At 31.6% G+C, this 72,089-nt stretch overlaps 2 protein-coding genes and 1 non-coding gene across 3 annotated transcripts; 2 read left to right on the top strand and 1 right to left on the bottom strand.

Annotated features, from left to right (window-relative positions):
- The first annotated feature begins 31,459 nt into the window (after positions 1-31,459).
- LOC139900148 (uncharacterized) lies at positions 31,460-33,373 on the top strand. Its single transcript, XM_071882945.1, has 4 exons — positions 31,460-32,042; positions 32,125-32,425; positions 32,867-32,948; positions 33,158-33,373. Exons 1-4 carry the CDS (start codon positions 31,460-31,462, stop codon positions 33,350-33,352), a joined length of 1,161 nt encoding a protein of 386 aa, XP_071739046.1. The 3' UTR covers positions 33,353-33,373.
- A 1,234-nt stretch (positions 33,374-34,607) lies between these two features.
- On the top strand, positions 34,608-34,680 carry TRNAR-UCU (transfer RNA arginine (anticodon UCU)). Its single transcript has one exon. It is a non-coding gene; the product is annotated as a tRNA-Arg (tRNA).
- Positions 34,681-36,791: 2,111 nt separating this feature from the next.
- On the bottom strand, positions 36,792-38,247 carry LOC139900149 (uncharacterized). Its single transcript, XM_071882946.1, has 3 exons — positions 37,795-38,247; positions 37,177-37,362; positions 36,792-37,088 (listed from the first exon to the last, which is right to left on the bottom strand). The coding sequence occupies exons 1-3, from the start codon at positions 38,245-38,247 to the stop codon at positions 36,792-36,794; spliced, it is 936 nt and encodes a 311-aa protein (XP_071739047.1).
- Positions 38,248-72,089: the final 33,842 nt, after the last annotated feature.

A 72,089-nucleotide genomic window follows, 5' to 3' on the forward strand; every position in this document is an offset into this window, starting at 1 on the left:
TGGGTCCATTTCTAAAATCTCATAATAATCTCGACATTCTCGTTGCCATTGATTATGTATCTAAATGGGTGGAAGCACAAGCTCTTCCAACTAACGATGCACGAGTTGTAGTCAACTTTTTAAAACGTCTTTTTGCAAGGTTTGGAACACCGAAAGCTTTAATAAGTGATCGGTGTACTCATTTTTGTAATAATAAACTTGAGAAAGTTCTCAAAAGTTATGGAGTAACTCATAAAATCTCAACCACTTATTATCCACAAACAAGTGGACAAGTTGAAAATACCAACTGAGCTTTAAAATGTATTCTAGAGAAAACCGTAGGATCAAATCCAAAGGAATGATCCATGAAATTGGAGGATGCACTCTGGGCTTTTAGAACAGCTACAAAACTCCAATTGGCACCACACCTTTTAAACTCGTTTACGGAAAAGCATGTCATCTTCCAGTAGAAATTGAACACAAAGCATTTTGGGCTTTGAAGACATGTAATCTTGATTTACATGAAGCCGGGCGTCTACGGTTGAGCCAACTAAATGAATTAGAAGAATTAAGACATGAAGCATACGAAAATTCGTTAATCTATAAGGAAAGAACGAAGAAATGGCATGATAAAAGAATCAGAAGTTCAAAAGAATTCAAAGAAGGAGACAGAGTTCTTCTTTTCAATTCACGATTCAAGCTATTTCCTGGAAAATTGAAATCAAGATGGTCTGGACCATTCATAGTTAAAAGAGTTTTCCCTTACGGAACAGTAGTATTAATAAATTCAAATGGGATTGAATTTAAGGTAAATGGTCACAGAGTTAAACATTACATAGATAGTTCGATGGAAGTTGAAGATGAAGTTAATCACAATTTCGACACCACAGCTAACTAAGTGTGGGAAGGTTCGAATCTTTTTAGGGTAATATATATTTCTGTTAGAGTTAGATATTCTGTTTTCGTGTAGTTCCGAGAATGAAATCCGAATGGTCTTTCCCTAGCAGACCCTAAAGAACTAGTCTTCTTCCCCCATTCTGAATTTTTATTTTTTTTAGGTTTTACGAGATGAAGAATTCCTTTGATCTAAACCATGGTCTAATGCTACACGCTATGATTACTAAACGTAATAATGATACACTCCCGAGTGACCTGGTGTCAGTGATAAGAGGCAAAATGGACGGAGTAAGAAAAGAACTCAGAAAAGATCATCATAAGATACATTTTGGTAAAAGAAAATCAAAATCCGCAACAAAAAGAAGAGCACGACACCTTGAAAGATGTTATAAATGCGGAAAATGGTCACACGAAGGTAAATGTTCAAACAATCAAACATATTCAAATACCGAATTTTTTACTCTATGCAGAGAAGGACCGTTCATATGTTTAGAAGAAAAGATATTGAAGAATCGAGGTTATGCTTATGTAGCTATGGAAAATCAAATCACACGACTCTCCTATGAGTCGGCTAAAGCAGGTCTCTGAGAATTCTTTCTAATAGGTAAGTATGTACAGTTTTTATTTTTATTGCTTTTAACCTTTTGATAATAAACGCTGAATCGTTCGCTATAAAGTATTAAATTGGTATTCAATAAAATTAGGTATGCGTAACCGAAATTATTGATATCATACAAAAATTTATTACATCACTGTGAAATTTAGCGTTTATTCTTAAGGTATAAATATCTTTAATCAATCAACCCAAAATATTTCAAAAATTCGTCAGGAGTAAAACTAGGTTATGGAACCGAAATTACTTTACCGAAAAGAGGGGCGTATATTTTTAATAATATTTGATTGATTAAAGTGGGATAAAAGACCAAAAAGATTTTTTATTTTTATTTTTACCTTGTTTTTAAAATTAATATATAAATATTAAATTATTAATGTAAATCTTTAAAATCAATATATTTGAGTTTGTAAATATTTGAAAAATTAATATTTTTAATATAAATTTGTATGTATAAAAACAAAAATATAATATAAATTTGGTGTGAATTTTTAATTTTAATTATATGAATTTTTAATTTTATGCATTTTAAATTTAAGTTTGATGTGAATTTAAAAACAAAAATTTACTTTATTTCATTAAGTTAAAAATTTGATATTTAAAAATTCGTCGTGAGTTGAAAACTAGGTCGTTGAACCGAAATTGCTTTACCCGAGGGAGGGACGAGAACTTTTATTATCATTATTTTTAATCTTATTGAATTAAAGTATGCCAAAAACATTTAAAAAACCCAAAAATCTTTGCTTTTAAAACAACGCTTTGAAATGACAAATTTTTAAAATTTTGTCGAAGGACGGACTAGGACATCGATCCGAAACAACCTCGTCCTAAATAACAAGGAAAACAAAATTTTAAATTTATTAATTTTTGTTTTATTAAGTAAAAGGATATAAAAAAATATATATCAGACCCCATGCGATCGCATGGGGTTTCCTCTTAAACCTCATACGGTCGCATGAGGCCAAAATGCTGGTAAGGTATCAAAAGGCAGCGAGTTCTGCTTCTGTCCCACTCCACACTCATACACAAACACGAACACATACACACATACACTATTCAAATCACCAATTTTCACCCAAATTTCACCAAATTTCTCACAAAACTTCGCTACAATCATGCATAGGTTTGGATTTTTTAGCAAGAAGGTAAAATTTACACCCCTAAACTCTTAAATTTCTTAGTTTTTGTGATAATTACCAATATTTTACCTAATTTAATTTTGTTAATTTCTAGTGTAATTATTGTTAAATTGTTAGTATATTATGCATGTATAACCTAGATTGATGCTATTTAACACGATTTGAAGCCAAAAACTTCAAAATTTTTAGGAATCTAGGGTTTGTGTTCTTGAGCAATTTGGGGCTTTTTGATATAAATAGGTTATGGCCGATTTTTGTCATGAATTATTGCTAAATTAAGTAGTGTAACATGTTTAGGTAGCTAAAATGATCCAAACTTTGATCCTAAACATGATTTTTGAGAATTAAAGTAGACTTTTTAGGTCTAAAATTCATGAATTTGATTAAATTGATGTAAATGCCATTTGAAACTTGTTTAATTGCTAGTAATGGTTATTTTAACATGTTATTTGAGTTGAATGCTTAGAAACTTTGTAAACATTTTCATATATGCTTATTTGAAAAAGTGTAGAATTGTGAAAATTGTGAAAATGTGTATAAGTTTAATTTTGATTGAATATGTTATTGTAATTGTTTCAAGTTGTTATTTTGCTAACACTAATGCATATTTGGATGCAAAAATTTTGTTTTTAATGTGTTTTGCAGAAAAATACCGATACTGATGGTGCATCATCATCATCTAGGCAACCTGCTCCAGAACCTGAACCAGAAATGCAATATGAACCAGAACCTGAGCAGGAGCAACAACAGGAACAACAACAACCTGATCAACACGTACCATATTATGATCCGCAAAAAGAATATGTTAATGCCTACGTAATTTTTCCGATTCATCCGATAATAGCTCACCCAACGATTCATGAAGAACAGTTGCATCCCAATTTGAGATTTGATCGAAGTTGGAGAGATTACCCGACGTACCAAAGTAACAAATTTAAACTGGTAACGAAAAATGTAGAAGTGCCGAGGCTAATCGATTGGGAGCTGATCGATTGGGAGCCTTTGGAAAGGGTCCAACTAGCTAACTCAGTTAGACTGCATCTGATCCAAAGGTATTGAAATGTCCCGTTCTTATTGATTAAAAACGTTCCATATTAATTGATTTTGTTGCGAGGTTTTGACCTCTATATGAGATGTTTTTCAAAGACTGCATTCATTTTTAAAACAAACCATAACCTTTATTTCATAAATAAAGGTTTAAAAAGCTTTACGTAGATTATCAAATAATGATAATATAAAATATCCTGTTTACACACGACCATTACATAATGGTTTACAATACAAATATGTTACATCGAAATCAGTTTCTTGAATGCAGTTTTTACACAATATCATACAAACATGGACTCCAAATCTTGTCCTTATTTTAGTATGCAACAGCAGAAGCTCTTAGTATTCACCTGAGAATAAACATGCTTTAAACGTCAACAAAAATGTTGGTGAGTTATAGGTTTAACCTATATATATCAAATCGTAACAATAGACCACAAGATTTCATATTTCAATACACATCCCATACATAGAGATAAAAATCATTCATATGGTGAACACCTGGTAACTGACATTAACAAGATGCATATATAAGAATATCCCCATCATTCCGGGACACCCTTCGAATATGATATAAATTTCGAAGTACTAAAGCATCCGGTACTTTGGATGGGGTTTGTTAGGCCCAATAGATCTATCTTTAGGATTCGCGTCAATTAGGGTGTCTGTTCCCTAATTCTTAGATTACCAGACTTAATAAAAAGGGGCATATTCGATTTCGATAATTCAACCATAGAATGTAGTTTCACGTACTTGTGTCTATTTTGTAAATCATTTATAAAACCTGCATGTATTCTCATCCCACAAATATTAGATTTTAAAAGTGGGACTATAACTCACTTTCACAGATTTTTACTTCGTCGGGAAGTAAGACTTGGCCACTGTTTGATTCATGAACCTATAACAATATATACATATATATCAAAGTATGTTCAAAATATATTTACAACACTTTTAATATATTTTGATGTTTTAAGTTTATTAAGTCAGCTGTCCTCGTTAGTAACGTACAACTAGTTGTACACAGTTAGATGTACAGAAATAAATCGATAAATATTATCTTGAATCAATCCACGACCCAGTGTATACATATCTCAGTATTGATCACAACTCAAACTATATATATTTTGGAATCAACCTCAACCCTGTATAGCTAACTCCAACATTCACATATAGAGTGTCTATGGTTGTTCCGAAATATATATAGATGTGTCGACATGATAGGTCGAAACATTGTATACGTTTCTATGGTATCTCAAGATTACATAATATACAATACAAGTTGATTAAGTTATGGTTGGAATAGATTTGTTACCAATTTTCACGTAGCTAAAATGAGAAAAATTATCCAATCTTGTTTTACCCATAACTTCTTCATTTTAAATCCGTTTTGAGTGAATCAAATTGCTATGGTTTCATATTGAACTTTATTTTATGAATCTAAACAGAAAAAGTATAGGTTTATAGTCAGAAAAATAAGTTACAAGTCATTTTTGTAAAGGTAGTCATTTCAGTCGAAAGAACGACGTCTAGATGACCATTTTATAAAAAACATACTTCCACTTTGAGTTTAACCATAATTTTTGGATATAGTTTCATGTTCATAATAAAAATCATTTTCCCAGAATAAAAACTTTTAAATCAAAGTTTATCATAGTTTTTAATTAACTAACCCAAAACAGCCCGCGGTGTTACTACGACGGCGTAAATCCGATTTTACGGTGTTTTTCGTGTTTCCAGGTTTTAAATCATTAAGTTAGCATATCATATAGATATAGAACATGTGTTTAGTTGATTTTAAAAGTTAAGTTAGAAGGATTAACTTTTATTTGCGAACAAGTTTAGAATTAACTAAACTATGTTCTAGTGATTACAAGTTTAAACCTTCGAATAAGATAGCTTTATATGTATGAATCGAATGATGTTATGAACATCATTACTACCTCAAGTTCCTTGGATAAACCTACTGGAAATAATAAAAATTAGATCTAGCTTCAAAGGATCCTTGGATGGCTTGAAAGTTCCTGAAGCAGAATCATGACACGAAAACAATTTCAAGTAAGATTTCCACTCGAAATAAGATTGTTATAGTTATAGAAATTGAATTAAAGTTTGAATATGATTATTACCTTGTATTAGAAATATAACCTACTGTAAGTAACAAAGGTTTCTTGATCTTGGATGATTACTTGGAATGTATTTAGAAAACTTGGAAGTAAACTTGCAATCTTGGAAGTATTCTTGATTTTATGAAACTAGAACTTTTAGAATTTATGAAGAACACTTAGAACTTGAAGATAGAACTTGAGAGAGATCAATTAGATGAAGAAAATTGAAGAATGAAAGTGTTTGTAGGTGTTTTTGGTCGTTGGAGTATGGATTAGATATAAAGGATATGTAATTTTGTTTTCATGTAAATAAGTCATGAATGATTACTCATATTTTTGTAATTTTATGAGATATTTCATGATAGTTGCCAAATGATGGTTCCCACATATGTTAGGTGACTCACATGGGCTGCTAAGAGCTGATCATTGGAGTGTATATACCAATAGTACATACATCTAAAAGCTGTGTATTGTACGAGTACGAATACGGGTGCATACGAGTAGAATTGTTGATGAAACTGAACGAGGATGTAATTGTAAGCATTTTTATTAAGTAGAAGTATTTTGATAAGTGTCTTGAAGTATTTCAAAAGTGTATGAATACATATTAAAACACTACATGTATATACATTTTAACTGAGTCGTTAAGTCATCGTTAGTCGTTACATGTAAATGTTGTTTTGAAACCTTTAGGTTAACGATCTTGTTGAATGTTGTTAACCCATTGTTTATTATAACAAATAAGATGTTAAATTGTTATATTATCATGATATTATGATATATAATATATCTTAGTATGATGTATATACAGTTAAATGTCGTTACAACGATAATCGTTACATATATGTCTCGTTTCGAAATCATTAAGTTAGTAGTCTTATTTTTACATATGTATTTCATTGTTAATACACTTAATAATATATTTACTTATCATTTAACATAATTAACCAAGTGTATCAATATCTTAATATGATTCATATGTACCTAGTAAGACGTTGTTATAACGATAATCGTTATATATATCGTTTTCGAGTTTCTTAAATTAATAGTCTCATTTTTATGTATATAACTCATTGTTAAAATACCTAATGAGATACATACTTATAATAAAATCATGTTAACTATATATATAACCATATATATGTCATCGTATAGTTTTTACAAGTTTTAACGTTCGTGAATCACCGGTCAACTTGGGTGGTCAATTGTCTATATGAAACCTATTTCAATTAATCAAGTCTTAACAAGTTTGATTGCTTAACATGTTGGAAACACTTAATCATGTAAATAACAATTTCATTTAATATATATATAAACATGGAAAAGTTCGGGTCACTACAGTACCTACCCGTTAAATAAATTTCGTCCCGAAATTTTAAGCAGTTGGAGGTGTTGACGTATCTTCTGGAAATAAATACGGGTATTTCTTCTTCATCTGATCTTCTCGTTCCCGGGTGAACTCGGGTCCTCTACGAGCATTCCATCGAACCTTAACAATTGGTATCTTGTTTTGCTTAAGTCTTTTAACCTCACGATCTATTATTTCGACGGGTTCTTCGATAAATTGAAGTTTTTCGTTGATTTGGATTTCACCTAACGGAATAGTGAGATCTTCTTTAGCAAAATATTTCTTCAAATTCGAGATGTGGAAAGTGTTATGTACAGCCGCGAGTTGTTGAGGTAGCTCTAGTTGGTAAGCTACTGGTCCGACACGATCTATAATCTTGAATGGTCCAATGTACCTTGGATTTAGTTTCCCCCGTTTACCAAATCGAACAACGACTTTCCAAGGTGAAACCTTAAGCATGACCATTTCTCCAATTTCAAACTCTATATCTTTTCTTTTACTGTCCGCGTAGCTCTTTTGTCGACTCTGGGCGGTTTTCAATCTTTGTTGAATTTGGATGATTTTCTCGGTAGTTTCTTATATTATCTCTGGACCCGTAATCTGTCTATCCCCCACTTCACTCCAACAAATCGGAGACCTGCACTTTCTACCATAAAGTGCTTCAAACGGCACCATCTCAATGCTTGAATGGTAGCTGTTGTTGTAGGAAAATTCTGCTAACGGTAGATGTCGATCCCAACTGTTTCCGAAATCAATAACACGAGCTCGTAGCATGTCTTCAAGCGTTTGTATCGCCCTTTCGCTCTGCCCATCAGTTTGTGGATGATAGGCAGTACTCATGTCTAGACGAGTTCCCAATGCTTGCTGTAATGTCTGCCAGAATCTTGAAATAAATCTGCCATCCCTATCAGAGATAATAGAGATTGGTATTCCATGTCTGGAGACGACTTCCTTCAAATACAGTCGTGCTAACTTCTCCATCTTGTCATCTTCTCTTATTGGCAGGAAGTGTGCTGACTGGGTGAGACGATCAACTATTACCCAAATAGTATCATAACCACTTGCAGTCCTTGGCAATTTAGTAATGAAATCCATGATAATGTTTTCCCATTTCCATTCCGGGATTTCAGGTTGTTGTAGTAGACCTGATGGTTTCTGATGTTCAGCTTTGACCTTAGAACACGTCAAACATTCTCCTACATATTTATCAATATCGGCTTTCATACCTGGCCACCAAAAATGTTTCTTAAGATCCTTGTACATCTGCCCCGTTCCAGGATGTATTGAGTATCTGGTTTTATGAGCTTCTCTAAGTACCATTTCTCTCATATCTCCAAATTTTGGTACCCAAATTCTTTCAACTCTATACCGGGTTCCGTCTTCCCGAATATTAAGATGCTTCTCCGATCCTTTGGGTATTTCATCCTTTAAATTTCCCTCTTTTAAAACTCCTTGTTGCGCCTCCTTTACTTGAGTAGTAAGGTTAGTGTGAATCATTATATTCATAGATTTTACTTGAATGGGTTCTCTGTCCTTTCTGCTCAAGGCGTCGGCTACCACATTTGCCTTCCCCGGGTGGTAACGAATCTCAAAGTCGTAATCATTCAACAATTCAATCCACCTACGCTGCCTCATATTCAGTTGTTTCTGATTAAATATGTGTTGAAGACTTTTGTGGTCGGTATATATAATACTTTTGACCCCATATAAGTAGTGCCTCCAAGTCTTTAATGCAAAAACAACCGCGCCTAATTCCAAATCATGCGTCGTATAATTTTGCTCGTGAATCTTCAATTGTCTAGATGCATAAGCAATCACCTTCGTCCGTTGCATTAATACACAACCGAGACCTTGCTTTGATGCGTCACAATAAATCACAAAATCATCATTCCCTTCAGGCAATGACAATATAGGTGCCGTAGTTAGCTTTTTCTTCAATAACTGGAACGCCTTCTCTTGTTCATCCTTCCATTCAAATTTCTTCCCTTTATGCGTTAATGCAGTCAAGGGTTTTACTATTTTGGAGAAATCTTAGATGAATCTTCTGTAGTAACCAGCCAATCCTAAAAATTGACGTATATGCTTCGGAGTTTTTGGGGTTTCCCACTTTTCAACGGTTTCGATCTTTGCCGGGTCCACCTGGATACCTTCTTTGTTCACTATGTGACCGAGGAATTGAACTTCTTCCAACCAAAATGCACACTTTGAAAACTTAGCGTACAGTTTTTCTTTCCTCAATACTTCTAGCACTTTTCTCAAATGTTCTTTGTGCTCTTGATCATTCTTTGAGTAAATAAATATGTCATCGATGAGTCAATGATAAATTTGTCAAGATATGGCCCACACACTCGGTTCATAAGGTCCATGAACACAGCTGGTGCGTTAGTCAATCCAAACGGCATAACCATAAACTCGTAATGACCATAACGCGTCCTAAAAGCAGTTTTTGGAATATCATCCTCCTTTACTCGCATTTGATGATATCCAGAATGTAAATCGATCTTCCAATAAACCGACGAGCCTTGTAGTTGATCAAATAAGTCTTCAATTCTCGGCAGTGTATAACGGTTTTTGATGGTAAGTTTGTTCAACTCTCTGTAGTCAATACACAACCTAAATGTACCATCCTTCTTCTTGACAAACAAAACAGGAGCTCCCCATGGTGATGTGCTTGGTCGAATGAAACCACGCTCTAAAAGTTCTTGTAATTGGCTTTGCAGTTCTTTCATCTCGCTGGGTGCGAGTCTGTAAGGAGCACGAGCTATTGGTGCAGCTCCTGGTACAAGATCTATTTGAAATTCAACGGATCGATGTGGGGGTAATCCCGGTAATTCTTTCGGAAATACATCGGGAAATTCTTTTGCGACGGGAATATCATTGATGCTCTTTTCTTCAGTTTGTACTTTCTCGACGTGTGCTAGAACAGCATAGCAACCTTTTCTTATTAGTTTTTGTGCCTTCAAATTACTAATAAGATGTAGCTTTGTGTTGCCCTTTTCTCCGTACACCATTAAGGGTTTTCCTTTTTCTCGTATAATGCAAATTGCATTTTTGTAACAAACGATCTCTGCTTTCACTTCTTTCAACCAGTCCATATCGATTATCACATCAAAACTCCCTAACTCTACTGGTATCAAGTCAATCTTAAAAGTTTCACTAACCAGTTTAATTTCTCGATTCCGACATATATTATCTGCTGAAATTAATTTACCATTTGCTAATTCGAGTAAAAATTTACTATCCAACGGCGTCAATGGACAACTTAATTTAGCACAAAAATCTCTACTCATATAGCTTCTATCCGCACCCGAATCAAATAAAACGTAAGCAGATTTATTGTCAATAAGAAACGTACCCGTAACAAGCTCCGAGTCTTCCTGTGCCTCTGCCGCATTAATATTGAAAACTCTTCCGCGGCCTTGTCCATTCGTGTTCTCCTGGTTCGGGAAATTTCTAATAATGTGGCCCGGTTTTCCACATTTATAACAAACTACATTGGCATAACTTGCTCCGACACTACTTGCTCCGCCATTACTCATTCCGACACCATTTGTTCCTGTCGTTCTGTTAACCCCTGGTCCGTAGACCTCACACTTCGCCGCGCTATGACCATTTCTTTTACACTTGTTGCAAAATTTGGTGCAGAACCCTGAGTAATACTTTTCACACCTTTGGCATAGCTGCTTCTGATTGTTGTTGTTGTTGCGGTTGTTATTGTTGTTGGGATGATTGTTGTAGTTGCTGTTGTTGTTGTTGTTGTTGTTGTTGTTGTTGTTGTTGTTGTTGTTGTTGTTGTTGTTGTTGGGCCGTTTGTTATAGTTGCGATTGATGTTGCGATTGTTGGGATAATTGTTGCGATTATTATTATAATTGCTGTTGTTGTTGTATTGGTGATTCTTATCACCGTTTTCCTCCCACTTTCTTTTGACTTGCTTCACATTGGCCTCTTCAGCCGTCTGTTCTTTAATTCTTTCCTCAATCTGATTCCCTAGTTTGTGAGCCATTCTACATGCCTGTTGTATGGAGGCGGGCTCGTGTGAACTTATATCTTCTTGGATTCTTTCCGGTAATCCTTTCACAAACGCGTCGATCTTCTCTTCCTCATCTTCGAACGCTCCTGGACACAATAGGCACAATTCTGTGAATCGTCTTTCGTACGTGGTAATATCAAATCCTTGGGTTCGTAACCCTCTAAGTTCTGTCTTGAGCTTATTGACCTCGGTTCTGGGACGGTACTTCTCGTTCATCAAGTGCTTGAATGCTGACCACGGTAGTGCGTACGCATCATCTTGTCAGACTTGCTCTAGATAGGTATTCCACCATGTTAACGCAGAACCTGTGAAGGTATGCGTAGCGTATTTCACTTTGTCCTCTTCAGTACACTTACTTATGGCAAACACCGATTCGACCTTCTCGGTCTACCGTTTCAATCCGATCGGTCATTCGGTTCCATCAAATTCTAAAGGTTTGCAGGCAGTGAATTCTTTGTAGGTGCATCCTACACGATTTCCTGTACTGCTAGATCCAAGGTTATTATTGGCATGTAGCGCAGCCTGTACTGCGGCTATGTTTGAAGCTAGAAAAGTACGGAATTCCTCTTCATTCATATTCACGGTGTGTCGAGTAGTCGGTGCCATTTCCTTCAAAATAGTCAAATGGAACAAGTTAATCATACAGAATATTAAGAGTAGTTAATAGTATTTCGTAGCATAATATGAACTCATTTATAAAAGTTTTTTCTTCATATTAGCGTTTTATAAGTTTAAATTCGGGTAGTACCTACCCGTTAAGTTCATACTTAGTAGCTAATATACAATTCAACAACTACAATTCTATATGAAAAACTGATTATAATAATATTTCGCGTTCAAACTTTTACACAATATTTTACAAACTTACAATACCGCTTATTTTACATATAGCATGAAATATAGCACACAATAAATTTGATACAAGATGGTTGTGAAGATAATTCTAGCTAGTACACAAGTCGTTCAACAAAGGCAATAAAGACACGTAATTCATACGTCCAGAAACAAGTCATGCATTCTGGTTTTACTAGGACTACTTCCCATCCTTGGTCTTGTGGAACATAACCATTATGTCCGTTGATAAGACAGCGTGTTGTAACGTCGTCAAAGGGACGAGGGTTACGTAATGACCAACAGTCTCGTAATAACCTAAAAACCTCATTTCTTACCCCAATTACCGACTCCGTCACTTGTGGGAACGTTTTGTTTAATAGTTGTAGCCCGATGTTCTTTTTCTCACTTTGGTGAGAAGCGAACATTACTAACCCATAAGCATAGCATGCTTCTTTATGTTGCATGTTAGCCGCTTTTTCTAAATCATGAAGTCCTATATTCGGATACATTGAGTCAAAATAATTTCTTAACCCGTTGCGTAAAATAGCATTTGGGTTCCCCGCAATATATGCGTCAAAGTAAACACATCGTAACTTATGGGTTTCCCAATGTGATATTCCCCATCTTTCAAACGAAAGTCTCTTATAAACCAAGACATTCTTGGAACGTTCTTCGAATGTCTTACAAACTGATTTCCCCGTAAATAGTTGTGCCGAAGAATTCTGACCGACTCTAGACAAGATTTCATCAATCATGTCTCCGGGTAGGTCTCTTAAAATATTGGGTTGTCTATCCATTTTGTGTTTTTATACTGTAAAATAGACAAGAGTTAGATTAAAAAAAAAATACTTATTAATACAAGCAATTTTTACATATATCATAAAGCACAAGCACACTATATTACATATATTACACCACACGAATACAACTATCTTATTCCGACTCGCTCGTTTCTTCTTCTTCGATTTTGGTTCGTTTTGCCAAGTTTCTAGGGATATATGATGTTCCCCTAATACGAGCTGTCGTTTTCCACAACGGTTTAGAAAAACCTGGTGGTTTAGAGGTTCCCGGGTCATTGTTACAACTTAATGGCTTCGGGGGTTGACGATACATATAAAGTTCATCGGGGTTGGAATTAGATTTCTCTATTTTTATGCCCTTTCCCTTATTATTTTCTTTTGCCTTTTTAAATTCAGTTGGGGTAATTTCTATAACATCATCGGAATTCTCGTCGGAATCCGATTCATCGGAGAATTGGTAATCCTCCCAATATTTTGCTTCCTTGGCGGAAACACCATTGACCATAATTAACCTTGGTCGGTTGGTTGAGGATTTTCTTTTACTTAACCGTTTTATTATTTCCCCCACCGGTTCTATTTCCTCCTCTGGTTCCTCCTCTTCCGGTTCTGATTCTTCTTCCGGTTCTTCTTCGGGAACTTGTGAATCAGTCCAATATATATTCGACTCTTCATTATTATTAGGTGAGTCAATGGGATTTTTGCTAGAGGTAGACATCTATCACACAATATCAAACATGTTAAGAGATTAATATATCACATAATATATACATGTTAATAATATATAGTTTCCAACAAAAATGTTAAGCAATCATTTTTAAAGAGAACACGGTCGAAGTCCAGACTCACTAATGCATCCTAACAAACTCGATAAGACACACTAATGCAAATTTCTGGTTCTCTAAGACCAACGCTCTGATACCAACTGAAATGTCCCGTTCTTATTGATTAAAAACGTTCCATATTAATTGATTTCGTTGCGAGGTTTTGACCTCTATATGAGACGTTTTTCAAAGACTGCATTTATTTTTAAAACAAACCATAACCTTTATTTCATAAATAAAGGTTTAAAAAGCTTTACATAGATTATCAAATAATGATAATCTAAAATATCCTGTTTACACACGACCATTACATAATGGTTTACAATACAAATATGTTACATCGAAATCAGTTTCTTGGATGCAGTTTTTACACAATATCATACAAACATGGACTCCAAATCTTGTCCTTATTTTAGTATGCAACAGCGGAAGCTCTTAGTATTCACCTGAGAATAAACATGCTTTAAACGTCAACAAAAATGTTGGTGAGTTATAGGTTTAACCTATATATATCAAATCGTAACAATAGACCACAAGATTTCATATTTCAATACACATCCCATACATAGAGATAAAAATCATTCATATGATGAACACCTGGTAACCGACATTAACAAGATGCATATATAAGAATATCCCCATCATTCCGGGACACCCTTCAGATATGATATAAATTTCGAAGTACTAAAGCATCCGGTACTTTGGATGGGGTTTGTTAGGCCCAATAGATCTATCTTTAGGATTCACGTCAATTAGGGTGTCTGTTCTCTAATTCTTAGATTACCAGACTTAATAAAAAAGGGCATATTCAATTAGGGTGTCTGTTCTCTAATTCTTAGATTACCAGACTTAATAAAATCATTCTCTAATTCACGTACTTGTGTCTATTTTATAAATCATTTATAAAACCTGCATGTATTCTCATCCCAAAAATATTAGATTTTAAAAGTGAGACTATAACTCACTTTCACAGATTTTTACTTCGTCGGGAAGTAAGACTTGGCCACTGTTTGATTCACGAACCTATAACAATATATACATATATATCAAAGTATGTTCAAAATATATTTACAACACTTTTAATATATTTTGATGTTTTAAGTTTATTAAGTCAGCTGTCCTCGTTAGTAACGTACAACTAGTTGTCCACAGTTAGATGTACAGAAATAAATCGATAAATATGATCTTGAATCAATCCACGACCCAGTGTATACCTATCTCAGTATTGATCACAACTCAAACTATATATATTTTGGAATCAACCTCAACCCTGTATAGCTAACTCCAACATTAACATATAGAGTGTCTATGGTTGTTCTGAAATATATATAGATGTGTCGACATGATAGGTCGAAACATTGTATACGTGTCTATGGCATCTCAAGATTACATAATATACAATACAAGTTGATTAAGTTATGGTTGGAATAGATTTGTTACCAATTTTCACGTAGCTAAAATGAGAAAAATTATCCAATCTTGTTTTACCCATAACTTCTTCATTTTAAATCCGTTTTGAGTGAATCAAATTGCTATGGTTTCATATTGAACTCTATTTTATGAATCTAAATAGAAAAAGTATAGGTTTATAGTCAGAAAAATAAGTTACAAGTCATTTTTGTAAAGGTAGTCATTTCAGTCGAAAGAATGACGTCTAGATGACCATTTTAGAAAACATACTTCCACTTTGAGTTTAACCATAATTTTTGGATATAGTTTCATGTTCATAATAAAAATCATTTTTCCAGAATAACAACTTTTAAATCAAAGTTAATCATAGTTTTTATCTAATTAACCCAAAACAGCCCGCGTTGTTACTACGACGGCGTAAATCCGGTTTTAAGGTGTTTTTCGTGTTTCCAGGTTTTAGATCATTAAGTTAGCATATCATATAGATATATAATATGTGTTTAGTTGATTTTAAAAGTCAAGTTAGAAGGATTAACTTTTATTTGCGAACAAGTTTAGAATTAACTAAACTATGTTCTAGTGATTACAAGTTTAAATCTTCGAATAAGATAGCTTTATATGTATGAATCGAATGATGTTATGAACATCATTACTACCTCAAGTTCCTTGGATAAATCTACTGGAAATGAGAAAAATTAGATCTAGCTTCAAAGGATCCTTGGATGGCTTGAAAGTTTTTGAAGCAGAATCATGACACGAAAACAATTTCAAGTAAGATTTTCACTCGAAATAAGATTGTTATAGTTATAGAAATTGAATTAAAGTTTGAATATGATTATTACCTTGTATTAGAAAGATAACCTACTGTAAGTAACAAAGGTTTCTTGATCTTGGATGATTACTTGGAATGGATTTAGAAAACTTGGAAGTAAACTTGCAATCTTGGAAGTATTCTTGATTTTATGAAACTAGAACTTTTGGAATTTATGAAGAACACTTAGAACTTGAAGATAGAACTTGAGAGAGATCAATTAGATGAAGAAAATTGAAGAATGAAAGTGTTTGTAGGTGTTTTTGGTCGTTGGTGTATGGATTAGATATAAAGGATATGTAATTTTGTTTTTATGTAAATAAGTCATGAATGATTACTCATATTTTTGTAATTTTATGAGATATTTCATGCTAGTTGCCAAATGATGGTTCTCACATGTGTTAGGTGACTCACATGGGCTGCTAAGAGCTGATCATTGGAGTGTATATACCAATAGTACATACATCTAAAAGCTGTGTATTGTACGAGTACGAATACGGGTGCATACGAGTAGAATTGTTGATGAAACTGAACGAGGATGTAATTGTAAGCATTTTTGTTAAGTAGAAGTATTTTGATAAGTGTCTTGAAGTCTTTCAAAAGTGTATGAATATATATTTAAACACTACATGTATATACATTTTAACTGAGTCGTTAAGTCATCGTTAGTCGTTACATGTAAATGTTGTTTTGAAACCTTTAGGTTAACGATCTTGTTGAATGTTGTTAACCCATTGTTTATTATAACAAATGAGATGCTAAATTGTTATATTATCATGATATTATGATATATAATACATCTTAGTATGATGTATATACAGTTAAATATCGTTACAACGATAATCGTTATATATATGTCTCGTTTCGAAATCATTAAGTTAGTAGTCTTATTTTTACATATGTATTTCATTGTTAATACACTTAATAATATATTTACTTATCATTTAACATAATTAACCAAGTGTATCAATATCTTAATATGATTCATATGTACCTAGTAAGACGTTGTTATAACGATAATCGTTATATATATCGTTTTCGAGTTTCTTAGATTAATAGTCTCATTTTTATGTATATAACTCATTGTTAAAATACCTAATGAGATACATACTTATAATAAAATCATGTTAACTATATATATAACCATATATATGTCATCGTATAGTTTTTACAAGTTTTAACGTTCATGAATCACCGGTCAACTTGGGTGGTCAATTGTCTATATGAAACCTATTTCAATTAATCAAATCTTAACAAGTTTGATTGCTTAACATGTTGGAAACACTTAATCATGTAAATAACAATTTCATTTAATATATATATAAACATGGAAAAGTTCGGGTCACTACAGGTATGACAGCTCTTTTTTTCCCGATTGGGAACGTTTATTCACCATTCGTAGGCCTGTATATAAACAGTGGTGTGTTGAGCTTATGAGTACTATTTCACTTAATGCGGATATAGATAGGTTAGATGATAGAAGTTTTCTTAGATTTATACTTGGCCGTAGGATGTATAGAATGTTCATGCTGGACATGGCCAGGGCTTTACAGATTTACACTCCTGGTGAATTACTACTACCCGATTGTACAAATTTGATTTATCATGGGGAGCGGGTAGATAGGAATTTTGACGCAAACGCCGTCTTGAGGCATATGTCAGATTATAATGTTTTTTCACTGGGAGGAAGACACTCCTATTTAGATATTAACAAAGCAGAGCTATGTATTATACATAGATTTTTAGCTAATTCGATTACACAAAGAGGTAAAAACAAGGAGAAGATGACCTTACATGACTTATTTTACCTTAAGTGTATTCGAAACAATAGAAGCTTTGTTAATATCCCCTACTGTGTTGGTTTTTATCTGTCCAAAGTGGTAGCCGGAATACAGGACGGAGGAATAATAGGAGAAGGTATTTTTGTTACTCTCATTGGAGAGTATTTGGGTGTAGATAGGGACCAAGGGGGTCCACTGATGGTATGTAGGGAACAGGATGATACTTTAGGATTGAAGGTCTATCAGGGTGCTAAGGTATTAAAGAGCAGACGCAATCAGGCAGTACCATATGATGGCAATCATCCACAGGTAGAGAGAGGTTCAGATGAGGAAATGGAGGAAGCGGATGACATTAGGGATGTCATTAGGGAGGCTATGACTGACATCTACCAGCGTATAGATGAGGTAGAAATGACAAACGAGGATAGACATAGTCGATACGAGCAGTGGCACGCCCAGGATGTGTACGAGCATTCTAGGCAACAACAGCATGATAGATGGCACTATCATCAGTATCAGATCATGAGCCAGCTATCACCTCAGGATCACTACATACCGACCCGACCTGCTTACTATCCTCCACACCAGCCCGATATGCGACCACCATTTACTCTCTACGACCCTAACCAGGCCTATCAGTACACCTATAACCAACCATGAAACCCGCTCGACGACATGAACTGGAACCCCTATCCAGATTGATATAGTTCCGTTGGTGATTTTTATGATTTTTATCATTTTTATTTATTTATGTTTAAACATATTATATTGTGATACTTTTATGTAAGTTTTAACATTTTTATTATGTTGTACTAATATTTCATATTTGATTTGAAAGTGGGATGTTAAGTCCCATTTTAAATTACCATGCACGTTTATATTTGTATTGTATGTATTTTATTTCATGTACACAACAGGGTAAAACAGCGAATTTTCAAATACTGGCATTAAGTTCAGCAAAAGCTACTAATTTTGACGACAAAACCAAAAACAAATGTGATGTAACAACAAGACGGAATGAACAAATGATGTGCACCATTTATCATTCAACAAACAAACGCCAATATGTTTGGAAACTTTGGTAAAATTTAATCATTTTTCTACGCTAATCACCCTCAATAATTTAAATTGTTACTGATTTATTGCAAATGAGGGCATTGCAAGATCTTAAGTGTGGGAAGGGGTTAAATTCTTTCAGATTTTTTAATTTTTTGACTTAAACACTTGGTTACCATTAAAAATACTAGTAACGCAGTAGTTGTATTAGAATCTAGTGCTCTCTGATAATAAAGAACAGTCCTAGTCTTATATACTGACTATCCAATTCTAGTAAAAATTTTCAAAATTTTCAAATAAATGAATTCAAAATCATGTTTATACAAATTTATGAACGATAAAACTAGGTGTTAACACCGAAATTATTGTTACCTCAGAAAGGACATAAATTGAGAAACAACCCAAAATGTTAGAATTCATTTAAAATGGAATAGAGGACAATAAAAAGGCAAAGAAAGGAAAATAAAAGTCAAGTGTGGGAAAAATTTATCAAGTTATTTAGAACATATGTCACATATTTTTGTACAAACAATTGAAGATACTTTTGTTTTGGACAATTTTAATCAGTTTTACCCAATTTCTTATAATATATTTGAAAGAAAGATGGATCTACACGATGAATCAATTCCATCATTAAAAGGAAGTAAGTCTTCCAAAAAAGACACGCGCTTCTTGATTTAGGTCAGGAAGTTGTCGTCCAGACCAGTTGTAGAGTCTACGAAAAACCTTGAAAAGTTTTCTCGAAAATCAGCTGGAAATCCACGGACCTCAGCATCAAACAGGGTCGCCAAGTGGTCAGACTTATTCTAACCATGAGAGGATCTGTCTTGTACAATGGGGGGCACCGTGCAAATTAGCTTGTAAGACTAATGAATCAGATCTCCAGAAAGGATAATCTCCTTAAAGATAAAAAATCAGCTTTTAAGACTGATATTACTCAATCTTTGATATTGACTTTTAAAGATTGAGAATTTAAACTCATGGAATTCGATGATATCTAAACTCGAACTTGAACGAGAAAATATTTTGATCAAATTACAAACCGATTTGTTTTCTGAAAACCCTATTTTCAATGCGTTCATTACCATTGAACGTAAAATCCAAGGAATTCACCTGGAATTCATTAGGTCACCTGAACCAAATCGGGTGTCAACCGTAAGAACGGTGGTTGCATAGCATGGTCGAAGACAGGACCTTGTGCCAGACCGAAAAACTATAGGGTGATCGTTACTATTGCTCCTACAAAGGATAGTAATTGCATCCGACACGATATAGACCATAATTAAAAGCATGTCACGGGACATTGCCTTAACAGTTACTTGTTCAACGCTTTCCTTTACAACCGGACGGTAGTTTACCGAAAGGTAATATACGGAGTAAGTATACTGGACATGTTGCTTTCCCAATACAAGGTTAGCAAATGGATGACACAAAACCGCAAGTTTTGAGCTAAAATTTTCAAATCTGAAACCCACCAAACCCACAAAAACAATTTGCAAACACCGGTGAAGGGTTATTCCGGAAAACTTATCTAGTGTAAAAGCTAGATTAAATTTTCAAAAGATCAAATGTTTTCATAAAGATCCAATTTCCTAACGGATCTAAATTTTCATAGTCATGTGGGACTGTAAACCACAACGTTACTATCATTATTCATACCGCCGTATAGAAATCACTGATGTACAAAATGTGAAGAATAAAGAAGTGATTCTAGTATGTTTTTATTTCAAGACTATATTGCTTGAGGACAAGCAACGCGCAAGTGTGGAAATATTTGATAATGCTAAAAACGAACATATATTTCATAGCATTATCCCTCAAGAAAGACAAGCATTTAGTTGCAATTGTTCTATTTACAAGTAATATTCGTTTAATAATAAAAGGTGAAGACAAAAGACAAATTCGACGAATTGAAGACGCAAACGACCAAAAAGCTCAAAAGTACAAAGTACAATCAAAGTGGCTCAAATTATTGATGAGAAACGTCTCAAAATTACAAAAGTACCAGTTGCAAAACGCAAAGTACAAGATATTAAATAGTACGAAAGGACGTTCGAAAATTTAGAACCGGGACCAGAGTCAACTCTCAGCGCTCGACGCAACGGACTAAAAATTACAAGTCAACTATGCACATAAATATAATATAATATATAAATAATTCTTAAAATTATATATATATATATATTATATTATATATATAAACCGTCGGCAAACAAGAAAACAAACGAATGTGAGCTGGAATCCCAGGCCATGCGATCGCATGGCCAGCAAGACCAATTTTCATACGATCGCATGGCCCCAAATTTTGGGTCAGGTCCTATAAATTTCGCAGTTTTGGTCGAACTAAACACATCTTTTTCTCTTCTCTATCTCTCAACGTAATATATATATATATATATATATATATATATATATATATATATATATATATATATATATATATATATATATATATATATATATATATATATATATATATATATATATATATATATTATAATTTTAATTTTAATTTTAATTTTAATAATAATAATAATAAGGGTATGTTAGCGAATGTTATAAGTGTGTAAGTCGAAATTCTGTCTGTGTAACGCTACGCTATTATTAATCATTGTAAGTTTTGTTCAACCTTTTTAAATTAATGTCTCGAAGCTAAGTTATTATTATGCTTATTTAAATTGAAGTAATCGTGATGTTGGACTAAATATTAAGATTGGGTAATTGGGCTTTATACCATAATTGGGGTTTGGACAAAAGAACGACACTTGTGGAAATTAGACTATGGGCTATTAATGGGCTTTATATTTGTTTAATTAAATGATACTTTGTTAATTTAATATAAAGATTTACAATTGGACGTACCTATAAATAACCACATACACTCGATCGGACACGATGGGCGGGATATTTATAAGTACTAATAATCGTTCATTTAACCGGACACGGGAATGGATTAATAGTCAATGGACTTATTAAAATAGGGGTGAATTATATACAAGGAATATTGGTGTAATTATAGTTTAAGTTCCCAATTAGTTGGAATATTTGACTTCGGATATAAGGATAATTTGACGAGGACACTCGCACTTTATATTTATGACTGATGGACTGTTATGGACAAAAACCAGATGGACATATTGAATAATCCAGAACAAAGGACAATTAACCCATGGTAATAAACTAAAATCAACACGTCAAACATCATTATTACAGAAGTTTAAATAAGCATAATTCCTTTATTTCATATTTCATCGCATTTTTATTGTATTTAATTGCACTTTTAATTATCACACTTTTAATTATCGCACTTTAATTATTGTCATTTACTTTACGCTTTAAATTAAGTCTTTTATATTTTTAATATTTTACATTAGGTTTTAACTGCGCCTAAAGTTTTAAAATCGACAAACAGTCATTAAACGGTAAAAACCCTCTTTTATAATAATAAAACTACTTATTTATATATATATTTATATACAAATATAGGTTTTAAAAATATAGCGTTAAACTTGGCTAGCTCCCTGTGGAACGAACCAGACTTACTAAAAACTACACTACTGTACGATTAAGTACACTGCCTATAAGTGTTGTAGCAAGGTTTAGGTATATCCACTCTATAAATAAATAAATAACTTGTGTAAAAATGTATCGTATTTAATAGTATTTCGTAATAAATATATAACTATTTCGTATACACCTCTACGCAAATCAGGAAAGCAGGGGGAAGTAAAAAATTTTTTTTTTTTCGTTTTTTGAAAAAACTTTATTCACGAACATTATAGATTGGATGAAAACATGAACATTTAATAAAGACACTTTGTGATAAATGTTTTTATTTTGGCGGGAAAACGCTCGAAGAAGTAATATATAACAATTATCGTGTTTTTCTAGCGTATGTTGAGGTTTTAGATATTAGGATTTGAATATTAGGGTTTAGATATTAGGGTTTAGAAATTTAGGGTTTAGATTTAGGGTTTAGATTTAGGATTTCGATTGAGTTTTTAACACGAACGGTTTAAAGTTTAGGGTTTAGGGTTTGGTGTTTTAGGTTTATGGAATAAAGCCAAAACACCAAACCCTAAACTCTAAATCGGGCTAAATTTTACTTCACAAAACATGAAAAAAAATGTTAACATTCTTCACGAACAATATTATCTTGAATGTTATTTTTGTCGATCGTTTTTTCGCCAAAATAATAACATTCATCACGAAGTGTCTTTTTTAAATGTTCTTATTTTAATGCAATCTATAATGTTCGTGAACAAGGTTTTTTCTTAAAATGAAAAAAAAAAAATTTGCTTCCCCCTGCTTGGTTACTTCCCCATTGATCCTGGCCCTATATATATATATATATATATATATATATATATATATATATAGTGGTAGGATCAAGAGGGAAGTAACCATTCGGGGGGAAGCGGGGGGAAGCAAAAACTTTTTTTTTTCGTTTTTTGAAAAAACTTTGTTCACGAACATTATAGATGAGATGAAAATATGAACATTTAGTAGAGACACTTTGTGATAAATGTTTTTATTTTGGCGGGAAAACGCTCGAAGAAGTAATATATAACAATTATCGTGTTTTTCGAGCGTATTTTGAGGTTTTAGCTATTGGGGTTTAGATATTAGGGTTTATAGGGTTTAGATATTAGGGTTTAGAAATTTAGGGTTTAGGGTTTAGATTTAGGATTTAGATTGAGTTTTTAACACGAACGGTTTAGAGTTTAGGGTTTAGGGTTTAGGGTTTGGTGTTTTGGGTTTATTCCATAAACCCAAAACACCAAACCCTAAACCCTAAACCCTAAACTCTAAATCGGGCTAAATTTTACTTCACAAAACATGAAAAAAAAACGTTCATATTCTTCACGAACAATATTATCTTGAATGTTATTTTTGTCGATAGTTTTCCCGCATAAATAATAACATTCATCACGAGGTGTCTCTTCTAAATGTTCATATTTTCGTGTGATCTTGATGCCGGAAAAAAAAAATTCAAAAAAAAAAACGAAAAAAAAAAAAATTTAGCTTCCCCCCGTTCCCCCCCGATTGGTTACTTCCCCATTGATCCTGCCTATATATATATATATATATATATATATATATATATATATATATATATATATATATATATATATATATATATATATATATATATATATATATATAAATAAATCGATTCTTTAGCTAACTGAGTACTCTTAACACAAATACTAAATAGCCATTACGACCATACTTGCAGCATCGGTTGTATAGGCTCGTACCTCTAAATTTTTTTTATTCCTAAGAAAACAAATACAACCATTTTATTTTGACATGTCCGTTCATCTCACCATGCACCAGCTTTGACACCTAACCATAAGCTACCATAACCTCATCACTACTACGGAGTACTTCCTTTCATCCCATCACTTATACTACGGTCTTCGTCATCCCCTAAAAAACCTCATCTCGTTATCTCCCCTTGTTACGTTACCATTATACATTAGTTCACCACCACTACAAATAGTCTCATTCATGTTTAATGTTTAATTTTAGCAATATATTAATAATGGTAGGAAGCATCACACCTGTGGGGTACAAAGAAGTAAATAGCGGGACAAAAAACACATGGAGGCGCATTAATGTAAAAGAGGGCCAACGGCACGTCCCACTTTATACATATGCAAAAAAAATCGACTTTAAAAAAATAGTAACAGTAATTTCAAATTGAATGCCGTAAGAATTGGACTAAGCATCACACGTGGGGAATTTATTGTAATAAAATATTGGTACGCCGATTGCCCCATAAAAAATCAATTTGACTTCATACTCCTGCTTCTTATATCTTAATTATTATCTTAATTATTATTTTCTCGTTTATGTGTTCACAATTTGGTTGTGTAATTCTGTGACTTAACTGCAAGACGACAATATATACTATACATACATATAGTACATAATAAATTCAATCTTACGAGATTTATTAGTCTTTATTTGCATATAAACAAGATAAATAAATATAGACCATACCATAAAATGAAATTACGATTGTACATATACTGATTTGATTCAATTTTTCTGGGCCTTTTCTGTTCCCTTTTGCGTTTTAAGAAGAATTATATTTATTGGGCTTCAGGTATTGGGCCATATATGGGTTATAATTACACACTTATTTCATACACATATTATAATTAAAAATAAAAGTTATACACAGAGCCAAATATATATGCGTACTTGTGAAATGACCCGTGAAACTATGAGTTTGTTTGTGTTTAATAATATTGCTTGCTTTTAAAAAAATTGATATGTTTTAGGTATTAAGTGAACGTAAATGCTAAAGTCATTTAGTTTAATGACCCGTGGAACCACGTAGTCCAATTAAGAAACTCGTCAGATGAACATTTCACCAAACACCTAAAATGCATATTAAACAATTCATATCTAATCATAAGAGATAATATTGAGTGTCATATTATTTTGAAAGTGTAAATTAAAATATAAATTTAGAATTGATTTCCTTCTGCCTAGCTTTTATACATTTTCGTATTTAGTTAAAAATAATTAATTAAAATAATTCAAACTTATTAAATTTTAATAATTAAAATAATCATTAATAAGATTTAATAATAATAATAATTAATTAATAAGATTTAATTTTAATTTAGAATTATTTAGATTAATGACATCATCCACCATGCTTAGATTTTTTTCTTTTATTTTTTTGATTTTTTTAACAAAAGAATTAATATAATAATGACATCATCATTATAGAATTTTAATAGAAACTATAGATAGATATGGTTTCTATATCTAACACATCTTTATATCCATCTTATTTTATTTTTAAATTTTCCATATCAAAACTTATCATAATACGAAACTACAACGCTAATTATTAATTTAATAATTAATAATAGTAATAGCATTAAATATAATAATAATAATAATAATAATAATAATAATAATAATAATAATAATAATAATAATAATAATAATAATAGTAGTTGTACTATTGATAATAAAAATAATAATAATAATAATTATGATAATAATAATATAGTGATGATTATAAAAAATAGATAACTTACATACACATTTATGTGATCTTAATTTTTACATATCTTTACACATCTATATTTATTTGACAGGTTTTATAAACACACTTTATATTTCAAAATTTTGTGAATGTAATTCTAATAAATTAATAAGAAATAATTATTTAATATCTAATATTAATATAATCATCTGTTTATTTCTTATGTATAAAAAAATTTAAATGCTATTTTTTATCGAAAGGTTAAATATTACTCTATAACGTTTAGATTTGTACTAATTTTTTATTTCAACCATTTATATAGTTGATAAAGTCATTATTGTCCTTCTCTTTACACCAACAATTGATTTGAATTTCATATTTCATTTGAATTGCAACCGTTAATTTGATAATGCAAATGAAAATTAGTTTCTTACTCTTATTACTAGTTATAATTCGTGTCTTCACTAAATAATTAATATTTATAATTATTTCATTAATTATTAATTAATTAATAATTGATAATAATAATAAGTATTCCGTAATAAATAAGAATAAAATAGTTTTTATTTAAATCATCAAATGAATGGTTGAATTCAAGATGAGGGTTGGACTCTAGATCAATGGTTAAAATTAGTGATAGACAATATGACATAATTACTCAAATCAATAGTTGAAATTCGAATTTATAAACTAATACTAATACTAATAATAATAATAATTTTTTTATTTGAATTACCAAAATACTGGTTAAAATTCTAAACATCAGTGATTAAAATATAAGAGAGTAAAGATATATAAAATCATTATCTAAATTAACGGTGAAATTAGCATTATCATCTTAAATAGTAATCTAGTAGTTGTGATTAAATACGCTTAGTTAGTTTGTATTTCTTTTTATATATCTAAAATAAAAATGAAAGTTATAGTTATACTTAGTGGCGGATCCAGAAATTCTTCTTGACAGGGGCAATTATTTTTTCTACTAAAAGAATCGAATACAAAAATGGTGTGAAATGTCGTAAAAAACATTAATAAAATTGTCCATATATATATATATATATATATATATATATATATATATATATATATATATATATATATATATATATATATATATATATAAACACATATTAGTTTAAAACGTCTAACTTTATCTTATTCAGTCCTAATTTATATAAGATATTATCTATAAGAGATGGGTTTTTAAATCTATGAATGTCTTAATTAACTTTATAAAACTTAGAGAGCCAAGGATATCATATTTTAGTAAATACTAGAAAAAATTTGACCGCGCGTTGCTGCGGTTGTATTCGGCGCGCGGTCGAATTTGAATATACCTTGTTTGGTATTTAATATATCTAATAGGTTGGGTTGTTTGTTGGACGTGTATGTATATGTATGTAATTTAGCCCGAAATATTTAATTTTTTTAACGATATCCGTTTCGCGTATAGTTAGTCACGTTGTGTTCGTAAAATTAATTCGAGTTGAAAGGTGGTCTCGGAAAAATTTAACTCGCACTGAGCGTGAATATAGGGCCCGTTATTTAGTGTTTTTTTAACGATGTCCGTTTCGCATATAGTTAGTCCCGTTGGGTTCGTGAGATTTTTTCGAGTTGAACGGTGGCCTTGGAAAAATTTAACTCGCACCGAGTAAGAAGATGTGACCCGTTATAAATTTGGGTGGAATAAGTTTTTTTTACTTTAATAAAATTATATATTTACATTTTTTACCCCTGAAAAAGTGTAAAGTTGAAGGGGCGATGTGTAAATTGTGCGAAAGTTGGGGGGCTCTTTGTAGTGTCAAAACGAAATCGCGTTATAACTAAAACAACCAAAAACCCCATGTATGTAGGGGTAATTAGTATAATAAAAAGCTTTAAAAAAATTAGTATAATAAAAGTTTACCTTTTTACCAAGTTTGTAGTGTTAACTAAACAATACTGAACATAAGTCTATATGAATGTTATTTATGTTGTCCCAGTTACTATCGGGAGAATACACCATCAATTTTAGTAAATTAGTTTTATATTTATGCATGAGTTAAATTAGTGTTTAAAATATAAAGGGTCAAAATGATAAACTGTATAATATTGGAGGTTAAATTCTATTATTTCTATAACAAAGGAGGACTAAAAAGTTTCATTTAAGGTAAAAAGTACAAAGTGAGTAGGTATGAATTCTAAGACCATTCTCAACCGTGACTGTGATTTCACAGACGATTTTAACACTTTTTGGCCAAAAAGTGCAATCCGATTGTGATTTGGCAATGTCAGTTTCTGACATTTTATTTTTGTGTGTGTCAGCTTTTTGTGTTAGATATTGGATAAGGTGATGTGGTAAAATCCGATTGAAAATGGGGTGAAAAAAATAAATTAATTATAAATAATATATATTAATTAAAATTGGAAAATCATATGATTGGTTAAAAAAAAACTGAAGGAAAATTTTTTTGGGTCAAGGGATTGACAGACGGACTGACGCCTCAAGGACTGACGTTGCAATAAACTCGCCAGTTTTCGTCAGTTTAATGCCAACTGGACTGACGCCCAGGGACTGACGCCGCGATGGGTTTGGTCTAACACCCGAGTACCATCTTCTTCATTTTCCATTTATTTTCACCTGCAACAAAACTATACAACTATATATATATATACATACATATATATATATATACATACATATATATATATATATATATATATATATATATATATATATATATATATTATTGGAAATATAGCATTCGATATAACAATTATTATATTATATAAATTATTCATTATAACATTTTTCTTTAAATAAAAAAAAATAGCTCATACAAATTACATATTTTATAATTCGTAAGAATATTTTAAATTTAATAATAAGTCAAACTAGACAATAATTATGTGCCGATGGAGTAAGTTAGAAGTAAGATAGATTAAATTAAATTAGAAGTTAGATTAGATTACATTATTTACTTTTTTACGCTTTTTTTTTTTGTTAACTTCTCGTAAGTTTACTAGTATTAAACTATATATAGTTATTAGATTAGATTCCACATGGACGTATTTGCAAATAATCTAGTTATACACAAGGGTGTTCAATACTTCGTTTGAAACCGTTTAATTTGATTCCAACCCAGTTAAAACCAAAACGAATTTGAAAATAGTTTTCGAATCGATTAAAACACAAACTGAATTAAATATTTTGTTTTTGCTTCGGTTATGGTTTTGGAATTTTCAAATTTGGTTTAACCGAAAGCCAAAATCAAAATCGAATGACTTAAAAATAATATTTTTATAAATTCGCTCAAATAATATTGAATAATTTAGCGTTTGAAAGCTTGAAGGTTAAGCTATTATGCGATTTAAAATAATCAGATTTTGTTTCGACTTTTTTACTTTACATACATTAATATTTTCATGCTATGTGAATTCGGATTTGGTTAATATATACTTCTTGCGTCCCATATTTATTGTCACTAATAAACGTTAAATATTTTAAGTTAAAGTGGTTGTGACATGTATTTTTTGTTAACTTTTCAAATTTACCTCTTATTTTTTATCGCCTTGTTTGTTTTAAATGCATAAAGCAATGACATAAAAGAACTTTAACTTATTAGGCTTAGGGCTTTTAACGAATCGAGCTTCAACGAGCTACTCGAGTTCGAGCTCTTTTATTTCGAGTTCGAGGTTTAGCGAGTTCGAACTCGAGTCGAGTTCAAACAAAAGATGTTGTTCGATTGGTTTCACGAGCCGAGTATGAAAAAGTTAATATTCGACTCGACTCGCTGAAAAACTCGTAAAATAATCGCACGAGTTAATCGAGCCTATATGGCTCGAATAGTTCGTATGATCGTTTATGTTTAAACGTGTCGATTTACAGGTGCCGAGCTAAGCGAGCTTGTCGAACGAGCTTGTATGAAAAATTATAATATGAATTAAAAACTTAAACATAAAGTTGTAAGGTTTTATCTATTCGGGTTATCCGAGAATGGTAAGTAATCCGACCCCATACTCTAGTGTACGCAGCCTATCAAGAATACTTAGTGGTTGTTTCCAACTACCACCTCAAGATTAAACATGACAATATTTAATTTATAATAAGTACGTAATTAGAAAGTTAAACCTTAACTACCAAAATATAAATATTAATTATTTTTAATGAAATTTAAATTTTGTTTGTTTTTCATTTTTAAAACCGAAGCAAAAATACACCGAAGCAAAAATCAGTTTTAAACTTAGTTTTGATTTTGGTTTTAGAAGTTCAAAAACTGATCGAACCTAACAAAACCAAATCCTTACACATGAAACTCCCCTGTTTACCAACAATTACTTCATTCATCGTATAGGGATGCATAAATATACCTAGAATCAAATCAACCATTCGATCTAAAAAAGCAACGATGTTGCATGAAGCTCATCGGTCAGAAAAGAAGGTCCATGACATGATGGACGCTGCTCGTATAGGGGCACAACGGCGGGCAGTGTATCTTGCTCGCTGCCGTATTTACCATGACGATGGTCGCTATCAAGCTACTGAAGATCAGCAAGGCTGTATGTTCTGTTCATTTACGTTATATACACGCACACATATCGTTTTCAGTTACTCTTAAGACCAATTCCAACCATGACGGTTTTCTTCACTACTTCCTCAGCACCACGTCAGCTTTCTCTCTTCCACCACACATTTTTTTTTTATCTATACTTCATATCTTATCTTCTTCCGATTATTTCTTTTCAATTCACCATCCCACCTACCATTTTCTTCGTTTCACCATTTTTACACAGAATCTTTTGAACTCTATTTTTACATACCATCAACAAAATAAAATAATACAATAGCAGTTTAAAAAGTGCAAGAAATCAAAAAATGGCGTCCTGTAATATGCTTGCGGAGGAAAAACTGCAGCACGTAATGGAGAAAGAAAGAGGAGGGCGGCCGAGGTCGGCCGGAATGCCATCGGCGCCCTCGGATGGAGGCAGGCAGGACATGGTGGATGGCGGGCCGCTGGAATTGGTCTAACACAAGATTTTTTTTTATTTGATTATTATGTATTCAAGTTTATATTTATAATTCGTATTATGTGTCTAGTTTGATCTACTTATTATTGTAACTTAACTTAGTTTAGCCTGAATAATAATTTGCTTTTGTAAGTTCAATTAGCGTGGTTGAGATTAATGACCTAAGTTTGCTAATACTGGTTACATTATTGCTTTTTGATCCCAAAATCGTGACTTTCATTTCGGTTACATTTTAGGATTCCATGGAATGGGAAACAGGACATCATGATTGACGTACAGGTACTGGATTCAAAATTACTCTTTTGAATTTTTTTTTTTTTTAATGTGTTTTATATAATATCATTATCCTATGAGCTATTGATGGCAATTTGTCATAAATAAAATACTCCGTAACATATATCCAAATCTTTTTTAATACCTTCATTGCTACATGTACTAATTGTAGTAATAGTAATATTTTAATTGAAGGTCAGAGTCGTATAATATGAACACAAGAAAAAGAGAAGGGTGTGAAAACGATGGGGCCAAGAACCACATGGACTATGGTGATAATGACCCGACACTTTTTGGCTCCAAATTTAGCCTCATCTGGCTACAAACACTGACCCCATTCCAAAACTATTCAGATTCACTGAAACATTTCGTCAAACACCTTTCCTACATTTCTCAATCCCTATCAATCAATAATTTCTCCCTCCCTCCTCAACAGTACCCCAAATCTACCAGCTTCACCTTTTCAGAGAACAGAGTAAACATACAATGAGTGATTGCTATTCACCTGAATTGAGCTTGATGAATAAGGATTCAGGTTCGTTTCATTATTCTGGTACATACACGAGTCCAAGTACTCCTGATTATAGAGATAGTTATAAAAATGGATTTGAAAAGGGTTGGGCCTCTGAGAGGGTACCATTGACCAGCAATGGTAACCAAAGGCGAACTAGTGTTAATGTATTGATGCCTTTTAATAATGGGAGAACATTGCCATCAAAATGGGATGATGCAGAGAGGTGGATTACGAGTCCACCTCTCGTGTCGGCTTCTGGAGTTTGTAAGAATCTCGACCCACCGCCTCAGCGACAGCCCAAGGCAAAAAGTGGACCGTTGGGACCGACTCCTAGTGAGACATACTTTTCGGGTTGTTCGCCTGGTTTTGGGGTTGGTGAAGGGAGGAGTAGAAGGAATTTGTTTGTAGAATCACCATTTACAACTGGTGTTTTGGTACCTAATGGATACTCGTTTTGTAATGGTGATCGAATTGATCAACACCCGGTTCTTGGTCATACTGAGTATAGATTGGCTACGTTAGAATTGTCCGATTCTTCTTATTCAGGTTCACAAGGTATACCTTTGATTTATCTTTTCTAAAAAACATTGTTTAGTACATTACAAAAATTTTGGTGACTGATGAAATAATTTTGCAGACGAAAAGATTGAAGAAAACAACGTTAGTTATGCTGTCTCACGGCGAGATATGGGCACGCAAATGAGCCGAGAGTCCTCTCTGAAGGAAAGACCGTTGCTGTTACTATCTTCTCCACCAAAACCTTCGATGTTCGAGCCTCACAACCGTCGTTCTGGTCGAAGGGAAGTCGATGATGATGATGTCCAGGTAGACAAAAGAGTGACGATGATTAGAATACCAAAACGACACACAAAGATAAGGAAAAAGAATGGGCCAATAGAGATGCAGAACCGTACAGAAGGAGTAATTGAATTATCAAAGTATGTCTTTAAGTACAACTTGTTGTCATTGCAACTTTGCAAAATGAATCTTTGTATGTTCATCTATGTATCCACAATTGTATATATAAATAAGCCTTGTGTTGTAGCTCATGTGATAGTGGCCTGCCTCTCTTAGCGAGTAGTTAGGAGTTCGACTCCCGTGGGGTGCAACATTGCACACAAGGCTGCCCCTTAACCCTTGAATTCCACCCAAGGGTGTCTTCTGCACATCGCGTTGCGGGGGCAGTGGGGAAGGGGGGTGTTAGCGTCCATGCCCTCGGATTGGGCCGGATTTCCTCTTAGGCAACAGTTGGGGGTGGGTTATGCAACTGCAGGAGATAAACGCGTGGGTGTTTTAGTCCCCCTGGGTGATCCCAAAGTGCTATTAAAAAAAAAATTGTATATATAAATAATGGATTTCTTTTTGTAATCTGTTTCCAGGGTTCAAAAAGAGGAAGCTAGGATCACTGCGTGGGAGAATCTGCAGAATGCAAAAGCAGAGGCATCAATTCAAAAACTTGAGGTGTGTTCATCATGACTATGAACAACTGATTCATTTGTTCAATTGCTCTGTCTTCATGTTATCTAGTTTTATCAATTTGGGTATCACGAGAATTGAATAGCTAGATATACAAGTGCATTTTCGCTAAGTTTATAATGTCTACTCTCTTTGATACTATATACGAATAACTGTGGTTGAGTGGCTTGTAAGATGTGTTATCTTTTGTACAGATGAAACTCGAAAAGAAGAAATCTGCATCTATGGAAAAAATAATGAAGAAGCTTAGAGTTTCACAAATGAAAGCCCAGGAAATGAGAAAATCGATTTCAGTAAATCAGTCTCCCAAAACATCCCGCAAGGTCATGTCGTTGTACAGATACCCAATGATTCCTCTGACCCGCTGCTTTTGTTCCCGTCACTCCTAAGCCTCTACTGTTAGGTGAAATTCATCTATTGCTTCTATGAGTTTTATCGTTAACTATTACGTCTTACATTTTGTTTTATACTTTTTGGTTTTCATTGATTTTTGATCATATCCGAGAACCTTTACATTGCTGTAATTCAGTAGACAAAGAAAGAACTCAATGGCCAAATTATTATTATTTTATTTTTTATTTTTTATATGAAATTAGCGAGGTCAATTTGCTAACTATGACCTTAAAGTATAGTTTGTTTATGTCAAACTAAGAGTATTTCATCACCAAATGTAGAGTATATAATAGTTGTTGCCATTGTATCTATCTGGATCTGTAAGATATGTTTTGTTGTTCTTCAATAAATTCATTATGTGTTTTCAATTTGTTCTGGTTTCTGCAGCTGTGGAAACTGAAGACATCACAGGTAAACAACAACTATGGTATGTGTCATTGTGAAAAAGGTGAGCTATAAGCATTCTATATCTATTAATTTTGAAATGAGATGTTAATATCAAAGACGAATGCGGGTAGAATGAGTATATCAATGATGGTCTATCTTGTAAGTAAATATAAAAAATCAAGGTTCACAGGTACATTTTTGGCTAACCTAGAGACATCAACCACAACAATGCTTTTGTGATTCTACAGTAAACCAGGTGACAAATTTTTTTTGAATGAGACCTAATTTGTTCGTTCACCTCTCCATACCTCGCATGAACACTATACAATATTTCACCCTAATGTGACAAGGCCTACTGTTGTTATTACTTGATGCAACTACTATATATATATCATCATCTTTAACACATTATTCAATGAACTTGAATCCATCCAAAATCCAATCCAAAATCATCATTTATAACAAACTTAAATATGAAACTACAAAATGTATATATAATAGAATACAACTTATGTTAATTGGTTGCTCCGAAGCTTCGAAACAGTGACATCGTCATTTTCCAACAAAATTGCTAGTTTCCAAAATCAACTACCGAGCATAACTTTTTGGGTATCATGAGATGAGTGTTATGTGAAAGTAAAGATAAATGGTTGACCAAATAAGTGGGGGATGATACAAGCAAAATATAGAGTGGCAATCTATCAAATACGTTGAGTCTTGAGAACACCACAATGCATGCGCATAAAGTATGTGTGATTTCTATGAATGTTTAATAATGTCAGTTCATTGTATGTGCTATAGTATCGATAATATTTTCTTAGATATCCATATAAAAGTTTAGAGGCAATATGTTTAAAAAAAGAAGCTCCCATGGCCTAATGGATAAGGCGTCTGACTTCTAATCAGGCGATTGTGGGTTCGAGTCCCACTGGGCGTGTTTAATTTTTTCGTTCAAGTATTACCCTTTCAGAGTCCAGGCTTTAAAAGCAGACCTCATATGATTTATTTTAATGCATAATTTCTCTGGGCCGTTTTTGCTTATAGAATAAAATTTATCAGGCTTAAATATTGGGCCTAAGCTAACAAAATTTGGGTATCATCCATTGTCTTCTTTGAACGTTAGATGAAAAATGAGAAATGGTTTCAAAGCAACGCCATAGAGATATCAAACTGGTAATAATGGTCCTATGCTCTTTTAATATCTATCTATATATTTTTTATAGCATCATATCATATAGCTTAACCTTACTTTTATAAACAATACGAACAATTATTAGCGTTAAAGATTTGAGGAAAACACAACTGTTTGACATTTGGTGATCCTTTTAAGAAATTTATTAGTGCAACTGTATGTTGATGGAAATATTTTCACCCCATAAAATATAACGGAATAAAGTAAAGAATCATGTAAAATAAATTTTTAAATGGTTTTAGATTTATACAATAATGATAATTATAATTATAATAATATAATATATAATCTAGAATCTAGAATATAAAAGATCAAAACAATTACTTTGAAGGATTTGAATCTTGTCAAGTTATTTTTAATATGATGGATCATGTTATGACTAGGAATGACAATGGATCGAATATGGATCGGGTGATGTCATATTCACATTCATATCTATTTAATTTTTGTTCATTCATATCCGTATTCATATTCGTTTATTTTTATTTCATCCATCCATATCCATATCCAATGGATTAAACGGGTTAATGGATATCCATTGGATATTCAGTAAAATATTAATCTAACGAAGATTTTGAAAATTAAATATAAATTATAACATGTAAATTTATAATCTTTATGTTTTAGTTTGTTACACATGTTTTGATTGTTATTTGTCGTTGAATGTGATTTCAATTAAGCAAAATACATTACCATGTAAGTAAATATATGTTTAAACTAATAAAAATATGTAAGGTTTAATATTATTAATAACAATTTAGTAATTGTAACTTTTATAACCCTTATTTTTGTTAATAATTTTAAAATTTATAAGTTATATCTATATTTATATCGATATGTAGATGTATATACCTATATTTTAGTACGTATTATATATATTTAAAATTATAAGTTATATCTATATTTATATCGATATGTAGATGTATATACCTATATTTTAGTACATATATATATATATATATATATATATATATATATATATATATATATATATATATATATATATATATATATATATATATATATATATATATATATATATATAGATGTATTTCGGGTGATAATGGATATATCCATAGATTATATATTGTCATTGACATTTGATCCACAAAATATTTAGACCATCAATATTCATATCCATATCCATTTATCGTCTATTTAAATCATCCATATCCATTATAAATGGATCAGATCAGATGAATATCTATAGATGAAATATTCATTGCTATCCCTGATTAGGACTAGTAAGATTTGTGAGAAAAATATAAAGTGAACCCTCTAGCCCTCTCTTATAAGTTTTTTGTACATGTATGTAACATATGTCGATACGTATTCATACTTCCAAAATAATTAATAAAATCCTAGAAATTAAAATTAAAAAAGAAAACCCGCACATATTACATGGGAAAAGAAACCACCGTATTATATTTTAACAAGTTTTCATCGACTTCAATAAAATACAATTAAAAAATGCAATTGCAAGCACCGACTACTTTGTTTATTGCACTGAACCCGGACGTGTATATCACCAAGGAAGTAATAAAATAGCACCAAAAGAAAATCCAAAAGAAATGATGATTAATTAATGGAGTAATATAATATATAGTAAAAAAATTAACCATTTTGATAATAAAACAAATCAATATTCCATATGTCATAATCATAATACTGTAAAATATAAAATACATTATTACACCACCATAACCGAATAAAAATACTTCGAAAGGTCACCGACACTACTTCATAGCCATATTCCCATATTCCCCTGCTTTTATAATTTTTTGTTGTCACAAGTGTAAAATAACAAAAATGTAATCTTGTATATTTATACCGTTAATTCAACAAACCGTACACGGCTACTCTACCGTACAAGAATTTTTCAAAGAAATTGGCGCAACGGGCGCATTCAGGACCTTTGATGGTCTATAAACAATCGCACAAGACACTTTTTTGTAAAACTTAGGCTTAACCAATTTTCCTAGCACGTACGCCTTTGCCTTAACCGTGAAATTTAGGTTCAATGGAACAGGTGCAGTCAGTTTACCATTTTCGCTACTCCAATTCACTCCTCCACCGTACAATGGCACACCAACGCCTCTCACGTTCACGCTCACAATCCTTTGACCTTTTCTTGACTGATAAAATTTCTTGATCTGTGTTTTATAATGTAAATATAAACTAAAGTAAAGCTGGCAAATGTAAATTGTTGTGATTTAAGGTTAAGATTAATCTGTTACTTACATTTCCAGTGGCTAATGTCAACTCAGTGTAAGCTAGATCAACTAATGTGGATGATACATGAACCCCAAAGAATGTACCTCGGTTTCGAAAATTGAATTTAATTGTGGCGTTTAATGTCACCATTTCAGTAGCAACTCCGGATGCATCTGCCCCCGCATTGACTACAAACTGATCAAATGCAATACTCTGCACAAAGAATAAAAAAAGCTCCAAATTCATACTTGTATAATTGAAACCTTTTCTTACGTCTGAATCGATATTATTCTATTCCAATTCCTTTTCGATACGCCTCAAAGAAAATCTCGAATTGAATTAGAGCATTTAATTTAAAAAGTCGAGATAATATCTAATTGACTTAGAGCATTTAATATATTAAGTCTACTAGTACTATTTAAGATTTTAAGTTATGATCACATTATATATGAAAATGATGCAAGTTATAAACTACTAAATGTGCATAAAATATTATACTGAATAATTATGTAATCAGTCAATTGGTTACTAACTTATTATGAGATTCACTAATTTACTACCTACAAAAATGATTCATAAATTCATGTGTATATGTAAATATGTAAAAAAGTTAAAAGGTAAGGTTTAAAAAGAGTAGTGATTTACCCTCATTGTGATGACAGGCTTTTGAGGTCTGGCGGCGCCCCACAAAACAAGAGCAAAAAAGGTAAATAAGACAAAGAATCCAACAACAAAGGCCAGAAAATAACATCTCCGAGGAATAATCCCTTTCCGACCACCTTCATCGTACAAACCTTCTTCCTCAATCGCGTCAAATCCCTTTTCACCTTTCCTATGATGTTGATGTTGGCTGCCTTTTCTGGATCCGGGTCGGAGCGACCCGGAATATCTGGTAGATGAAGAGTTCCGTGATTGACGGCCGGGTGATCCACTTGGACTCAACACAGGCGTTGAGTGAAATGAATTAGTAGTTTTTTCACCATCGTGCGAGTCACGTGACGGACTTTGTACGTAATATACCGGTCGACGTGGCGGTGATGATCTTGTTGGTGATGATGCGGTTAAACTTGTTACCTCTGAATCTGCCTTTCCGTTCATCGACATTTTTGTTTCTATTTAATTGATAATAATTAAATTAAATAAAATAAATTCAGATGATTTTGAACACTGGATCTAGTGCAGTTGTAGTACTACTAGTGGTTACCGAGTGTTTGATGAATGTATATGTATATGTATCTTCTTAGAAACATGTTACATGTGATTGGGGTGGTTGGTTTTAAGCTGGACTTTAGTGGTTTTGTATATAGTAATACTACGTTGTAATTAATAGGACAAACAAAACAGGAAGATTGAAGAAAGCAAGACATGTTAATACTCCGTAATGATTAGTTATAATATAATATAATAATAATGATAATGATAATGATTAAATTAATAAGTGTTATAAAATATCTAGACTGTGTTATAAAATATCTAGATTGGATGTTAATTTTATTATTATTATATTTTTTGCATAGTAATATTTTATACTATAAATAGACATGTATGGTAACCATTTAAGGTGCACCATTTCTCTTGAAATATCAATATCAACATTTCTTCTCTCTTTTTTCTCTCTTTGTTCTTATAACCACTAAAGGTAGTTATAAGCCTACTGAATTATAACACGTTATCAGCACGAAAAGCTTAGTGTAATTAAAAGATATCTCAAACGATCACGAATCACTAATCAAGGTATGAAATTATTAATAATTTTCAGACTCGAATATATCAAATTTTGGACTACTAACATTTATATTTATGTTATTTAAGTTATATATGGTCGGTTATACCACCTGAATTATATTTCTGTAATCTAACTTTTACTAACTTCACTAACATTTATATTTATGTTATTTAAGTTATATATGGTCGGTTATACCACCTGAATTATATTTTCTGTAATCTAACTCTTATTAACTTCACTAACATTTATATTTATGTTAATAAGACCTCATGATTGTACGCAACACGTCATTTGACAACACGGTACTTTATGTACGCAACACGTCATTTGACAACACGGTACCATGGGTCGAGATTAATTCCGATCAATACGAATACGACGGGGTCTTTATATGTTATCTAACATTTATGATTACTTATGCAATTAATCATTATTTATTTCATGCATACTAATGTTTATTCTTAAATTTATAATTTTAAAAGTTAAAATAAAAAAATAGTTTGTATTTTTATTAAAAGTAAATCTTAAAAGTTAAAATAAGAAAAAGTAGTTTGTACTTTTATTAAAAGTAAATCTTAAAAGTTAAAATACAAAAAGTAGTTTGTATTTTTATTAAAAGTAAATCTTAAAAGTTAAAATAAGAAAAAGTAGTTTGTATTTTTATTAAAAGTATATCTTAAAAGTTAAAGTAAGAAAAAAAAAGGGATGGTAAAATGGAATAGTTTTTTGTCAAAAATGAAGTATTGAAAATGAAGTGGTCTCCTTCTATAACTAAAAAAAATATATACTTTTATCAAATGAATTTTTTTGTGGCCGACAATTTCAAACACGAGTCCGTGTTTAGTTTATCAAGAATATCTCTTGCTTTGGTGAAAGGTCACGATCACGATATCAGGTGTTGTGAAAGAATTAAAAAATTGGTCAAGTGGCCTTTTAAAAACTAGAAAAAAATTTAAACAAAAATTTTTTTTTATATATTTATAATTTACGGGTAACGTAAAAAAAAGGTCGTTGTGCGTTTTCGGGATGATAGCCGAAATACACTTACAAAAGTAGGTCAGCCGTCAATTCTTTATGGCCATATCAACGTAGATCAATAAAATCATTTATGGTTTTGATAAAAGATTAATTAAAAATTAATTGTTTTTTGGTCTTGGATTCTCGGTAACAAAAGCAAAGGTTGTTTTTGGTTGCCACAACAAACAAGACAGAGGTTGTTGACTTTTGTTGTTAAACATGGCACAAGTGAACAATAACAATAGATTATTGTTTTTGAAAAGAATAATGATGCGTTAATTTTATTGTATAAAATAAAATTAAAGAAAATGGTTTTCATTGATGACTATGAACAAACACAAACAAAGTATTTGTGGTATTTGGTGATTAAAAATATTGACTTAGAGCGAATTATATGACATCTTGAATTCAGGCTTTTGAATTCTTTTCATATTCTATATATACGATGTGCGTAGTATATTATTAATTATTAAATATACACATTATTAAAGTGCTACATAGTGTAAAGTTTCAATTATTTTCACATGCATGTACTATTTATTATAAATATGATTACCAATTACCAATTACCAATTAATGTCTTACATTATTATATTATTTGAATCTACGGAAGGAAGTAACTGGTACACACATAGTGAAAAGGTAATGTGTCAGTAAATTCATTAATGTAAAAAGTTAAAACCATGTTATGTACTCCACCACTGTTGAACTTCGTAGAGCACGATGAATTGAAGAAGGTTGTAGATTTGAATTACTAGCATAAAATAATGTGCAAGGTACAACGTATAACTATATGGTCAAATTCATTTGAGCCTTCGGAGTCACAAGTATATGATGTATATATATATTACTCAATTAACAAAATAGTAAATCTAAATTAATTCATATGAATAGTAAAACGAAATTAATTAATTTACTATTCACATAAAAAAGCGCATATGATAAAAAGCGCATCGCATATGATAAGCGCATATGATAAAAAACGAATATGATGAAAAGCACAACGCATATGATGAAAATCGCATATGATTAAAAGCGCATATGGTGAAAAACACAGCGCATATGATTAAAAGCGTATATGGTGAAAAGGATATATGATAAAAAAAAAAAAACACATATGGTGATTTATAAAAAAAAAAAAAAAAACACATATGGTGATTAATGGAAAGCACATATGGTGATTAATGAAAAGTATATTGTGAAAAAAAATCACAAATGTTTCTTGAAAGAATTCAAGGTAAGATATATGAACCAATTCATCCATCATGTGAACCATTTTGATATTTCATGGTTCTAATAGACGCATCTAGCGGATGGTCTCATATTTGTATGTTATCAAGCCGTAATATGGCATTTGCAAAGTTTCTTGCACAAATTATTAAATTGAGAACACATTATTCTGATTACACCATTAAAAGGATGAGACTTGATAATGCTGGTGAGTTAACATCTCAAGCATTTAATGATCATTATATATCTACAGGGATTGTTGTTGAACATCCAGTTGCTCATGTGCATACACAAAATTGGTTTAGCTGAATCAATAGATAAACGCTTACAGCTAATAACTAGACAATTGATAATGAGTACAAATCTCTCAATATTTATATGTGGACATGTAAATTTACATGCTGCGACATTAATTCGCATTATACCATGTGGAAGTAATAAATATTTTCACTTAATACTTGATTTTGGCCAAAAGCCAAATATTTTCTACCTTAAAACATTGGTTGTGCAGTGTATGTTCCAATTGTATCACCACAACACAATAAAATGGTTCTTCAAAGAAAGATGATAATATATTTTGGATATAAAACATCTTCAATCATAAGATATATTGAACCCATGATGGGTGATGTTTTTACAGCACGTTTTGCTGATTGTCATTTTAATAAAACATTGTTCCCTAGATTAGGGGGAGAAATAAAAATAAAAAATAAAATGATGCTTCATGATGTGAACATCAATTAAGGTATATTGAACTCGCACAAAAGAATGTGAAACGAAAGTTCAAAAATAATGCATATGCAAGAACTTGCAAATTAATTACTTTATGCATTTACAGATATAAAAAAGTGACTAAATCATATATACCAGCGATAAATGCTCCAGCTCGAACTGAAATTCCAAAATCTGGCAATAATGTCACTGTTGAGTCTTTGCCACGCATCAAACGTGGAAGATCAATTGGTTCCGAAGATAAAAATCCTCGAAAAAGAAAATCAGCTGATAATGAGGTAAGAGAAAGTGTTCAAGAAGAACCACAAATCAATATTCCTTCTGCAGAGGATATTGATAAATGTAAATACTAAAATTGCGATAAATTATGCAATATTATGGAACCGAAATGAAACTAAAATCTCTATGAGATATTTTCATATAATGTTACAATGACATCATGAATAAAGATGATGATATGGAACTAAAATCTGTCATTGAATATACAAAATGGACATGATTGAGCTCAATGGAAAGGAGCAATAAGAGCTGAATTAGAATCGCTCGATAAAAGAAAAGTTTTCGGATCAATCGTTATCACTTTTAAAGATGTGAAACGTATGGGATACAAATGAATTTTTATCCGAAAAGAAATGTGCAAATGAAGTTACAAGGCAAAACTAGACTTGTAACTCAATATTTTCCACAAAGACCAGAAATGAATTAGGAGGAAAAATTATCCTCCTGTAATGGATACAATTACTTATTAGATACTTAATCAACCTGGTAGTTATTTAAATGCATCTCATGAATGTTGTTACTACTTATCTGTATGGATCACTTAATAGTGATATATATATGAATATACCTAAAGGGTTAAGGTATCATAAGCATCTAATGTAAAACCCAAGGGAATATATTCCATTAAATCACAAAGATTTCTAAGTGGGTTTATACAAACGGGACGTATGTGGTATAACCGATTAAATGACTACTTGATAAAAAAAAGGTATAAATATAAACTTATTTTGCACGTATGTTTTATAAAAACAATGTTCGGATATGAGATCGTAGTTGTTTATGTCAATGTTCTTAACATCATATGAACAAATAAAGAGATCTATGAAATCATTCAACTTCTAAAGAATTATTTTGAAATGAAAGATCATGAAAATCTTAACAGATCGGAAGTTCCATATTTTAGTGCAATTGAGGTTCTTATGTATCTTATAGATTGTACAAGACCTGACATTTCTCTTGCAGTTAATTTGTTGGCAAGATTCAGCTCAAATGACAATGGAGCGGGATCAAACACATATTTTGATACCCATGAGAAACTGCTGATTTAAAATTATTTTATTATAACGTTTCAAAACAAGATTTAGTTGATTATATATATGCAGGTCATTCATCAAATCCTCATAAAGATAAATCTCAAACTCGATATGTATTCCTAAATGGAGATACCACAAAATCATGGCGTTCTTAAAACAAACACTTGTTGCAACATCATCATCAAATCATGACGAAGTGATTGCATTATATGAAACTACTCGAAAATGTGTTTGGTTGAGATCAATGACACAAATCATTATTGATTCTTGTGGACTAGAACGCTATAAAAGACTAACAACTATCTTTACCAACAACTATATATGAAGATAATGCAGCTTGCATAATACAAATGAAAGAAGAGTATCAAAAGTGACTGAACAAAATATAAATACTGACGAGGCGCCAAAGCCATAGACGGTCTTAACGGTCATAAGTTTGATGGAAAAGAATGGTATGTTGGTAAGGCTCAGAAAAGACTACAAAGGAATAGGAATTGAAACAAGGGTTTGAGCAAACCATGAAGGAGACTGTAGACAAATCACAAGGGCTAAACTTGTACATAAAAGATTTAGATGATACAGTTTCAGATGAAAACCTCAGATTCTTCTCATATACTCAAGATCTCGTAAAAGACAACCAGATTAAAATGAGATACGTTCAATCAACAACTCTGCTGATCTTTATACCAAAGCACTGCCAACTGCTATTTTCAGAACACACGTTCATAATATTGGCATGAGACATGTTCAGAAGATGTAACAACTCAGGCGTTGCCTATTTGAGGGGGAGTCAACTCTATGCTGCACTCTTTTTCCCTTAGCTAAAGTTTTATCCCAATGGATTTTCTTTAGCAAGGTTTTTAACGAGGCAGTAATAGTTATTCTCTAATAAAATTGTCATCCAAGGGGGAGTGTTATAAAATATCTAGATTGTGTTATAAAATATCTAGATTGGATGTTAATTTTATTATTATTATATTTCTTGCATAGTAATATTTTATACTATAAATAGACATGTATGGTAACCATTTAAGGTGCACCATTTCTCTTGAAATATCAATATCAACATTTCTTCTCTCTTTCTTCTCTCTTTTTTCTCTCTTTGTTCTTATAACCACTAAAGGTAGTTATAAGCCTACTGAATTATAACAATAAGAACCATGTTATGATGAAAAGAACGTCTAAACAAACTACTATACAAACTACTATAGAAACGACAAGTACCCCTTTTTTTTTTTTTAGGACAACTTCAAATATATAAAGCATACCTACCTAGCAAGAACCTAGGTAAGGTTAAAAAATGATTACAACAATTTTACTAGCCACTAGTTTCAAGTTACATCACTATTGGTTCTACTACTAAACCAATGAAAGAACAAAATATGTAATTTTTATATATAATTAAAGTGTAAAGTTCAAAATAAATATAAAACAAATATAATGACTATTTTTTTTTATATTATTGGTTTAGCCCCTATAAATAATTAATATAATATTAATAATAAAAATAATTATATATTTATATATATAATAGTTACTATGAATACTAAAATTATTACTACTCCGTCTAATATAATGGTAACAAAAAGAACATGGTAAATCAAATTAAATAAGAATGTAATGTAGAAAGATGAACCCGTTTGAGATATTAATTCAAGTTTCTTCATGGCAATTGAGAAAGCACGTATATTTCATTCAGTTTGAGAAAAACTTAACTTAATGTCAAAATAATACGGACCATGTTTGTTTTTCACTTAATTGACTTAATGTCATAGAACTTAATATGAAAACACATTGAAGGTGTTTGTTTGTGACTTAATATATAAGACATGTCTTAATGTGTAAAAATTCAAATAAATGTGAATTTCTGTTTAGGTCCTTATTTTGTAAAATCTATTAATAACTGCTTTCTCAACTACCTCAAATGAATGGTTGTTTTGGTAAATTCAATTATTTAGACGATTATTCAGCACATAAAACGAACAACAATTACTTATTTATCACTAATTTCTCATAGACGTCTTATATTTATTCAGACATGGGGACTTAATAAGTAAAAAAAACAAACGGGGCCTATATGTAATTAACTGAGGGGCAAGAATCAGAAATTGCAACATACGGTCCTCATATAAAAAGTAATTGCTAAGAAGGACAAAAGTTTTTTGGGGGACTAGAGTCCACACCTGCCCTTTAAAAGCTTCGCCATTGGCTGCAATAATGGAGTACAATCTATCATTCATGTCTGCCTTTTCCCGCCAATCGCCAAACCACACAATCCACTCCGAGTAACATGTGAAAACCGACATCAAAATGTTTATCCAAATCTGATTCGCCGCTACGAGTCACTTGAACACTCGAACATCACATGGTTGATGGATTCGATACTATCAGGGGCGGAAGATAGTATACTTTGAGGGGTGGTTGCCCCACCTGAGATTTCACTTCTAGTTATCAATTTTGTATCAGTTGAGCTTATAGAGTACTTTTATTTATTTTATAGCCCCTCCAATATTGAGCTAAATGTTGGATAGCGCATTAAAAATCCTTGAACACCAATAATACAACTACACAATATTCAACGATGGTTTATCTTAGAAGTTTATCCATTTAAATTCAATACATATACAATGATATATGCTTTAGGGATTATATTTACGGTATTTTTCTTAAGTTATGAAATTAACTACAAAGTAGTTCATCTTTAATTGTTAATGTTACTTATTCAGTTTTAGTTTTTCTATAGTGTATAAAATTGTTAATGATCTAGTTCCTGTTACCTTTTTGTTTTTCTACCACATATATGATATACCCATTGCTAAGATTTCCTCTAGAATTTACTCACATAAACACTACATTAACACTTTCACCCTAGAATCGAAACATGTTAGTGATGGTGAGAACTTGTTGATTTCGTGATGTTTTTTTATATAAAGTTCGTTGTATACGTTGATGAATTTATAATGTATTTGTTATCGTTTTTTTTCTTTTTGTTTTATAACTTAATTGAATTTTAGTTATGTTTTGCGTTCATGGTTTTGCCCCCTATACTAAAAATTTCAAGTTTCGCCATTGGATACTATGGTCACACGAAATGCAACCAATATGCTCGATCTCTAAGCATCGTTGCGAGAGATTAATACGTATGGGGAGTCTATCCATTGCCAATCTCCAAATATGAATGTTAACTTTCCTTGCAATGCACTTGACCCATCTAGTAAACTGCTCAGACAAAGAAAAATTAAACTCGTCTAGATGAAAACGTGTATGCGCAACCGAATAACATCCTTCTGGGCTGTCCATCCATTGCCACGGAAAAGTAATAGCACCCAACTGCTCAGTCATCTCATTAACCAACTCCGTGTTCCTATCCCCGATAACCTGCCTATTCCAACACCAAAACCAGTTTTCGTTCATCAACCTCTGAGCTAAACCTGCACTGTTTTTCAGATTCTAAATGAAAGAGTCACCGGTATTTATCCTTCAACAACCCATCTCCCCTCCAATTATCGAGCCAAAAACGTACGCCTTGCCCATAACCGATTTTAGCTCGAAGTGTATTAACAGGTATAGAACCTTGACGAGTCATTTTATGAAATGCAGATGTGATATTTGACCACACCCCTTTAAACTTTAGCTCTATGCCGTCAATTTCAGCAAGATCCCCGTGTATTGATTGCACGATCTTGACCCACATAGAGTTAGGGGAAGTCAAAAACCGCCAACATGAGGGCACCATTAAGAGCTCGTAATGTGATGGCCCCGTCAAGTACCCTTAACGGCTCCGTCACTTGGTCCCATAACTTGATCGACCTTTAAATGAATTTATTAAACAACATTGCATTCTTTAATCAAAAAGTTTCCCAAAAAAAGGAAATTTACTCAAAATAAGTAGTTCTAAACAAACCCAACTTATTAAATATCCAAAGTTGACCAAAACATGTCAACATACACCCACAAGTTTAAATAACCAAAAAGAATGCAAAATTTTAATGTTTATCAAAATCTGCCAAATGCATGCAGACACTCTAACACAGCGGAAGCCCAATTAATCAAATACTTGTGAAAACATGCGAGTAAACTGTCAACAAAAATGTTGAGTGAATTATAGGTTTAAATAAATGAATAAGCTTTGGACCACAAGATTTAAGATGTTAGAAAACATAAAACATTATTCCATTAACCATGAGTCACCTGGTAACCACTTAACCATTTCCATACCCTTACCAAACACAATATACACTGAACAGGTGTATCTTCAAATAAATACGAAGTACTAATACATTCCGATTATAAATTGCTAGCGCGACTAGCTCAAAATGGGACTGTCAAGCCCGATAGATCTATCCATAGGATTCGCGTTCACTAGTAGAAACTAGTGATTACAGTTACCAGACTAGGGAATATTATCGTTCAACTCATAATGAATAATTTAAATTAAATTGCCACTTGTGTCTAAACGTAAAACAAAATGCATGTAATCACATCCCAAAAATACTTTAAATAGTATGAAAAACAGGACTATAACTCAGCTTAACGTAAACGAAGTAATATCACAGAGCGTGAACCGCAGAAAGTAAAGTGATCAAGAATGATCACAACGCCGACCTATAAATAAAGCAGATCGATATAAATAACTAACTTAGGTCAAGTCTTAGTATGACAGTTATAGTACTTGTTGCAATTTAACATAGAACATCACCTCAGTATGCTTCGGTTTGATTAGGACAGTGTAAGGACACGTACTTTCTATTTTTAGAAAGTTTCTATTTTTGGCAGGTTTCCATTTCTGAAAAAATTCTATTTTTGGAAAGTTTCTATTTTAGGAGAGTTTCTATTTTAGGAAAGTTTCTATTTTTGGAAAGTTTCTATTTTTGGAAAGTTTCTATTTTAGGAAAGTTTCTATTTTTGAAAGTTTCCATATTTAGAAAGTTGCTATTTTTGGAAAGTTTATAACTTAGAAAAGTTTTCTTAATTAGAAAAGTCAACAAAAGTCAACTGAAAGTCAAAGTCAATCGAAAGTCAACTCAAAAGTCAACTCAAAAGTCAACTCAAAAGTCAACCTTGGTCAAACATAGTCAACATTAAATTTTAAAATATAAATTATATTAATAATATAAGTTATACTGTTATTTAAAGTCATATATGTATAATCATATCATAACATTAGTTTAATTAATTTAAAATGATTTATTAAAGTTAACATAAGTTTAAATGATATAATTAATATAACATAAGTATTTAATTAAGTAATTAAATATTAATCATAATATAAGTATTATTAATTAATAATAAATTTTAATCATATCATAAGTATTATTAATTAATAATGAATTATTAATCATATCATAAGTTTTAATTATAATTATTAAATCATAAGTATTTAATAATTAAATTATAAATAACTAATACTAAGCCTTATAATAATTAAATAATTAATTAATCTTTATTATAAGTCTTATTATTATAATCTCATAACATAAGTTTAATATTTGTCATAAGTATTTTTCATTAATAATCAAAGTATTATTAATCATAAGTTTAATTAAAAGTTTAATTAAATCATAAAGTAATTAATAAATGATATAATAAATATATATATCATAAGTCTTAAATTAAATTAATTACTTTTATATCATAAGTAATTTAATAATAATGAAAATCATTATTTATATCATAAGTTAAGTTTTATAACCATACGTTTTAATTAAAAGTTCATCGGGTCATAACTTGAGCCCCGGGTGTCGGTTTTCGGCGAGTCTTATATATATCTTCACCTAACCAAAACACCCGACACATTAGTGCACTTGAGAACACCCCAAGAACAGCCCCCAAGTCATGACCAACAGCCATATAACAACTTGGAACTTTAATCCGTTCAAAAACATATTTTAGTCATACCGGGTGATCCGTGGCTCGGATTTTGATGACCCGAACATGAATGTTCATCCAATCATCAATCCTAACACACTAGTACACCATAGAGACTCTAAAAGTGGTCACAAAGTCGGACGAAACCTGAACACATTCGTTTTTATACTTTAATTACATGAAAACACCATTTTAATCATAACTTAAGTTCCGGGAATCGAAATAACATGAATCCGGAGTCTAAAATCAATGTCTTGATGAGAGGAACACATCTAAACACTTTAATTTAACAAAATCATCAGTTAAGTATACTGAAATGGTCGATTAGTCTGCTGTCCACAATTAATCAAACTGAAAATATGTAATAACGAGTGATTCTAAGCATACAATCAATAATCCAACAACATACAAGCACTATACTATCATATTAAACATCAAAAAAGAAATATTATATAAAAATCAAAAAGCTAGGGTTAGGGTTTATACCTTAATCAATAATCAAGTGGTATGATCGTGTAGAGAAGAACGAGAGGAATGCGATGATGATGAAAGCTTCTTGAAATGATCAACAATAGATGAAGATGATGATGATGTTTGGTGATGGTAGCGACGACCACAAATGGGGAAGAGGGAGAAGAGAGTTGAGAGAAAAGTTTAGGTTTTTGATAAATTGGAAAATGAAAAATGAATCCACAAAAATGAAAAGAAAAAGAGACTAACCCCCTCCCCCTTGATTAATTCAGCCGAATGGGGGGTATGAGGTGGGTCCCATGGCCCAAAATTGTTAAATGTTGATTTGATTTTAGCCCGAACGCCCGATCGAAGATCGAAACGCGAAAACGCTACTACGCGATTAATTATTCGGAGAGATAACATATACGCGACAAATAAAATATATAAACACTATATATAATCATATGACATCTAAATATCATATTTAAAATAATTTGGATTTAAAAATCCCAAAAGTTTGACCGTTGCTTTGAAAACCGAAAAGATTCGCCGGATAGAAATTCACGACACGTAGAAACGTACAATTTAAAATATGAATACAAATATATTCATTTAACACATAAAAATTAATATATTATTACAAAAATAATAATATAGGTCATAGAAATGATGTGGCACGAATAACAATTAACGGACGTTAAATAATAAATGCTAAAAGATAACGGAAAAAGTAGGGTCGTGACACGTAAACTTTCAATATCCAAACCTCCTTTATCTCGGGTAGCTAACATCTGATCCCACCCTACCCAATGAATTTTTCAAGTAGAATCGTTGCCAGCCTAAAAAAATCAGCTCTAAGCCTGTCTGAAATATCAATCACCAACTCTGGACATCGAAATAAAGATAAATAATATGTTCCCATTATTCTAAAACTGCCTTGATGAGAGTAAGACGGACACCACTCGAAAGTAATTTGCTTTCCATGTCGAAAGTTTTTCCGAAAAAATCCTACAATTCCTTACAACTTGCAATCATTATTCATATTTACTCCAATAGGGAGCCCTAGATAAGAAAATGGTGAAACGACCCGACCCAATCCATAGGGATGAATACAATAACATATGATTACATCGCGAGGCATTTGACCTCTTTATGATACGTTTTATAAACATTGCATTCTTTTGAAAAGATATACCATAAATGAATATTTAAAATTCAATGTTTTCGATATCTGATGATTTCTACATATAGACAATCACCGTAAATAACAGTTTACAAGAATACTTTCGTTGACAATGCAGTCAAAATAAATACACGATGATGATTTTGTGAATGAAATGCTTCCTCGAATAAAACATGTATGACTCCATGCACATGGTTTCTCTAACATATATTCAAACAGTGGAAGACTTCTAGGAACCTGAGAATAAACATGCTTTAAACGTCAACATAAAGTTGGTGAGATATAGGTTTAATGCTAGCAGCGTTATAAATATAGACCACAAGATTTCATATACATAAACGTTTTAATAAAAATATTCTAAGTTGTTGAGCACTTGATAACCATACTTAACATTTAATCAACGTCGCATATTTCCTTTATTATGAAATCTTACTACACCGTACCAAGTGTAGTCACCGAAACGAAGTACTGTGCAACCGTTGAATACTGGTCGTCCAGTCCGGTTGGGGTTGTCAGGCCCGATAGATCTATCAACAGGATTCGCGTTTACAATACCTCATGTAAATAGTAGTTACCAAGTTACAGGGAAGTATGCCAGTGGTACAACTCAACGTAGAATATATATTTTTAATCACTTGTGTCCATAACGTAAATCATAAAATGCAAGTATTCTCATCCCGAAATATTTAGAGTTTAAAAGTGGGACTATATACTCACTTTTGCCTTGAAGGTATTTAACTCGACTTGGTCTCCGATAGATATCACGAACCTAACCATATATATATAATATATCAACATATTTTCTTTTCAAGTAATCGTTATATATATATATATATATATATATATATATATATATATATATATATATATACTTATAATACTTTTAATATTTTCTTAGTCTGTAGTTAGCAGTCCGATGTTAGTGGTCCACAATTAGTTGCTCAATAAAATAAATAAAGACCCCATCGTATTCGTATTGATCAGAATTAATCTCGACCCATGGTACCATGTTGTCAAATGACGTGTTGCGTACATAAAGTACCGTGTTGTCAAATGACGTGTTGCGTACAATCATGAGGTCTTATGATTAATCTTCTCGTGTTGTTTACGGGTGGTCCTGAAATATATAAAATCAAATCATAAGTAATTATATATAAAATATCATATTAATTAAAAAAGATATGATTAATTTACTTTATCTCCAAATATTTTCGTAGCTAAACTAGCTTCGGATACCCAATCTTGTTTTAGTCGTAGTTTCTTCATTACAACTCCGTTTTTGTTGGTTCAACTTGCCACTTCCTTGGATCGAGTCAAATTTTAAGAATATGAACTGAAAATACCTTAGTTTGTATTCAAAATCACAGGTTATAGGTCAAACTTTGGTAAAACTTATGAAAGTGATCATTTTCCATCATAAAAATAACATTTAATGATCATTTTTCTAAAAATACTTACACTTTGAGTTAAACCATGAAATTTTTATGTGTTAATATATTCATAAGAAATATCATTTTTCCAGAACATAAACTTCCAATTCAAAGTTCAAGATGGTTTTTAATTATCCAACCCAAAACAGCCCCCGGTTGCACTCCGACGAAGTAGATTCAGTTTTTAAGGTGTTCTTTGTAAAACCAAGTTATATCCTGTTAAGTTAGCATATCATTATGATATATTACAGGTCTTAAAGTGTTTTAAAAGTTAAGTTAGAAGGATCTATTTAGTTTGCAAACAATTTTGAAATCATTCAAACTATGTTCTTGTTGTTAAAATTTTACAACATAAAATAAGATAGCTATATAATTATGAATCGAACAAGATTATGAACAAGGTTACTACCTCAAGTTACTTGGACAAAGTTACTATAAGAGATAAGAAAAAATCTTGGAATCAAAGAGTGGTGGAGTTAGATCAAAAGGTTGGAAGTATACTTCATCAAATGGGTGGTTATTTTGATATGTTCTTGAAAGAGTTTTCTTATGGTGTTTAAGGCTTGTAATTGAAGCTAAATGATGGGGAAAATGCTTGGAGATGATCAAGTATGAAGTTAGGAGTATTTTGAGAGAGAAATGAGGGCGTAGGTATGAGAAAATGGAGTGAAGAAATGGTGTTCATTCATAAAAACGTTTTTAGTTTATAAAGAAAGAAAAGGATTCCTATTTTTGTTTTCTTACTAATAATTCATGCTACTTGACAAAACCTAGTTACCTCATATCTAGGGCAGTAATAATGTTGATTAGGATGTTGATTTGATATGTATATACCAATAGTAAATACATATAGAAGCTGGGTATGATACGGGTACATATACCCTAGATATACATATAGAAATCTTGAGGAAACGGAATGAGAATTCAAATATAGCTATCTTTTGTGAATATACTTATATTTTTTTATGTATTTAAGTCCTTAAAAAGTGATTAAATACATTATAATACGATACATGTATAAGCATTATAGGTTATAAGTATATATATCAAAGAATGTTACGTATAGTTATCGTTTTGAAAACTTAAGTTAGTAGTTTCAAAATATACTTATAACTCATTGTCATTAGTACATAATGAGATGTTAAACCATCCTTAGATCATGTAAAATATATATAAATACATATATATACACAAACGTATAATTATCGTATGTTATATAGTTCGTGATATCATCGGTCAAATTGGACGGTCAAACGTTGTGTAAAACTCTTTTCAAAAACACAAGTCTCAACAATTTGGATTGCTTATCATGTTAGTAAGGTTTAATTTATGTAAATATTAATCTCATAAGTATAAAACGATTGGAAAAATCCGGGTCGTTACAGTACCTACCCGTTAAATAAATTTCGTCCCGAAATTTGAATGGGATGGTCATGGCTGACAATAAGTATGTTTTCATGACGTATACGAGTTGGAAATTAGAATTTTATTATCATCAAGTAATATTGATAAAGTAATTTGATTTTTGTGAAGAGTACGAGTGAGGCTATCGCCAAAGGGTGAAATGAGTAGGTATAGATTCGTCATATCTTTTGACGTAGATAGGATTGATTTCCAAGTTCAAGAGATTTGGAGTAAAATCTTCATAATGAGATTTGATTCTTCGATATCATCTATTTTGATTGCTCTGTCGGATCTTTTACTATAAATCCACCTCCCTTCATTTCCTTACAACTCATACCTTCTATTCTTCCTCCCTCAATTCATACTTTAAAACATTTATCAGTATGCTTCATCCAGTACTGATCCTGGATATACTCTTAACTTTCATCTCTGTCATTCTTCTTTTTCATCTACCTCCGGAGGATTTTATTTATTTCTACTATTACCTTGGGGTTATAGTATTGTTAATTCTCCCGTGCCTTTACGTTGCAATACGTATTGATATACACGGTTTGTAATTTATTTGTTGTTGTCGAGCTTTATATTTTCTTTTATATTCAATAGTTCCATACTTCTGTTTCCTCTTCCCGACTTCGAGTCAAGCGAATAATGGTCCGGAATTCGTAGGTATGGATTTTGAAATAAACATAGTTAATGTTCTAAGAAGGAAATAGTAATTGCACGATCTTGATTTGGTAAGTTACCAGAATGTCCGAAAAGATAGAATTATCAAGGAGATATGTTCTTAATATGTTTGGAGATTGGGTAGAATGTAAGAGTTGTGTAACATGGCACATGATGACGTTATGATCTGTGAATCATTATGTTCCATTTAGAAACTCAGCATGAATTACTGTAATATAATCACGTTGATCAAGTGTCATTATATTATACTAATTCATGCTTCAGTTTTCAACACTACTTCAAAATATTCATATTTTAAACTCGAATTTTTCAGATTTTAGAAACTAACACAGTTTCTTTTATGTTGTAACGCAAATATTGTGAAGAGATAAATGATTTTTGATGAGGATAGTTGGGAATATATCTTCAGGAATATCAGAGATATTTATAATGAAAAATACGATGATATCTTAGAATATCTAAGATCAGGGAATGACGCAGAAAATCTGTCTGTGAAGGTTTAGAATAAGAAGTAAGGTTCTTACTAACGGTTTCAGCAGACACTGAATCATTTGAATCCTTTGAAGGTAGATTTCGTCATTATGATTTGTCCACGACCTCCTTTATACTTTGCTCAATCCGTTTTCTAGTACCAAATTTTTCGTTCGAACTTTTCCAATCTATTATTCTTTATTGTCAAACTTCTGACCGTAATTGTTGTCTACTGTCTTTACCACTTTATCAGTCTTTTCCAAAACTTCATAGCACTAATTCGTAGACTGAAGCATTTTTCAGAAACTTCACATTTGAAATATGTAATTCTTAGGGATAGACGTTGTATATATATATATATATATATATATATATATATATATATATATATATATATATATATATATATATATATATATATATATATATATAACTGCTGAAATAGAAACGCTGCGAGATTTCAAAATACCCATTATTGATTCCGCCAAAGGGGTAACGACTTGCTGGTACATCTGCTGATAATGTCGTGGAATATAAAACGTTCCCTGGTAACAAAAGGGTAATCGTATGTATTACAGGTTATAATAAGGCTACTTCGAATGGAAAGTCGAGGTTGACTTGCTGAAACTGTGACAAAATTTGCTATTTTGAAAAGGAATCGCAAAGTTATTTTTGCTAATAAATGCTAAAAGATTTAACGCGGATACGTGTTAAATTATATCCTTGGTTTCGAGAGCTTTTCAGGTGCAAGACTGCGGGTAGTGTGTGGTTGGATCATCATCTCGATTGTCCATTATTTGAAGTGTCTTCAGGAATTTCGAAGGGTTTGATCATAGATTGTAATTGTTAATATACATATGATGTTTTAGGACTTTGAATGATACAAATACTTTTCTGAGTTCCAAGAATTGAATGATGTTCTAGCATAGTTTTGAAGTCAAAGTATAGTTTTGAAAGATGTAAGAGTCCTAAGAGTGATGTCTTTTATTAAGTCTTGACTTGGATTTCGTTTTGTCGTAATCAAATTTGGATGAAAATGGTTGTTTTGATTTCTATAAAAGAATGTATATTATTGTGAAGGTAGTGAGTATAGTTGATGATTGTTGAATCAGAGTCGAAGAATATAATCATATTAATCGTGAATTTATATATCTCTCGGGTATTACCTACCCGTTAAATTTTTTTTCCCAAGTAATGTTTTGTACCAGAGAATTTTATTACAATCTTTATGAAAATATATGTACATATATATCTTCTTCAGATGTAATCATGAATTTAATAAGTTAATATAATATTATACTCATTTGATTTTCGGTTTGAGCTAGAATAAGTAATTTCTAAAACGATTAGGAACCACATATTCTTCACAGAATATTAATGAAGTTATGGATCAATACTTCATTATTTATTCTTATATATATTTCCTTAGTGAATCATGCTGATACTCATTGAACTCTTGCTAACTTCGCAAGATATGAATGTTGTTTTCCAGTAAGCTTCGAGTACATTGAAGATGAAAGTGTAAAATCAAACATATTATTGAATAATACACTTGGTTTATTATAAAACGAAATTCATTGAATTAAAACAGGGATTGTAGTTAACGATGATTAACTTGCTGACGAAGGACGTACATCATTCCATATTTGTAGTATGAATTTAAACGAGTAGTATCTACCCTTTTTCAATTCATACTTAATAGCTTAGTACGAAAAGATTTATTTTGGTTTCCAAATTCATATATATAAAATATTTATATAAATTCTTCAGAAGAATGAGTTAATACTTCATAACTCGTTGATGCAATATACGCGTTATTGATGATGTCCACGGTGATTCTTGAACTGGTGGATCTCGTGATGTTAAAGTTGCTGACGATTCTAACGATGTTGACAGCACTGACTGTGTTGGTGAGGCTAAGGGTACTGCTGATGCTGTTGGTAAAACAAGTCTAGCTTGTACCTTACGCATCATTCTTGTCGGGGTTTCTACTGTTCCTTTTATCATTTCTGTCCACTCATCTGATTTATGGTTAAGGCAGAAATAGGTAATCTCTATGTCTTTAGAGATTACATAATCACCATAGAATGTTTCTCTGATGAACTTATGAATCAATACTTTATCGTTTGTTGTTGTTGGTACTTCTTGGTATCTATGGTGCGTGTGACGTTGATATCCGAGGTACGGATGGTGATATTGAGGCGTGTGATGCGGATGTGATTGTTGGTGGTGGTAATGATCCTGTTGATGTTGATGATGGTGATAACGTTGATGCTGGTGATGCTGCTGGTGCTTAGGGTATTGAGGCTTGCGATGTTGATGTTATTGACGGTACTGGTTATGCTGCTGATGCTGCTGATGGTGTTTGTAACCTTCGTACCGTATTCTCCAAAGCCACTACCTGAGTGCGAAGCTCGTTGACTTCTTCTATTACACCGGGGTGATTGTCGGTTCGGACGAGTGGATAAGTAAAATCTAGAATTTGATGTAGTATATAATCGTGACGAGATACTCTGGAAATGAGAGAGAAAATGGTTTCTCGAACAGGTTCGCCGGTAAGTGCTTCAGGTTCATTGTCAAGAGGGCAATTTTGTGGATGGAAGGGATCACCTTCTTCTTGTCTCCAATGATTGAGGAGGCTACGAACCCATCTCCAATCTATCCAAAATAGATGATGACTGATTGGTTGATCCATTCCGGTCACACTGTTTTCGGAGCTTGAGTGGTATTCCATATCGGAATCCGAGGGACTTCAACTAGTGACGAGTTCCATTTCGTATGATTGAATAAAGGATTTTTCGATATGAAATGATTTTCCAGCTATCGGGTGGTATTCTAATTATATAGAATATCCACATATATAGAACAAAAGATCTCGTAGATTACGGAGGGATTTACGGAATATGTCAGACAAAGTTTACAGTAACAGATACGCGTAGATATGAATTAGCAAATACGCTAAGATATGAATTTTGTCTATACACCATTCATGCAATGAATGCAGTAAGACGTGTTTAGACTTAAGATGATAAGCAGGTAATTTTCTACGGATGATAAGTAGATGATTTTTGATACAAAATGATAAGCAAAATTTTGACATGCACACACGGTCGAAGTCCAGACTCACTAATGCAACCTAACAAGTTATCAGTTAAACACACTAATGCAGACCTGGTTCACTAAGACCACCGCTCTGATACCACATGAAACGACCCGACCCAATCCATAGGGACGAATACAATAACATATAATTACATCGCGAGGCATTTGACCTCTTTATGATACGTTTTATAAACATTGCATTCTTTTGAAAAGATATACCATAAATGAATATTTAAAATTCAATGTTTTCGATATATGATGATTTTTACATATAGACAATCACCGTAAATAACAGTTTACAAGAATACTTCCGTTGACAATGCAGTCAAAATAAATACACGATGATGATTTTGTGAATGCAATGCTTCCTCGAATAAAACATGTATGACTCCATGCACATGGTTTCTCTAACATATATTCAAATAGCGGAAGACTTCTAGGAACCTGAGAATAAACATGCTTTAAACGTCAACATAAAGTTGGTGAGATATAGGTTTAATGCTAGCAGCGTTATAAATATAGACCACAAGATTTCATATACATAAACGTTTTAATAAAAATATTCTAAGTTGTTGAGCACTTGATAACCATACTTAACATTTAATCAACGTCGCATATTTCCTTTATTATGAAATCTTACTACACCGTACCAAGTGTAGTCACCGAAATGAAGTACTGTGCAACCGTTGAATACTGGTCGTCCAGTCCGGTTGGGGTTGTCAGGCCCGATAGATCTATCAACAGGATTCGCGTTTACAATACCTCATGTAAATAGTAGTTACCAAGTTACAGGGAAGTATGCCAGTGGTACAACTCAACGTAGAATATATATTTTTAATCACTTGTGTCCATAACGTAAATCATAAAATGCATGTATTCTCATCCCGAAATATTTAGAGTTTAAAAGTGGGATTATATACTCACTTTTGCCTTGAAGGTATTTAACTCGACTTGGTCTCCGATAGATATCACGAACCTAACCATATATATATAATATATCAACATATTTTCTTTTCAAGTAATCGTTACATATATATATATATATATATATATATATATATATATATATATATATATATATATATATATATATATACTTATAATACTTTTAATATTTTCTTAGTCCGTAGTTAGCAGTCCGATGTTAGTGGTCCACAATTAGTTGCTCAATAAAATAAATAAAGACCCCATCATATTCGTATTGATCAGAATTAATCTCGACCCATGGTACCATGTTGTCAAATGACGTGTTGCATACATAAAGTACCGTGTTGTCAAATGACGTGTTGCGTACAATCATGAGGTCTTATGATTAATCTTCTCGTGTTGTTTACGGGTGGTCCTGAAATATATAAAATCAAATCATAAGTAATTATATATAAAATATCATATTAATTAGAAAAGATATGATTAATTTACTTTATCTCCAAATATTTTCGTAGCTAAACTAGCTTCGGATACCCAATCTTGTTTTAGTCGTAGTTTCTTCATTACAACTCCGTTTTTGTTGGTTCAACTTGCCACTTCCTTGGATCGAGTCAAATTTTAAGAATATGAACTGAAAATACCTTAGTTTGTATTCAAAATCATAGGTTATAGGTCAAACTTTGGTAAAACTTATGAAAGTGATCATTTTCCATCATAAAAACAACATTTAATGATCATTTTTCTAAAAATACTTACACTTTGAGTTAAACCATAAAATTTTTATGTGTTAATATATTCATAAGAAATATCATTTTTTCAGAACATGAACTTCCAATTCAAAGTTCAAGATGGTTTTTAATTATCCAACCCAAAACAGCCCCCGGTTGCACTCCTACGACGTAGATTCAGTTTTTAAGGTGTTCTTTGTAAAACCAAGTTATATCCTGTTAAGTTAGCATATCATTATGATATATTACAGGTCTTGAAGTGTTTTAAAAGTTAAGTTAGAAGGATCTATTTAGTTTGCAAACAAGTTTGAAATCATTCAAACTATGTTCTTGTTGTTAAAATTTTACAACATAAAATAAGATAGCTATATAATTATGAATCGAATAAGATTATGAACAAGGTTACTACCTCAAGTTACTTGGACAAAGTTACTGTAAGAGATAATAAAAAATCTTGGAATCAAAGAGTGGTGGAGTTAGATCAAAAGGTTGGAAGTATACTTCTTCAAATGGGTGGTTATTTTGATATATTCTTGAAAGAGTTTTCTTATGGTGTTTAAGGCTTGTAATTGAAGCTAAATGATGGGGAAAATACTTGGAGATGATCAAGTATGAAGTTAGGAGTATTTTGAGATAGAAATGAGGGTGTAGGTATGAGAAAATGGAGTGAAGAAATGGTGTTCATTCATAAAAACGTTTTTAGTTTATAAAGAAAGAAAAGGATTCCTAATTTTGTTTTCTTACTAATAATTCATGCTACTTGACAAATCCTAGTTACCTCATATCTAGGGCAGTAATAATGTTGATTAGAATGTTGATTTGATGTGTATATACCAATAGTAAATACATATAGAAGCTGGGCATGATACGGGTACATATACCCTAGATATACATATAGAAATCTTGAGGAAACGGAATGAGAATTCAAATATAGCTATCTTTTGTGAATATACTTATATTGTTTTATGTATTTAAGTCCTTAAAAAGTGATTAAATACATTATAATACGATACATGTATAAGCATTATAGGTTATAAGTATATATATCAAAGAATGTTACGTATAGTTATCGTTTTGAAAACTTAAGTTAGTAGTTTCAAAATATACTTATAACTCATTGTCATTAGTACATAATGAGATGTTAAATCATCCTTAGATCATGTAAAATATATATAAATACATATATATACACAAACGTATAATTATCGTATGTTATATAGTTCGTGATATCATCGGTCAAATTGGACGGTCAAACGTTGTGTAAAACTCTTTTCAAAAACACAAGTCTCAACAATTTGGATTGCTTATCATGTTAGTAAGGTTTAATTTATGTAAATATTAATCTCATAAGTATAAAACGATTGGAAAAATCCGGGTCGTTACAGTACCTACCCGTTAAATAAATTTCGTCCCGAAATTTGAATGGGATGGTCATGGCTGACAATAAGTATGTTTTCATGATGTATACGAGTTGGAAATTAGAGTTTTATTATCATCAAGTAATATTGATAAAGTAATTTGATTTTTGTGAAGAGTACGAGTGAGGCTATCGCCAAAGGGTGAAATGAGTAGGTATAGATTCGTCATATCTTTTGACGTAGATAGGATTGATTTCCAAGTTCAAGAGATTTGGAGTAAAATCTTCATAATGTGATTTGATTCTTCGATATCATCTATTTTGATTGCTCTGTCGGATCTTTTACTATAAATCCACCTCCCTTCATTTCCTTACAACTCATACCTTCTATTCTTCCTCCCTCAATTCATACTTTAAAACATTTATCAGTATGCTTCATCCAGTACTGATCCTGGATATACTCTTAACTTTCATCTCTGTCATTCTTCTTTTTCATCTACCTCCGGAGGATTTTATTTATTTCTACTATTACCTTGGGGTTATAGTATTGTTAATTCTCCCGTGCCTTTATGTTGCAATACGTATTGATATACACGGTTTGTAATTTATTTGTTGTTGTCGAGCTTTATATTTTCTTTTATATTCAATAGTTCCATACTTCTGTTTCCTCTTCCCGACTTCGAGTCAAGCGAATAATGGTCCGGAATTCGTAGGTATGGATTTTGAAATAAACATAGTTAATGTTCTAAGAAGGAAATAGTAAGTGCACGATCTTGATTTGGTAAGTTACCAGAATGTCCGAAAAGATAGAATTATCAAGGATATATGTTCTTAATATGTTTGGAGATTGGGTAGAATGTAAGAGTTGTGTAACATGGCACATGATGACGTTATGATCTGTGAATCATTATGTTCCATTTAGAAACTCAGCATGAATTACTGTAATATAATCACGTTGATCAAGTGTCATTATATTATACTAATTCATGCTTCAGTTTTCAACACTACTTCAAAACATTCATATTTTAAACTCGAATTTTTCAGATTTTAGAAACTAACACAGTTTCTTTTATGTTGTAACGCAAATATTGTGAAGAGATAAATGATTTTTGATGAGGATAGTTGGGAATATATCTTCAGGAATATCAGAGATATTTATAATGAAAAATACGATGATATCTTAGAATATCTAAGATCAGGGAATGACGCAGAAAATCTGTCTGTGAAGGTTTAGAATAAGAAGTAAGGTTCTTACTAACGGTTTCAGCAGACACTGAATCATTTGAATCCTTTGAAGGTAGATTTCGTCATTATGATTTGTCCACGACCTCCTTTATACTTTGCTCAATCCGTTTTCCAGTACCAAATTTTTCGTTCGAACTTTTCCAATCTATTATTCTTTATTGTCAAACTTCTGACCGTAATTGTTGTCTACTGTCTTTACCACTTTATCAGTCTTTTCCAAAACTTCATAGCACTAATTCGTAGACTGAAGCATTTTTCAGAAACTTCACATTTGAAATATGTAATTCTTGGGAATAGACGTTGTATATATATATATATATATATATATATATATATATATATATATATATATATATATATATATATATATATATATATATATATATATATATATATATATATATATATATATATATATATATATATATAACTGCTGAAATAGAAACGCTGCGAGATTTCAAAATACCCATTGTTGATTCTGCCAAAGGGGTAACGACTTGCTGGTACATCTGCTGATAATGTCGTGGAATATAAAAGGTTCCCTGGTAACAAAAGGGTAATCGTATGTATTACAGGTTATAATAAGGTTACTTCGAATGGAAATTCGAGGTTGACTTGCTGAAACTGTGACAAAATTTGCTATTTTGAAAAGGAATCGCAAAGTTATTTTTGCTAATAAATGCTAAAATATTTAACGCGGATACGTGTTAAATTATATCCTTGGTTTCGAGAGCTTTTCAGGTGCAAGACTGCGGGTAATGTGTGGTTGGATCATCATCTCGATTGTCCATTATTTGAAGTGTCTTCAGGAATTTCGAAGGGTTTGATCATAGATTGTAATTGTTAATATACATATGATGTTTTAGGACTTAGAATGATACAAATACTTTTCTGGGTTCCAAGAATCGAATGATGTTCTAGCATAGTTTTGAAGTCAAAGTATAGTTTTGAAAGATGTAAGAGTCCTAAGAGTGATGTCTTCTATTAAGTCTTGACTTGGATTTCGTTTTGTCGTAATCAAATTTGGATGAAAATGGTTGTTTTGATTTCTATGAAAGAATGTATATTATTGTGAAGGTAGTGAGTATAGTTGATGATTGTTGAATCAGAGTCGAAGAATATAATCATATTAATCGTGAATTTATATATCTCTCGGGTATTACCTACCCGTTAAAATTTTTTTCCCAAGTAATGTTTTGTACCAGAGAATTTTATTACAATCTTTATGAAAATATATGTACATATATATCTTCTTCAGATGTAATCATGAATTTAATAAGTTAATATAATATTATACTCATTTGATTTTCGGTTTGAGCTAGAATAAGTAATTTCTAAAATGATTAGGAACCACATATTCTTCACAGAATATTAATGAAGTTATGGATCAATACTTCATTATTTATTCTTATATATATTTCCTTAGTGAATCATGCTGATACTCATTGAACTCTTGCTAACTTCGCAAGATATGAATGTTGTTTTCCAGTAAGCTTCGAGTACATTGAAGATGAAAGTGTAAAATCAAACATATTATTGAATAATACACTTGGTTTATTATAAAACGAAATTCATTGAATTGAAACAGGGATTGTAGTTAACGATGATTAACTTGCTGACGAAGGACGTACATCATTCCATATTTGTAGTATGAATTTAAACGAGTAGTATCTACCCTTTTTCAATTCATACTTAATAGCTTAGTACGAAAAGATTTATTTTGGTTTCCGAATTCATATATATAAAATATTTATATAAATTCTTCAGAAGAATGAGTTAATACTTCATAACTCGTTGATGCAATATACGCGTTATTGATGATGTCCACGGTGATTCTTGAACTGGTGGAGCTTGTGATGTTAAAGTTGCTGACGATTCTAACGATGTTGACAGCACTGACTGTGTTGGTGAGGCTAAGGGTACTGCTGATGCTGTTGGTAAAACAAGTCTAGCTTGTACCTTACGTATCATTCTTGTCAGGGTTTCTACTCTTCCTTTTATCATTTCTGTCCACTCATCTGATTTATGGTTAAGGCAGAAATAGGTAATCTCTATGTCTTTAGAGATTACATAATCACCATAGAATGTTTCTCTGATGAAGTTATGAATCAATACTTCATCGTTTGTTGTTGTTGGTACTTCTTGGTATCTAAGGTGCGTGTGACGTTGATATCCGAGGTACGGATGGTGATATTGAGGCGTGTGATGCGGATGTGATTGTTGGTGGTGGTAATGATCCTGTTGATGTTGATGATGGTGATAACGTTGATGCTAGTGATGCTGCTGGTGCTTAGGGTATTGAGGCTTGCGATGTTGATGTTATTGACGGTACTGGTTATGCTGCTGATGCTGCTGATGGTGTTTGTAACCTTCGTACCGTATTCTCCAAAGCCACTACCCGAGTGCGAAGCTCGTTGACTTCTTCTATTACACCGGGGTGATTGTCGGTTCGGACGAGTGGATAAATAAAATCTAGAATTTGATGTAGTATATAATCGTGACGAGATACTCTGGAAATGAGACAGAAAATGGTTTCTCGAACAGGTTCACAGGTAAGTGCTTCAGGTTCATCGTCAAGAGGGCAATTTTGTGGATGGAAGGGATCACCTTCTTCTTGTCTCCAATGATTGAGGAGGCAACGAACCCATCCCCAATCTATCCAAAATAGATGATGACTGATTGGTTGATCCATTCCGGTCACACTGTTTTCGGAGCTTGAGTGGTATTCCATATCGGAATCCGAGGGACTTCAACTAGTGACGAGTTCCATTTCGTATGATTGAATAAAGGATTTTTCGATATGAAATGATTTTCCAGCTATCGGGTGGTATTCTAATTATATAGAATATCCACATATATAGAACAAAAGATCTCGTAGATTACGGAGGGATTTACGGAATATGTCAGACAAAGTTTACAGTAACAGATACGCGTAGATATGAATTAGCAAATACGCTAAGATATGAATTTTGTCTATACACCATTCATGCAATGAATGCAGTAAGACGTGTTTAGACTTAAGATGATAAGCAGGTAATTTCCTACGGATGATAAGTAGATGATTTTCGATACAAAATGATAAGCAAAATTTTGACATGCAGACACGGTCGAAGTCCAGACTCACTAATGCAACCTAACAAGTTATCAGTTAAACACACTAATGCAGACCTGGTTCGCTAAGACCACCGCTCTGATACCACATGAAACAACCTGACCCAATCCATAGGGACGAATACAATAACATATGATTACATCGCGAGGCATTTGACCCCTTTATGATACGTTTTATAAACATTGCATTCTTTTGAAAAGATATACCATAAATGAATATTTAAAATTCAATGTTTTCGAAATATGATGATTTCTACATATAGACAATCACCGTAAATAACAGTTTACAAGAATACTTCCGTTGACAATGCAGTCAAAATAAATACACGATGATGATTTTGTGAATGCAATGCTTCCTCGAATAAAACATGTATGACTCCATGCACATGGTTTCTCTAACATATATTCAAATAGCGGAAGACTTCTAGGAACCTGAGAATAAACATGCTTTAAACGTCAACATAAAGTTGGTGAGATATAGGTTTAATGCTAGCAGCGTTATAAATATAGACCACAAGATTTCATATACATAAACATTTTAATAAAAATATTCTAAGTTGTTGAGCACTTGATAACCATACTTAACATTTAATCAACGTCACATATTTCCTTTATTATGAAATCTTACTACACCGTACCAAGTGTAGTCACCGAAATGAAGTACTGTGCAACCGTTGAATACTGGTCGTCCAGTCCGGTTGGGGTTGTCAGGCCCGATAGATCTATCAACACGATTCGCGTTTACAATACCTCATGTAAATAGTAGTTACCAAGTTACAGGGAAGTATGCCAGTGGTACAACTCAACGTAGAATATATATTTTTAATCACTTGTGTCCATAACGTAAATCATAAAATGCATGTATTCTCATCCCGAAATATTTAGAGTTTAAAAGTGGGACTATATACTCACTTTTGCCTTGAAGGTATTTAACTCGACTTGGTCTCCGATAGATATCACGAACCTAACCATATATATATATAATATCAACATATTTTCTTTTCAAGTAATCGTTACATATATATATATATATATATATATATATATATATATATATATATATATATATATATATATATATATATATATATATATATATATATATACACTTATAATACTTTTAATATTTTCTTAGTCCGTAGTTAGCAGTCCGATGTTAGTGGTCCACAATTAGTTGCTCAATAAAATAAATAAAGACCCCATCGTATTCGTATTGATCAGAATTAATCTCGACCCATGGTACCATGTTGTCAAATGACGTGTTGCGTACATATAGTACCGTGTTGTCAAATGACGTGTTGCGTACAATCATGAGGTCTTATGATTAATCTTCTCGTGTTGTTTACGGGTGGTCCTGAAATATATAAAATCAAATCATAAGTAATTATATATAAAATATCATATTAATTAGAAAAGATATGATTAATTTACTTTATCTCCAAATATTTTCGTAGCTAAACTAGCTTCGGATACCCAATCTTGTTTTAGTCGTAGTTTCTTCATTACAACTCCGTTTTTGTTGGTTCAACTTGCCGCTTCCTTGGATCGAGTCAAATTTTAAGAATATGAACTGAAAATACCTTAGTTTATATTCGAAATCACAGGTTATAGGTCAAACTTTGGTAAAACTTATGAAAGTGATCATTTTCCATCATAAAAATAACATTTAATGATCATTTTTCTAAAAATACTTACACTTTGAGTTAAACCATGAAATTTTTATGTGTTAACATATTCATAAGAAATATCATTTTTCCAGAACATGAACTTCCAATTCAAAGTTCAAGATGGTTTTTAATTATCCAACCCAAAACAGCCCCCGGTTGCACTCCGACGACGTAGATTCAGTTTTTAAGGTGTTCTTTATAAAACCAAGTTATATCCTGTTAAGTTAGCATATCATTATGATATATTACAGGTCTTGAAGTGTTTTAAAAGTTAAGTTAGAAGGATCTATTTAGTTTGCAAACAAGTTTGAAATCATTCAAACTATGTTCTTGTTGTTAAAATTTTACAACATAAAATAAGATTGCTATATAATTATGAATCGAACAAGATTATGAACAAGGTTACTACCTCAAGTTACTTGGACAAAGTTACTGTAAGAGATAATAAAAAAATCTTGGAATCAAAGAGTGGTGGAGTTAGATCAAAAGGTTGGAAGTATACTTCTTCAAATGGGTGGTTATTTTGATATGTTCTTGAAAGAGTTTTCTTATGGTGTTTAAGGCTTGTAATTGAAGCTAAATGATGGGGAAAATGCTTGGAGATGATCAAGTATGAAGTTAGGAGTATTTTGAGAGAGAAATGAGGGTGTAGGTATGAAAAAATGGAGTGAAGAAATGGTGTTCATTCATAAAAACGTTTTTAGTTTATAAAGAAAGAAAAGGATTCCTAATTTTGTTTTCTTACTAATAATTCATGCTACTTGACAAATCCTAGTTACCTCATATCTAGGGCAGTAATAATGTTGATTAGGATGTTGATTTTATGTGTATATACCAATAGTAAATACATATAGAAGCTGGGTATGATACGGGTACATATACCCTAGATATACGTATAGAAATCTTGAGGAAACGGAATGAGAATTCAAATATAGCTATCTTTTGTGAATATACTTATATTGTTTTATGTATTTAAGTCCTTAAAAAGTGATTAAATACATTATATATACGATACATGTATAAGCATTATAGGTTATAAGTATATATATATCAAAGAATGTTACGTATAGTTATCGTTTTGAAAACTTAAGTTAGTAGTTTCAAAATATACTTATAACTCATTGTCATTAGTACATAATGAGATGTTAAACCATCCTTAGATCATGTAAAATATATATAAATACATATATATATACACAAACGTATAATTATCGTATGTTATATAGTTCGTGATATCATCGGTCAAATTGGACGGTCAAACGTTGTGTAAAACTCTTTTCAAAAACACAAGTCTCAACAATTTGGATTGCTTATCATGTTAGTAAGGTTTAATTTATGTAAATATTAATCTCATAAGTATAAAACGATTGGAAAAATCCGGGTCGTTACAAATAGGAACCTCCCCTCTGAACAACCAAACTCTCAACCAAACTCTCACACATATAATTCCACAACATCGTCAGGGACTCCCAGACCAAAAAGGTGTGATTTAGAAACATTTTTTTAAATCCTGAGTACCAGTGGAATTCATCCAAAACCTGAATAGTATTAACCATGATTTGGTGACATTTCAATGGTACTGATAACACCAAAATGTTCAATCCGAGGTTGTGTGATTGTTTGTGAACTACTCCGTAACATTATTCAAAGAGTTAGGTTTTATTTAATTAACTTTCAATTGAATAACTAAGCGTGTTTGTAACATTATTTGAAGAGTCAGGTTCTATTCGATGTATTTGTAACATTATTTGAAGAGTCAGGTTCTATTCGATTGGCTTTCACTTGATTAATGAAGCATTGAATGCTGAACTATTTAGAGTTAATAAAAAGGGGGTGATGACAATTAGACTCATAAGTTACTTTTAATTTGTTTGTACGATAACCGGTGATCTAATATTGATATGGGGATATCCTAGTCATTGAGATATGAAATTGGGTGATTATGCTTTTAGCTTTATTCACTGGCGATTCTCCGAAGGTAACAATCAGGTGATTGTTTTACACCACCGAAGTAAGTAATGTATCATGTTAATATGAGTGTGAATGTTGAATGTGGCATATATCCTGCATTCCATTCTATTTATAAGTGGATTGGAGCATGATAGGACCCTTGACACACGAATATCAATGAATGTGAAGATTAACCATTAAGATTGAGAGAGGAAGTTGTAGTGACCCGAACTTTTCCATGTTTATATATTAAATGAAAACTATATTTACATGATTAAATGTTTCCAACATGTTAAGCAATCAAACTTGTTAAGACTTGATTTATTGAAATGAGTTTATGTAGTCAATTGACCACCCAAATTGTCCGGCGATTCACGAATGTTAAACTTCTAAAAACGACATGATAATATATATAGTGATATATATATATATATATATATATATATATATATATATATATATATATATATATATATATATATATATATATATATATATATATATATATATAACATGATATTACGATGAGTAAGTATCTCACCAAGTATATTAACAATGAGTTATATACATAAAAATGAGACTATTGAATTAAGAAACTCGAAATGATATATATATAACGATTATCGTTATAACAACATTTTAATTAAAATAAATACTTATGTATTGTATTAGGATATTAACACACTATGTTTAACATGATAAAATGATAATTAAATATATCATTGAGTGTATTAACAATGAACTACACGGGTAAGACGAGACTACTAACTTAAGGATTTCAAAACAATATATATATATATATATATATATATATATATATATATATATATATGTGACGATTATCATTGTAATAACATTTTAACATATATATATATGTATATATATATATATATATATAATATATATATATATATATATATATATATATATGATATTAAGATATATTAATACACCATGTTATCATTCATTAACATAACAATTTAACATCTCATTAAATATAATAACAATAGATTAATTACATTTAATAAGATCGTTAACTTAAAAGTTTCAAAACAACACTTACATGTAACGACTAACGATGACTTAACAACCCAGTTAAAATGTATATACATGTAGTGTATTAAGATGTATTAATACACTTTTGGAAGACTTCAAGACACATATCAAAACACTCATACTTATCAATGTTGGTCACAATTACATTCTCATTCATTTTCATCAGCAATTCTACTCGTATGCACCCGTATTCGTACTCGTACAATACCCAGCTTCTAGATGTATTTAATATTGGTATATACACTTCAATGATCAGCTCTTAGCAGCCTTAATAAGTCACCTAAACATGTGGGAACCATCATTTGGCAACTAGCATGAATGATTACACAAAATTACGAACTAATGGAGCATTTATCTTGACTCCCCATTCACGTGATTCTTCACACACAACAAACACATTTTGATTCCAACTTTCATGCATCAAACTCATCTCTCTCAAGTTCTCTCATATTGTTCTAAGTGTTCTTCATCATCTTCATCAAAATCTAGCTCAATCTAGCTCATAGATCAACTTACAAAACAACTACTCAAGAACACATCAAGAACACTTTCAAAGTTTGCAAGTCTACTTCCAAGCTTTTTAATCCATTCCAAGCACTCATCTAGGATCAAGAAACCTTTATTATTTACAGTAGGTTATCTCTCTAATTCAAGGTAATACTCATATTCAAACTTTCATTCAATTTCTACAACTATAACAATCTTAATTCGAGTAGAAATATTACTTGAATTTGTTTTTCGTGTCATGATTCTACTTCAAGAACTTTCAAGCCATCCAAGATCCTTTGAAGCTAGATCATTTCTTGTCACTTCCAGTAGGTTTACCTACTAAACTTGAGGTAGTAATGATCTTCATAACATCATTCGATTCATATATATATATATATATATATATATATATATATATATATATATATATATATATATATATATATATATACTATCTTATTCGAAGATTTAAACTTGTAATCACTAGAACATAGTTTAGTTAATTCTAAACTTGTTCGCAAACAAAGTTAATCCTTCTAACTTAACTTTTAAAATTAGCTAAACACATATTCTATATCTATATGACTTAACGAATAATCCAAAAATCCGATCCGAAAATATCCAAAAATTCGGATATCCGGATTTTCGGATATCCAAAAATCGGATATCCGGATTTTCGGATTCGGATATCGGATTGTTTTTTCAAAATTTTCGGATATTCGGATAATCCGATATCCGAAATTAAATACACATATTATTGATATATATCTATATTTATATTTATATTCTGTTTTTATAGTTAGTAGCCCATTGGGCCTTATAATTTTAAGCCTTTAACTTCCAAGAGAGATAGCATTACGTAGTACTGTAGTAGATAGCGACAGAACCCTAGATCTAAATTGATATTTGCCTTTTCACTCTTTCTGGAGTCACAAACTCACAACCCTCAAACGTCATCTGGTCAAACGTCATCTATCTTCATCTATTCATGTACTTTTGATCAATTCATATGTTGTGCTAAGGATGTATGTGATATATATTTATTACTTTAGTTGATTAAATCACTTTTATTTCTATATCCACATCTGACTTTAGGTTGTGCTTTTGCTTTTGTTCTTTTGAAGATCGGGAAGATTGAAGTTTGAAGAATTGAAGAATCAAATAATTGAAGAACTGAAGATGACCCATTTTACCACTTTGTTTTGTTTGTATTGTATTTTTTATTTTTTTTGTACAATAAGTAATTTGGATAATTTTTTATGCTTGTGTTAGGACTCATGTATTAAGTAATCTATGAGTTATGTTTGTTAATGTCTACTCTTTAATACTCTGTAGTAAGTAAACATATATAATTGTTATGTTCTCCAGCATGTCAGGTAAGAAATTCAATGTAAGCTAATTTTTCATGTACATATATATCTCTTATATTTCCTTTGTTATCTAAGATCTATAAAAAAAAGTTTGAATATTCGGATAATCCGATATCCGAATCCGAAATTTTGGATATCCGAAAACCGGATATCCGAAATTTCGGATTCGGATTTCGGATGGCCAAATCCACTATCCGAAATTTCGGATATCCGAAATTCGGATATCCGAAATTTCGGATATCCGGTTTTGAACACCCCTAGTAGTAATGATGTTCATAACATCATTCGATTCATATATATAAAACTACCTTATTCGAAGGTTTAAACTTGAAATCACTAGAACATAGTTTAGTTAATTCTAAACTTGTTCGCAAACAAAAGCTAATCCTTCTAACACGACTTTTAAAATCAAATAAACACATGTTCT

This window comes from Rutidosis leptorrhynchoides, chromosome 3, assembly GCF_046630445.1.
Source record: "Rutidosis leptorrhynchoides isolate AG116_Rl617_1_P2 chromosome 3, CSIRO_AGI_Rlap_v1, whole genome shotgun sequence".
NCBI classification, from domain to species: Eukaryota; Viridiplantae; Streptophyta; class Magnoliopsida; order Asterales; family Asteraceae; genus Rutidosis; species Rutidosis leptorrhynchoides.

Coding starts and splice junctions, on each gene's coding strand:
- LOC139900148 (XM_071882945.1), top strand. CDS start 31,460: ATGAGTGATTGCTATTCACCTGAATTGAGCTTGATGAATAAGGATTCA. Junction 32,043..32,124: donor TTCTTATTCAGGTTCACAAG/GTATACCTTTGA, acceptor ATAATTTTGCAG/ACGAAAAGATTGAAGAAAAC. Junction 32,949..33,157: donor CATCAATTCAAAAACTTGAG/GTGTGTTCATCA, acceptor TCTTTTGTACAG/ATGAAACTCGAAAAGAAGAA.
- LOC139900149 (XM_071882946.1), bottom strand. CDS start 38,247: ATGAACGGAAAGGCAGATTCAGAGGTAACAAGTTTAACCGCATCATCA. Junction 37,363..37,794: donor AGCCTGTCATCACAATGAGG/GTAAATCACTAC, acceptor TTCTTTGTGCAG/AGTATTGCATTTGATCAGTT. Junction 37,089..37,176: donor TGACATTAGCCACTGGAAAT/GTAAGTAACAGA, acceptor TATAAAACACAG/ATCAAGAAATTTTATCAGTC.